This window comes from Rutidosis leptorrhynchoides, chromosome 9 (genome assembly GCF_046630445.1).
Source record: "Rutidosis leptorrhynchoides isolate AG116_Rl617_1_P2 chromosome 9, CSIRO_AGI_Rlap_v1, whole genome shotgun sequence".
NCBI classification, from domain to species: Eukaryota; Viridiplantae; Streptophyta; class Magnoliopsida; order Asterales; family Asteraceae; genus Rutidosis; species Rutidosis leptorrhynchoides.
The window spans coordinates 22699497-22771585 of NC_092341.1; the positions used below are offsets into that span (position 1 = coordinate 22699497).

The 72089-nt window shown below is 31.8% G+C and overlaps 3 protein-coding genes across 3 annotated transcripts; 1 reads left to right on the top strand and 2 right to left on the bottom strand.

The window, feature by feature from the left end:
- The first annotated feature begins 23345 nt into the window (after positions 1–23345).
- Positions 23346–50236, top strand: LOC139867823 (equilibrative nucleotide transporter 8-like). The gene is made up of 2 exons (XM_071856174.1): positions 23346–23814; positions 49527–50236. The coding sequence occupies exons 1-2, from the start codon at positions 23346–23348 to the stop codon at positions 50234–50236; spliced, it is 1179 nt and encodes a 392-aa protein (XP_071712275.1).
- A 358-nt stretch (positions 50237–50594) lies between these two features.
- LOC139869377 (uncharacterized) lies at positions 50595–51785 on the bottom strand. The gene is made up of 3 exons (XM_071857695.1): positions 51384–51785; positions 51002–51174; positions 50595–50894 (listed from the first exon to the last, which is right to left on the bottom strand). The coding sequence occupies exons 1-3, from the start codon at positions 51741–51743 to the stop codon at positions 50774–50776; spliced, it is 654 nt and encodes a 217-aa protein (XP_071713796.1). The 5' UTR covers positions 51744–51785; the 3' UTR covers positions 50595–50773.
- Positions 51786–55157: 3372 nt separating this feature from the next.
- On the bottom strand, positions 55158–57667 carry LOC139867301 (uncharacterized). The gene is made up of 2 exons (XM_071855654.1): positions 57394–57667; positions 55158–55504 (listed from the first exon to the last, which is right to left on the bottom strand). The coding sequence occupies exons 1-2, from the start codon at positions 57650–57652 to the stop codon at positions 55359–55361; spliced, it is 405 nt and encodes a 134-aa protein (XP_071711755.1). The 5' UTR covers positions 57653–57667; the 3' UTR covers positions 55158–55358.
- Between the last annotated feature and the right edge of the window lie 14422 nt (positions 57668–72089).

The following is a 72089-nucleotide window of genomic DNA, read 5'->3' on the forward strand; positions in this document are numbered from 1 at the left end:
TCTTACTACATTAATTGCATGAGTAGTGTATAGACAAAATTCATATCTTAGCGTATCTGCTAAATCATATCTTATCGTATCTATTACTTTAAACTTTGCCTGACATATCCCGCAAATTCCTCCGTAATCTACGAAATCTTTTGATCTATATATATAGATATCCTATGTAAATAGAATATCACCCGATAGCCGGAAAAATCATTTTATATCGAAAAATCCTTTATCAAATCGTACGAAATGGAATTCGTCGTTAGTTCAAGTCACTCGGATTCCGAAATGGAATCTCACTCAAGCTCCGAAAGCAGTGTGACCGGAATGGATCAACCAATCAGTCATCACCTATTCTGGATGAATTGGGGATGGGTTCGTAGCCTCCTCAATCATTGGAGACAAGAAGAAGGTGATCCCTTCCATCCACCACATTGCCCTCTTGACGAAGAACCTGAAACACTTACCGGCGAACCTGTCCGAAACACCATTTTCTCGCTCATTTCCAGAGTATCTCATCACGATTATATATTACATCAAATTTTAGATTTTATTTATCCACTCTCCCGAACCGACAATCACCCCGGTGTAATAGAAGAAGTCAACGAGCTTCGCGCTCGGGTAGTGGCTTTGGAGAATATGGTGCAGAGATTACAAACACCAGCAGCAGCATCAACAGCATAACCAGTACCACCATCATCAATGCCAACAGTACCATTACCACCTCCAACCACAACCACGTCGTAAACCTCAACTTCACAATCTGTCCCACGAGCATCAACGTCATACGCACCATAGATACCAAGGAGTACCAACAACAATAACTGACGAAGTATTAATTCATAACTTTATTGGAGAAACATTCCGCGGCGATTATGTAATCTCTAAAGTCTTAGAGATTATCTAATCTAGCCCTAACCATAAATCAGTTAAGCGAACCAAAATGATAGAAGGAAGAGTAGAAACCCTGACAAAAATGGTGTGTGATTAACAAGCTAAACTTGCTTTACCAACAGCATCAACAGTACCGTCAGCGTTACCAGCATCGTCAGTACAGTCAACATCCGAATCAACAACACAGATAACATCACAAACTCCGTCAGTTCAAGAATCACTGTGGACATCATTACGAATCAATAACGTGTAAATTGTATCAACGAGTTATGAAGAATTAACTAATTCCCTCTGAAGAAATTATATGTATATTATATATATATATATATATATATATATATATATATATATATATATATATATATATATATATATATATATATATATTGAAATAAATCTTTCCATGCTAAGCTATTGTGTGTGAATCTTAACTACTCGGTTAATTCATATTACAAATATGCAATAATGTACGTCCTTCGGCCGCAACTTAACCAGCGTTAACTAGAATCTCTGTCGCAATTCAACAAATTCCAATTCATAATAAATCAAGTATATATTTGATTTTACACTTTCATCATCGATGTACCCGAAACTTTTCAGATAACATCATTCGTACTTTGCGAAATTCACAAGAATTCCACGAAACGAACATCATACATCAACAAATAACGAAGTATTGATTCATAATTTCAATGTCATTAAAGAAATACTGCGTAAAAGTTATGTACTTTTTAAAGCCTTTAGGGATTATTCAATTCTAGTTTCAACCGTAAATCAAATGAGTTTAATTTAACATTAACTCATTAAATCTATGTTACATCTGAAGAAAATATACATATATATATTTTCATAAAGACTGTAATAAAATTCTTTTGTACAAAATATTAATTGTGAAATTTTTTTTAACGGGTAGGTAATACCCGAGAGATATATAAATTCACAATTAATATGTTACATTCTTCGAATCTGATTCAGCAAATCATCCATTATACTCTCTACTTTCACAACAATATACATTCTTTTATAGAAATCAAAACAACCATACTCATTCAAAATTTAATTACATATTCTGATTTTGAAATCTCAAAATTCAACTTGAGATATGACCAAAATCATCACTCTTAGATCCTTACATCTTTCACAAGCTATATTTTGACTTCAAAACTGTGTTAGAACATCAAATGTATATTAACGATTACAATCTGTGTTCAAACCCTTCGAAAATTTCTGAAGACACTTCGAATGATGAGCAATCGAGATGATGATCCAACCACATGTTACCCACAGTTATGTACCCGAAAACTCTTGAAACCAAAGTAAAAGTTTAAACAACGTATCCGCGTCAGATTCTTTGGCATTTATTAGCAAAAAATAACTTTGCGACTCCTATTCAAAGTAGCCAGTTTTGTCACAGCTCCAGCAAGTCAACTTCAACTTTTCAGTCAGACTAACCTTATTATAACCTTAAGATATACACCTTCGTTACCAGGGAACCTTTTACATTCCACCACATTATTAGCAGATGTACCAACAACTTCATTACCCTTTGACTTTAGCCTCTCCAAAAAAAAAGTCATTATAATTATTCATTGAAACCCCATCATTTACTCATTCGCATCTTGTAATGAGAATTGCCATACGAATCATTGAGAATTAGCAATCAGTATTTTGAAATCTCGCAGCATGTCTACGCCAACAGTTATATATGTATATATAACGTCTATCTTCTGGACTTAATTTGAATGTGAAGTTTATGAAAAACACTCCGAACTACGAATTGGTTCTCCGAAAAAAAAAATGCTGATGAAGCAGCAAAAACTATAAACGACTTTAAACGGTAAAAGCTGGATGATAATGATGAAGTGTGCTGGCAAAGCGCAGAAAAAGAGAAGTTTTGGAACTGGAAAACGGATTGAGCAAAGTAGGATGGAGGCTGTGGACAAATTACAAAGACTGAACCTGACTTCAAAGGATCCAAATGATTCAGTACCTGCTGAAGTCATTAACGAATACCTTGCTCCTGACTCTAAACCCCTGCGGACAATATTCTTCATCATCCTCTGATATTAGAAATTCTAAAATATCATCATACCTTTCATTATAAATATCCTCCATATTTCTGAAGATATTTTATTAATTTTTCTTATTTGAAATCATTTACCTCTTCGCGCTATCTATATTACATCATAAAAGAAACTATTTTAGTTTCTAAATTCTGAAACATTCAAGTTTAAAATAGGAATATTTTGAAGTAGTGTTGGGAACTGAAGCATGAATTAGTATAATATAATGACACTTGATCAATGTGATTATATTACAGTAAGTCATGCTGAGTTTCTAAATGGAACGTGATGATTCACAGATCATAACATCATCATGTGCCATGTTATACGACTCTTGTATTCTATTTAACCTCTAAAATATCAAGAAAATATTTCTTGATGATTCGGCCTTTTCCAAGGTATTCTAGTAATTTGACAAGTCAAGATCGTGCCATCACAATTTCCTTCCTAAAACATTAACAATGTTCATTCCGAAATTCATATCTGTGAATTCTGGACCATTACAAGCGGTACTTAATCGCAAGAAGAAGAAACAAAAGGACAAAACTCCGAAATAGAAATTGGGGTATAAATTGCCGCAAATAAAAGAGAGCATTAAATGTGAATGATAATGATTATAGAAGACAGAAGCAGAGACTTTGAAATATAAGGGAACATATAAAGCCCAACGACAAACCAGAAATTATAAACCATATATATCGATGCATATAGCAATATAAAGACACGGGAGAACTAGAAACACTATAAACCCAAGAGTATAGTAGAAGTAAATAGATTCTTCCGGCGGTAGATGAAAAAGAAGAATGACCGATATGAAAGTTAGAAGTATATATCGAGAATCAGAACTGAATGGAGCATATTAATGAATACTTTAAAATATGAGTTGAGGGGGAAAGAATAGAAGGTGATGAAACATGACTAGGAACTTAGAAATCAACAGATTTAACTCACACAATGGCGGAATAAGTGAATCAAACCCTCTAGTGAATAGGTTAAGTTTTTTTTTTTGATTAATTTAGTCAAACCACAACTAAATCAAGTGTGATTAGATCAACACCTAGAGCTATTATTCACCACCTGGGTGATTTGGACTGAAAGAGAATCGGAGGAGCTCCCCAGATCTGAGTGTGTGTACCAAATGAGAGGCTTAACCTAAAAATGAAGAATATAAGACTTTATATACCCCTGCTGTTGACTCACCTGTACGATTCATCCATCACACGTACGAGTTGGCTTCATCAGCCGTACGGGTGATCACTCACTCGTGTCTTCTCATTTAGGTTGTAATTGTGACTTAGCTCAGCATCAACCGTGCGTATGAGCCTGTCAGCCGTACTAGTGAGGCTTCACTCGTACGTCTGACTAAGTCTAACATAGTCAAACATCCAAATCTCGTTCCTGCAGTTCCTGTAATCACATACAAACACGGATAGGATAATAACGAGCAATCATGGTGGCCTGTAAACTGTTGTACCTGCAATGGACGTGGGTAGATGTCTAGGGACTTGCATAAAATGCATCAACAGAAGGTGTGAGTTGTAAGGAAACGAAGGAGGTGAATTTATAAGAAAATCTCCGACAGAACAATTAAAATGGACGATCGCATTTAAAGCAGATCCTAATTCCCTTGATTACCGGAGAGTCAAATCTTATTAAGAAGATTTTCTTCAAATCCCTTGAAATCTGGGAATCAATCATATCTACGTCAAATGATAAGATGAATCTACACTTACTCATTTCACTCTTCTATGTTAGCTTCATTCGTACTCTTCATATAAATGGATTGTTTATCCAAATTATTCGCTGATGATAAAACTCTAATTTTCAGCCCGTATGCATCATGAAAACATACTTATTATCATTCACGACCTTTCCACTCAAATTTCGGGACGAAATTTCTTTAACGGGTAGGTACTGTGACAACCCGGAAATTTTCAACCAAATTTAAACTTTAATCTTTATATGTTTCCGACATGATAAGCAATATTTGTTAAGTTAAATTTCAAGAATTTTAAACTATGTTCATACATTCATTCAACCTCGACCAAGTTCCAACGATTCACGAACCATTAAACGAATATGATTATATATGTATATGTGTATATATATTATAACTTGAAACGTAAACAAAATATTAGATTAAATACTTTATATGATTATATCTGTTTCAAAATGTTTATCAATGGAATTAGAAGATAAGATCAAATGATTGAATTATCAGATATATTGAATTATGATTACAAGTCTCTGTTGAAAGGCCCACATTGATTTGAGAAATCTTTCCATTTTAACAATATTCGAAAAATGGTAAAGTGATTTATAAATAAGAACAAATTGTCAATCATTGAGAACTAGACAAAGGATAGTGGAAGATTGAATCTCATAAAGACTCGATTGATCTATTTAGTTTCAAACGTACAAAAACGTTTTCAGTTTAAAAAGAACTTTATTATTAAAACGTATATAACTTTTATAAATATCTAGAACCACTTTTGACAACTCACTACTTAATTAGTATGATAAAGTTAAAGATAAAGATATTTATATTTTATTTTATTAAATATATATAACGATTTAAATTAATATTATATATATTTATACGCGTATTATACGTACATAGTTTTATACTTTTACTATACTTAAACTTTACCTTTACTTTATTTTTACTTTACTTTACTTTAATAATTCATACTTTAATAATTCACTTTAATAATTCATACTTTAATAATTCACTTTAATAATTCATACTTTAATAATTCACTTTAATAATTCATACTTTAATAATTCACTTTAATAATTCAAAAATCTATTATAAATAGAATTCAATAGGTTTCATTATTTCATAGAAACTTAAAAATATTTTTATCTAAACTCTCTCAATCGATTTACATATATATATTTACTCCGTATTATTTCAAGATATTATTAGTATACATAAAATATTACGACGGAGTGCTGTCCGAGTGGTTTCGAAATTGTTTTTCGAGTAGGATAGGATTAAGGAAATTATGGGTTATAGCTATGGAGGTGATTGAGTATGGTTCATGGGTATGCTCGTGAGGTCAATATAGTGTTTATCATTTCCGTTGCGTCTACGTACCTTTCCTGCAATATTGAATCTCAATATTGATACGTGAGTACTCATAATTTAACTTTTACATACTAATAGTGTATCCCTGACTAGTGCTCGAGTATTTAGGATTATGCATGCTTGTACTTTTGATATTGCCCTTAGACAGGTTAGGTTGAATCTTGAATTAGTTACACTTGCGGTTGAGAGAAGGTATAAGATATGCATGTCCTTGGAAAGCTAGCGAAAAATTAAGAACTTTTCCTTTAGATATCGAATGGTTTTGATGAACGGATTAGAAGTTATAATCAATTGAATTTTCAATATTTTTATTAAAAATGATTATTATTATCGTCATTCTAGTTTTATCTTATTATTATGATTATTATTATCTTTATCAATAAAAGGGATTTATCATTAAAAATTGTAATTTTTTTTTATTATTACTATCGTTATTATCGTTAAAGTTATAATTAGTATTATTATTATTATTATCTAATTATTATTATTATTATTATTATTAGTATTATTATTATTATTATTATTATCATTATTAATATATATATCATTATTTAAAAATGGTTATTGTTACTGTTATTATTATTATTACTATATTATCATTAAGATAATTATTAGTATTATCGTTAATAATGTTATAGTAACTATCATTATTAATATTAGTGTAATTAAAACAAATATTTGTAACACCTAATTATTTTGATTACTATTATTATCATTATTATGAACATGATATAAAAGACGATTAAAAGCTATTAAACGAAACGATTAGGAAATAATGAGTAAGAGTATCATGATGAAATTAAAATATCATAAAATATTGATTTAGATAAAATTATCGTTCTTATTATTTTTATCATTACTATTATTATTAAAAGTATCGTTAGTATTAAAACTATCATTTTAACAAAAATTATCATTTTAATAGAAATGTCATTGTTACTATAAAATATCATTATTATTATTATTTTAAATAGAATTATTATTTTAAAGATAATATTAAAAATTATCGTAAATATTAAAGTTATCATAATTAGAATTATCGTTTTATCATAATGTCATCTTAGTGATTATAAATATTGATATTTTTATAATAATAATTATTATTACAAAATAATACAACTTTTACTTACTATCATTATAGATATTATTTTATCAAATAAATATGTGATACAAACATATTTTAATACGTGTAATAACTTACTTTAATAATACCTATCATATTATCTTTATGATATTAAATGAACCCTATAAATTTTATTACTTAATATATATAAAAGTATATTTTATTATATAAATTTAATATAAAATTTTATTTATTAATAAATAAATTATATTATTTACTCTAATAAATCTTTTAAAAAAATATTTAAAAATATAAAACGACGATATTTAAACTATATATTAATCATGTATAGATTTTTGGAAATTATTTTGAGTCAAATTTACTTTTGTTGACTTTTGCATATTAGTCTCGAGCATTAGGATTGTGGTACACTATGACTTGACCTAATTTGTTAGACAAATATTGACCAACACATAAATATATATAATTAATTTAGGTTCGTGAATCCGAGGCCAACCATGCACTTGTTCAATGATGTTATATGTATTTTTACTACGAAATACAGTATGGTGAGTTTCATTTGCCTTTTTACCCTTTATATTTTTGGGACTGAGAATACATGCGCTTTTATAAATGTTTGACGAAATAGACACAAGTAATTGAAACTACATTCTATGGTTGAATTATCGAAATCGAATATGTCCCTTTTTATTAAAGTCTGGTAATCTAAGAATTAGGGAACAGACACCCTAATTGACGCGAATCCTAAAGATAGATCTATTGGGCCTAACAACCCCCATCCAAAGTACCGGATGCTTTAGTACTTCGAAATTTATATCATTTCCGAAGGAGGATCCCAGAATGATAGGGGATATTCTTATATGTATCTAGTTAATGTCGGTTACCAGGTGTTCACCATATGAATGATTATTTTTGTCTCTATGCATGGGACGTATATTTATGAGAACTGGAAATGAAATTCTTGTGGTCTATTAAAATGATGGAAATAAATGATTATGATAAACTAATGAACTCACCAACCTTTTGGTTGACACTTTAAAGCATGTTTATTCTCAGGTGTTAAAGAAATCTTCCGCTGTGCATTTACTCATTTTAAAGATATTACTTGGAGTCTTTCATAGCATATTTCGAAGAACGTTGCATTCGAGTCATTGAGTTCATCAAAGATTATTATTAAATCAATTTATAGTTGGATAGTGGATATTATGAAATGGTATGCATGCCTGTCAATTTTCGATGTAAAGAAAGTTCGTCTTTTAAAAACGAATGCAATGTTTGTAAAATGTATCATATAGAGGTCAAATACCTCGCAATGTAATCAACTATTGTGAATCGTTTATAATGTATATGAACGGGTCCTTTCAGTTGGTATCAGAGCGGTGGTCTTAGCGAACCAGGTCTGCATTAATGGGTCTAACTTATAAGTCGTTAGGATGCATTAGTGAGTCTGGACTTCGACCTTGTCTGCATGTCAAAAGTTTTGCTTATCATTCTAGTCGGAAATCATCTGCTTATCATCCTTATGAAATTACCTACTTATCATTATTAGTCTAGACACATCTTACTACATTAATTGCATGAGTAGTGTATAGACAAAATTCATATCTTAGCGTATCTGCTAAATCATATCTTATCGTATCTATTACTTTAAACTTTGCCTGACATATCCCGCAAATTCCTCCGTAATCTACGAAATCTTTTGATCTATATATATAGATATCCTATGTAAATAGAATATCATCCGATAGCCGGAAAAATCATTTTATATCGAAAAATCCTTTATCAAATCGTACGAAATGGAATTCGTCGTTAGTTCAAGTCACTCGGATTCCGAAATGGAATCTCACTCAAGCTCCGAAAGCAGTGTGACCGGAATGGATCAACCAATCAGTCATCACCTATTCTGGATGAATTGGGGATGGGTTCGTAGCCTCCTCAATCATTGGAGACAAGAAGAAGGTGATCCCTTCCATCCACCACATTGCCCTCTTGACGAAGAACCTGAAACACTTACCGGCGAACCTGTCCGAAACACCATTTTCTCGCTCATTTCCAGAGTATCTCGTCACGATTATATATTACATCAAATTTTAGATTTTATTTATCCACTCGCCCGAACCGACAATCACCCCGGTGTAATAGAAGAAGTCAACGAGCTTCGCGCTCGGGTAGTGGCTTTGGAGAATATGGTGCAGAGATTACAAACACCAGCAGCAGCATCAACAGCATAACCAGTACCACCATCATCAATGACAACAGTACCATTACCACCTCCAACCACAACCACGTCGTAAACCTCAACTTCACAATCTGTCCCACGAGCATCAACGTCATACGCACCATAGATACCAAGGAGTACCAACAACAATAACTGACGAAGTATTAATTCATAACTTTATTGGAGAAACATTCCGCGGCGATTATGTAATCTCTAAAGTCTTAGAGATTATCTAATCTAGCCTTAACCATAAATCAGTTAAGCGAACCAAAATGATAGAAGGAAGAGTAGAAACCCTGACAAAAATGGTGTGTGATTAACAAGCTAAACTTGCTTTACCAACAGCATCAACAGTACCGTCAGCGTTACCAGCATCGTCAGTACAGTCAACATTCGAATCAACAACACAGATAACATAACAAACTCCGTCAGTTCAAGAATCACTGTGGACATCATTACGAATCAATAACGTGTATATTGTATCAACGAGTTATGAAGAATTAACTCATTCCCTCTGAAGAAATTATATGTATATTTTATATATATATATATATATATATATATATATATATATATATATATATATATATATATATATATATATATATATATATATTGAAATAAATCTTTCCATGATAAGCTATTGTGTGTGAATCTTAACTACTCGGTTAATTCATATTACAAATATGCAATAATGTACGTCCTTCGGCTGCAACTTAACCAGCGTTAACTACAATCTCTGTCGCAATTCAACAAATTCCAATTCATAATAAATCAAGTATATATTTGATTTTACACTTTCATCATCGATGTACCCGAAACTTTTCAGATAACATCATTCGTACTTTGCGAAATTCACAAGAATTCCACGAAACGAACATCATACATCAACAAATAACGAAGTATTGATTCATAATTTCAATGTCATTAAAGAAATACTGCGTAAAAGTTATGTACTTTTTAAAGCCTTTAGGGATTATTCAATTCTAGTTTCAACCGTAAATCAAATGAGTTTAATTTAACATTAACTCATTAAATCTATGTTACATCTGAAGAAAATATACATATATATATTTTCATAAAGACTGTAATAAAATTCTTTTGTACAAAATATTAATTGTGAAATTTTTTTTAACGGGTAGGTAATACCCGAGAGATATATAAATTCACAATTAATATGTTACATTCTTCGAATCTGATTCAGCAAATCATCCATTATACTCTCTACTTTCACAACAATATACATTCTTTTATAGAAATCAAAACAACCATACTCATTCAAAATTTAATTACATATTCTGATTTTGAAATCTCAAAATTCAACTTGAGATATGACCAAAATCATCACTCTTAGATCCTTACATCTTTCACAAGCTATATTTTGACTTCAAAACTGTGTTAGAACATCAAATGTATATTAACGATTACAATCTGTGTTCAAACCCTTCGAAAATTTCTGAAGACACTTCGAATGATGAGCAATAGAGATGATGATCCAACCACATGTTACCCACAGTTATGTACCCGAAAAACTCTTGAAACCAAAGTAAAAGTTTAAACAACGTATCCGCGTCAGATTCTTTGGCATTTATTAGCAAAAAATAACTTTGCGACTCCTATTCAAAGTAGCCAGTTTTGTCACAGCTCCAGCAAGTCAACTTCAACTTTTTAGTCAGACTAACCTTATTATAACATTAAGATATACACCTTCGTTACCAGGGAACCTTTTACATTCCACCACATTATTAGCAGATGTACCAACAACTTCATTACCCTTTGACTTTAGCCTCTCCAAAAAAAAAGTCATTATAATTATTCATTGAAACCCCATCATTTACTCATTCGCATCTTGTAATGAGAATTGCCATACGAATCATTGAGAATTAGCAATCAGTATTTTGAAATCTCGCAGCATGTCTACGCCAACAGTTATATATGTACATATAACGTCTATCTTCTGGACTTAATTTGAATGTGAAGTTTATGAAAAACACTCCGAACTACGAATTGGTTCTCCGAAAAAAAAAATGCTGATGAAGCAGCAAAAACTATAAACGACTTTAAACGGTAAAAGCTGGATGATAATGATGAAATGTGCTGGCAAAGCGCAGAAAAAGAGAAGTTTTGGAACTGGAAAACGGATTGAGCAAAGTAGGATGGAGGCTGTGGACAAATTACAAAGACTGAACCTGACTTCAAAGGATCCAAATGATTCAGTACCTGCTGAAGTCATTAACGAATACCTTGCTCCTGACTCTAAACCCCTGCGGATAATATTCTTCATCATCCTCTGATATTAAAAATTCTAAAATATCATCATACCTTTCATTATAAATATCCTCCATATTTCTGAAGATATTTTCTTAATTTTTCTTATTTGAAATCATTTACCTCTTCGCGCTATCTATATTACATCATAAAAGAAACTATTTTAGTTTCTAAATTCTGAAACATTCAAGTTTAAAATAGGAATATTTTGAAGTAGTGTTGGGTACTGAAGCATGAATTAGTATAATATAATGACACTTGATCAATGTGATTATATTACAGTAAGTCATGCTGAGTTTCTAAATGGAACGTGATGATTCACAGATCATAACATCATCATGTGCCATGTTATACGACTCTTGTATTCTATTTAACCTCTAAAATATCAAGAAAATATTTCTTGATGATTCGGCCTTTTCCAAGGTATTCTAGTAATTTGACAAGTCAAGATCGTGCCATCACAATTTCCTTCCTAAAACATTAACAATGTTCATTCCGAAATTCATATCTGTGAATTCTGGACCATTACAAGCGGTACTTAATCGCAAGAAGAAGAAACAAAAGGACAAAACTCCGAAATAGAAATTGGGGTATAAATTGCAGCAAATAAAAGAGAGCATTAAATGTGAATGATAATGATTATAGAGACTTTGAAATATAAGGGAACATATAAAGTCCAACGACAAACCAGAAATTATAAACCATATATATCGATGCATATAGCAATATAAACACACGGGAGAACTAGAAACACTATAAACCCAAGAGTATAGTAGAAGTAAATAGATTCTTCCGGCGGTAGATGAAAAAGAAGAATGACCGATATGAAAGTTAGAAGTATATATCGAGAATCAGAACTGAATGGAGCATATTAATGAATACTTTAAAATATGAGTTGAGGGGGAAAGAATAGAAGGTGATGAAACATGACTAGGAACTTAGAAATCAACAGATTTAACTCACACAATGGCGGAATAAGTGAATCAAACCCTCTAGTGAATAGGTTAAGTTTTTTTTTTTTTTTTTTTTGATTAATTTAGTCAAACCACAACTAAATCAAGTGTGATTAGATCAACACCTAGAGCTATTATTCACCACCTGGGTGATTTGGACTGAAAGAGAATCGGAGGAGCTCACCAGATCTGAGTGTGTGTACCAAATGAGAGGCTTAACCTAAAAATGAAGAATATAAGACTTTATATACCCCTGCTGTTGACTCACCTGTACGATTCATCCATCACACGTACGAGTTGGCTTCATCAGCCGTACGGGTGATCACTCACTCGTGTCTTCTCATTTAGGTTGTAATTGTGACTTAGCTCAGCATCAACCGTGCGTATGAGCCTGTCAGCCGTACTAGTGAGGCTTCACTCGTACGTCTGACTAAGTCTAACATAGTCAAACATCCAAATCTCGTTCCTGCAGTTCCTGTAATCACATACAAACACGGATAGGATAATAACGAGCAATCATGGTGGCCTGTAAACTATTGTACCTGCAATGAACGTGGGTAGATGTCTAGGGACTTGCATAAAATGCATCAACAGAAGGTGTGAGTTGTAAGGAAACGAAGGAGGTGAATTTATAAGAAAATCTCCGACAGAACAATTAAAATGGACGATCGCATTTAAAGCGGATCCTAATTCCCTTGATTACCGGAGAGTCAAATCTTATTAAGAAGATTTTCTTCAAATCCCTTGAAATCTGGGAATCAATCATATCTACGTCAAAGGATAAGATGAATCTACACTTACTCATTTCACTCTTCTATGTTAGCTTCATTCGTACTCTTCATATAAATGGATTGTTTATCCAAATTATTCGCTGATGATAAAACTCTAATTTTCAGCCCGTATGCATCATGAAAACATACTTATTATCATTCACGACCTTTCCACTCAAATTTCAGGACGAAATTTCTTTAACGGGTAGGTACTGTGACAACCCGGAAATTTTCAACCAAATTTAAACTTTAATCTTTATATGTTTCCGACATGATAAGCAATATTTGTTAAGTTAAATTTCAAGAATTTTAAACTATGTTCATACATTCATTCAACCTCGACCAAGTTCCAACGATTCACGAACCATTAAACGAATATGATTATATATGTATATGTGTATATATATTATAACTTGAAACGTAAACAAAATATTAGATTAAATACTTTATATGATTGTATCTGTTTCAAAATGTTTATCAATGGAATTAGAAGATAAGATCAAATGATTGAATTATCAGATATATTGAATTATGATTACAAGTCTCTGTTGAAAGGCCCACATTGATTTGAGAAATCTTTCCATTTTAACAATATTCGGAAAATGATAAAGTGATTTATAAATAAGAACAAATTATCAATCATTGAGAACTAGACAAAGGATAGTGGAAGATTGAATCTCATAAAGACTCGATTGATCTATTTAGTTTCAAACGTACAAAAACGTTTTCAGTTTAAAAAGAACTTTATTATTAAAACGTATATAACTTTTATAAATATCTAGAACCACTTTTGACAACTCACTACTTAATTAGTATGATAAAGTTAAAGATAAAGATATTTATATTTTATTTTATTAAATATATATAACGATTTAAATTAATATTATATATATTTATACGCGTATTATACGTACATAGTTTTATACTTTTACTATACTTAAACTTTACCTTTACTTTATTTTTACTTTACTTTACTTTAATAATTCATACTTTAATAATTCACTTTAATAATTCATACTTTAATAATTCACTTTAATAATTCATACGTTAATAATTCACTTTAATAATTCATACTTTAATAATTCACTTTAATAATTCAAAAATCTATTATAAATAGAATTCAATAGGTTTCATTATTTCATAGAAACTTAAAAATATTTTTCTCTAAACTCTCTCAATCGATTTACATATATATATTTACTCCGTATTATTTCAAGATATTATTAGTATACATAAAATATTACGACGGAGTGCTGTCCGAGTGGTTTCGAAATTGTTTTTCGAGTAGGATAGGATTAAGGAAATTATGGGTTATAGCTATGGAGGTGATTGAGTATGGTTCATGGGTATGCTCGTGAGGTCAATATAGTGTTTATCATTTCCGTTGCGTCTACGTACCTTTCCTGCAATATTGAATCTCAATATTGATACGTGAGTACTCATAATTTAACTTTTACATACTAATAGTGTATCCCTGACTAGTGCTCGAGTATTTAGGATTATGCATGCTTGTACTTTTGATATTGCCCTTAGACAGGTTAGGTTGAATCTTGAATTAGTTACACTTGCGGTTGAGAGAAGGTATAAGATATGCATATCCTTGGAAAGCTAGCAAAAAATTAAGAACTTTTCCTTTAGATATCGAATGGTTTTGATGAACGGATTAGAAGTTATAATCAATTGAATTTTCAATATTTTTATTAAAAATGATTATTATTATCGTCGTTCTAGTTTTATCTTATTATTATGATTATTATTATCTTTATCAATAAAAGGGATTTATCATTAAAAATTGTAATTTTTTTTTATTATTACTATCGTTATTATCGTTAAAGTTATAATTAGTATTATTATTATTATTATCTAATTATTATTATTATTATTATTAGTATTATTATTATTATTATTATTATCATTATTAATATATATATCATTATTTAAAAATGGTTATTGTTACTGTTATTATTATTATTACTATATTATCATTAAGATAATTATTAGTATTATCGTTAATAATGTTATAGTAACTATCATTATTAATATTAGTGTAATTAAAACAAATATTTGTAACACCTAATTATTTTGATTACTATTATTATCATTATTATGAACACGATATAAAAGACGATTAAAAGCTATTAAACTAAACGATTAGGAAATAATGAGTAAGAGTATCATGATGAAATTAAAATATCATAAAATATTGATTTAGATAAAATTATCGTTCTTATTATTTTTATCATTACTATTATTATTAAAAGTATCGTTAGTATTAAAACTATCATTTTAACAAAAATTATCATTTTAATAGAAATGTCATTGTTACTATAAAATATCATTATTATTATTATTTTAAATAGAATTATTATTTTAAAGATAATATTAAAAATTATCGTAAATATTAAAGTTATCATAATTAGAATTATCGTTTTATCATAATGTCATCTTAGTGATTATAAATATTGATATTTTTATAATAATAATTATTATTACAAAATAATACAACTTTTACTTACTATCATTATAGATATTATTTTATCAAATAAATATGTGATACAAACATATTTTAATACGTGTAATAACTTACTTTAATAATACCTATCATATTATCTTTATGATATTAAATGAACCCTATAAATTTTATTACTTAATATATATAAAAGTATATTTTATTATATAAATTTAATATAAAATTTTATTTATTAATAAATAAATTATATTATTTACTCTAATAAATCTTTTAAAAAAATATTTAAAAATATAAAACGACGATATTTAAACTATATATTAATCATGTATAGATTTTTGGAAATTATTTTGAGTCAAATTTACTTTTGTTGACTTTTGCATATTAGTCTCGAGCATTAGGATTGTGGTACACTATGACTTGACCTAATTTGTTAGACAAATATTGACCAACACATAAATATATATAATTAATTTAGGTTCGTGAATCCGAGGCCAACCATGCACTTGTTCAATGATGTTATATGTATTTTTACTACGAAATACAGTATGGTGAGTTTCATTTGCCTTTTTACCCTTTATATTTTTGGGACTGAGAATACATGCGCTTTTATAAATGTTTGACGAAATAGACACAAGTAATTGAAACTACATTCTATGGTTGAATTATCGAAATCGAATATGCCCCTTTTTATTAAAGTCTGGTAATCTAAGAATTAGGGAACAGACACCCTAATTGACGCGAATCCTAAAGATAGATCTATTGGGCCTAACAAACCCCATCCAAAGTACCGGATGCTTTAGTACTTCGAAATTTATATCATGTCCGAAGGAGGATCCCGGAATGATAGGGGATATTCTTATATGTATCTAGTTAATGTCGGTTACCAGGTGTTCACCATATGAATGATTATTTTTGTCTCTATGCATGGGACGTATATTTATGAGAACTGGAAATGAAATTCTTGTGGTCTATTAAAATGATAGAAATAAATGATTATGATAAACTAATGAACTCACCAACCTTTTGGTTGACACTTTAAAGCATGTTTATTCTCAGGTGTTAAAGAAATCTTCCGCTGTGCATTTGCTCATTTTAAAGATATTACTTGGAGTCTTTCATAGCATATTTCGAAGAACGTTGCATTCGAGTCATTGAGTTCATCAAAGATTATTATTAAATCAATTTATAGTTGGATAGTGGATATTATGAAATGGTATGCATGCCTGTCAATTTTCGATGTAAAGAAAGTTCGTCTTTTAAAAACGAATGCAATGTTTGTAAAATGTATCATATAGAGGTCAAATACCTCGCAATGTAATCAACTATTGTGAATCGTTTATAATGTATATGAACGGGTCCTTTCAATATCAATAATATTAGTTAAAACATAATTTTGTATAATTTTAGGATATTTTGTGTGATATATATATATATATATATATATATATATATATATATATATATATATATATATATATATATATATATATATATATATATATATATATATCTTTTTGTTTTTGAAAAATTTAATATTTGTAGTAATACTAGATTAAAGATAATAATAATAATGATAGTAATAATAGTAACCTTAATAAAAATGATAGTTTTTAAGGAGTACAAAAAGATAATTTTTGTGAATATAATATTAATGATAATAACTTTTAGTAGTAACATTACTAATAATGAAAATTGTATATTAATAATATAAATGATAGTATTAATAATAATAGTAATAATAATAATAATAATAATAATAATAATAATAATAATAATAATAATAATAATAATAATAGTAATAATAATAATCAATAAAACTCTGGCGGACAAATTTTCTTCACCATTCTTCGATATTAGAAATTCTAAGATATCATCGTATTTTTCATTATAAATATCCTCCATATTTCTGAAGATATTTTTATAACTATTCTTATCTGAAATCATTAATCTCTTCGTGCTATCAGTATTACATCATATAGAAACTGTTAGTTTCTATATTCTGTAAACTTCGAGCTTAAAATACGAATGTTATTGAAGTAATGTTGGGAACTGATGCATGAGTTAGTATAATATAATGACACTTGATCAATGTGATTATATTACAGTAAGTCATACTGAGTTTGTAATGGAACATGATGATTCACAGATCATAACATCATCATGTGCCATGTTACATAACTCTTTCATTCTGCTTAACTTCTGAACATATCAAGAAAATATATTCTTGATAGTTCTATCTTTCCCAGATATTCTGGTAATTTGACGAATCAAGATCGTGCTATTACCATTTCTTTCTTAGAACATTAACTATATTCATTCCGAAATTCATATCTACGAATTCTGGACCATTATTCGATAATCCAACCATAAAATAATAATAATAAAATAAAATAATAATAATAAAAATAAAGAGATGTTGGGCTGATAAACCGAAGTGGGTTCGATTATTTATATATATTTTTTTGATCTCCCATTCGTTATATTCGTTATAGAGAGATTAGGATGAAGGAGGATGATAACCGATTCTCTGATGATGTTTTGAAGATGATTGCAATTTTATGTGAAGAAGACGATGATACGTATGATCATGTATTATGATGATGATTATTAAACGAGGAAAAAGAAAGAACGATGATGTTATGAAGATGAGGAATACGATTTCCTGTTTTTTTTCTCTCCCTTTTTAATAAATGACGACAGGATTAAAATAAGTACTGGTTTGGGCTGTTATGACTTAATTAGGTTATGAGATTGAGAAATGGGCCGAGTTTTTCTGGTTACATGTTGGGCCAGAATTCTGTTGGGCAAATACTGAAACAAAGGCAAGAAAGATAGAACAATTTCGGGTTTAAGGAATTAAGTCAGTTGTATAAATCAAAACTGTTGAGCAGCTCAGTTGGTTTGGGCGTTTGGTTAGGGAATGAAAGGTCGCGGGTTCGAGTCCCGACTCCAACGGATTATTTTTTTAAGCCTTCAAAGGTAGTTTTCATAATTACTATTATTATTAATAATATTATCATTTCTTAGATTAATTATTGATATGTTAATATTAATACCATGAATATTATTATTATTATTATTATTATTATTATTATTATTATTATTATTATTATTATTATTATTATATTATTATTATTATTATTATTATTATTATTATTATTATTATTATTATTATTATTATTATTATTACTATTATTATCATTACTAAGATTAATTATTGATATGTTAATATTATTATGATTTTAACAAACGAACGATATATATATATATATATATATATATATATATATATATATATATATATATATATATATATATATTTTAAATGTACAAAATGATTATATTTAACAAAACAATGAAAAACAAATAAGTTAATAACATAAAAATTATATCATTAATAATAATAATATATATATTTATTCGATTACGAATATGTGTGTTAATATATATACAAACGATATAGGTTCGTGAATCCGAGGTCAACCCTACATTGATCAGTTGTTCAATGACGTTATATGTATTTTTACTACGAAATACAATAGGTGAGTTCATTTGATTCCCTTTTACTCTTTACATTTTTGGGACTGAGAATACATGCGCTACTTTTACAACTGCTTTATTAAATGCTTTTGATATACATTTTGAACTGCGAATACATGAAATGCTTTTATAAATGTTTTACGAAATAGACACAAGTATGTGAAACTACATTCTATGGTTGAATTATCAAAATCGAATATGCCCCTTTTTATTAAGTCTGGTAATCTAAGAATTAGGGAACAGACACCCTAATTGACGCGAACTCTAAAGATAGATCTATCGGGCCCAACAAGCCCCATCCAAAGTACCGGATGCTTTAGTACTTCGAAATTTATATCATGTCCGAAGGAGGATCCCAGAATGATGGGGATATTCTTATATACATATTGTGAATGTCGGTTACCAGGTGTTCAATCTATATGAATGATATTTTTGTCTCTATGCATGGGACGTATGATTATGAGAAATGGAAATATGAAATCTTGTGGTCTATTAAAATGATGGAAATGATTATTTATATTAAACTAATGAACTCACCAACCTTTTGGTTGACACTTGAAAGCATGTTTATTCTCAGGTATGAAAGAAATCTTCCGATGTGCATTTGCTCTCTTTAAAGATATTACTTGGAGTCATTCATGGCATATTTCAAAAGACGTTGCATTCTAGTCGTTGAGTTCATCAAGATTATTATTAAGTCAATTATAGTAAGATATATTATGAAATGGTATGCATGCTGTCAACCTTAGATGTAATGAAAAATTGTCTTTTCAAAAACGAATGCAATGTTTGTAAAATGTATTATATAGAGGTCAAGTACCTCGCGATGTAATCCACTGTTATGAATCGTTTATAATCGATATGGACTTTGTCCGGATGGATTAGGACGGGTCTTCATAGAAAATAAGTTATGATTCTCTTCGCGAAGCGGAATCAATATCCTGAAAACAAAATCAGATTCCCTCAACAAAGTGTGAAAGATATAAAATAACGTGTTGGCCTATAATAATCAAATGTTACTGATTACCTTATAATATCTTCTGTAAATCCAATGAACACGGTACGTCATTTATTAGACTTGTATAGACATTTACTCGAACTGAATTTTCTTTGATTGCCATGTCTGTACGGATGAACATTTGATTTGAAGGAATGAACATTGGACTAGTCTGTACGGATGAGTGACCCGTCTGTACGAATGAAGACTCATTCGGACTGATGAAGTTCATGACAGCAGCCGCACCAGCAAACTCTAAATTGTAGTTTTTGATGTTTTGCTATAGTTTTTCATTAAAAATACACACCATAACACTCTAAGTTTGCCCATAAATATACCCCTAACTTGATTTTCCAGACACCATTGAAGGTTTGAATCTAATACCATGAAAAACACAAAATCCGAAATTAACGGGTTGGACCATTTATAATGGTAAAGGTTCTATGGGGGTTTTCACAGAGTTTTGTAAGTGATGTGAACAGTCGTGAGAAAATTATGGAAAAGAGATTGTAGCGATGAGCTTTTAGGAAGATATGGTACGACAATAGTGATATGAGGGGAAAATGACCCTACCTTCTCACAAACACTCTGATATATATATTGAGGAAGTTTGATCTTGAGAATTCTTGTGAAATAAATATTGATGATGTAAATTATGCGAACCTTTGACATTTTAATCGTATATTTTTATTATATAGATTTCGATTTACTTAATCTAAAAGCTTAATCGCACATAACCTTATGACCTACAAATTTCACTCCTTGTCTAAATTTTCGGTGGGGCAGAACACTTTATAGCCCGCAATAAAGTTCAACCTGTGGCGCCAAATCATATATTTTAAAGGCTATTTGCTATTTTGGTAAAAACATCTGTTGAGGTTCACTCTTCATTAGATTATTTGTATCTTGATCTCTTAAACCCATGTTATGGGTTGTTTAGGTGGCTCCAACCATGCCTAAAAAATGGGGTTGGTGCCGTTACTTTAAGCGTGGTAGGAGAAATCACGATTGTGGCTTTATATTTAATAAATTATAAATCTTTTTTAAACTTCTTTTTAACTATTTTACTAGTTATATAACTATTTTACTAGTTATATATTAACACTATTTTACTAGTTATATATTAACACGCAGGGCCGGCCTAAGAGGGGTGCAAAGTGTACAACCGCTCAGGGCCCAACAATTTTAGGGGCCCAATATTTTTACAGGAAAGTTATACCCCAATATTTTTACAGGAAAGTTATATCAAGCCCAGTCTATTTTAGGGGCACAATTTTAAGGGCCCAGTCTATTTTAGGGGCACAATTTTAAGGGCCCAATATTTAATAAATTATAAATCTTTTTTAAACTTCTTTTTAACTATTTTACTAGTTATATAACTATTTTACTAGTTATATATTAACACTATTTTGCTAGTTATATATTAACACGCAGGGCCGGTCTAAGAGGGGTGCAAAGTGTACAACCGCTCAGGGCCCAACAATTTTAGGGGCCCAATATTTTTACAGGAAAGTTATACCCCAATATTTTTACAGGAAAGTTATATCAAGCCCAGTCTATTTTAGGGGCACAATTTTAAGGGCCCAGTCTATTTTAGGGGCACAATTTTAAGGGTCCAATATTTTTACAGTTCAAAAAATAGCTAAGCCCAATATTTAAGGTTTTAAGAAATAGAAACATATTAGGGGCACAATTTTAAGGGCCCAGTCTATTTTAGGGGCACAATTTTAAGGGCCCAATATTCAATATTTTTACAGTTCAAAAAATAGCTAAGCCCAATATTTAAGGTTTTAAGAAATAGAAACATTTCCCAATATTTAAGGTTTTAAGAAATAGAAACATTTAAGGTTTTACGAAATAGAAACATATAAGAAATCAAGCCCATCTTTTATTCATTTTAATTTATGATTCGCAACTTTTGCATTTATAGGATATATATTTCTACTAACACACCGATGTGGGACACTAGCTTAATTCATTTCAAACTAACAAATTGAGGAGTCATTTACATGCCAATATGTTGTCTTAGTGGTTTTACAACCTATTGAATAAAATTAGATTGTGTTGTGGACATATTAATTACAGACCTTTAATAGATACAATCTATGTTGAAGCAAATGCAATTAAGTAGAAGTTGTGAGGATATTTTAGCTTGAAAATGAGTGTGTATGTTATATAATATGTACTGCACCTGCTACTTCGGTCCTAATCAAACGAACTTTTAGCGGATTAAATACGCGTAAAGATCCTAATACACAGATTTCGTAAAAAAAGATCTTGATCACTACACCTTTGCTGATCTTAAGTTCCATTATAAGTGCAGTACAAATGACGGGTTGAAATCAATGAAGTGGTATACTTAAATATGATTTCTTTCAAAAAGTTGATCAATCATTTAATGCAATGTACAAGATATTGCAAATAGTGCTACATTAAGTTATCACAAAAAGATTATTTATGCCTATAAAGTTCATAAAAATGGGTTGAAAATTGAAATGTTATTGGTGTAGGTAGTATTTGGTATCTAGAAGTGTTCAGTGGTTGAACTTTGATTCTATCTTCAAAAATTATTCGTTAGGGCCCTTTTTTTCACCTCGCTCAGGGCACTCAAATTTTCGAAACCGGCCCTGTTAACACGTCATCACAATATTGTTCACACACTAAAAACTCACACCAGCATTACTTGTTGCCAAAAACCACATACAATTTAGTCATTTAAAAAGTAAAGGAAAATAAAAAAAATATTCCACACCACGCCCCTAGGCGTATAAATGGTGTTAACGTCATTATCTCCGTTACTCTATTTTTCTCACGGTGCCATATCCACGTGGTTAACCCATGTCATTCGAAAACATTTCCATTTAATTCAACTAACTCCCTAAAATAATAAATATTACGTAATACATACATTAAATAATAAACAATGAAATCTCAAATACTAAAATGAGAAGACCCCAACACCTTCATAAAAACCAGTTCTTCCCCTTAATCATCCTCTCCGGCTAAATAATGGAAAACCAAGTGGAACCAAATGACCCGTATCACATTACATACATGATTCATTTCCTTCTCGGAGCGGGTTACTTAGTCCCATGGAACTCTTTCATCACAGCCGTTGATTACTTTCAACATCTTTACCCATCAAGACACGTCAGCAAGGTGTTTTCAGTAGCCTACATGATGTCCGCTACAATAATGCTTTTTGTGTTGACATATTTGTCTAGCAAAATGAAGTTACCCGGATTCAAAGTGAGGCTGAATATGGGTTATGGGCTATTTGTTTTGGCATTGATGGTTGCACCAGTGACAGGTTGGATCGATCATGGAAACGGGTCGGGTTATGGGTTTGTGGTTTTGGTGTTAATGGTGGCATTAACTGGTTTAGCTGAAGGGTTGACGAGTGGTAGTTTAATTGGTGCTACGGGGAAGTTGCCTGAACGCTATATGCAAGCTGTTGTCGCTGGCAATGCTTCAGCTGGTATGTATCAGTATTGTTACATTATTATACATATTATTATTTATATAATCCGTATATAATCCCAAGAGTCCATCCTTTTCTAAAACCAATTGGTGATAGATGGACTTCCCCTTTGACTTATATGCATACATTTGTTTTTGTCCATCACCGATGTGGGATAACTTCCCAACACGCCCCCTCACATCGAGGCGTGGAACGGTTGTAGAGATGGCAGCAAGAAGAAGGCCTGACTCAATATCTTTGTAGCGACGGCGGCACACTCATGGGGGCCTGACTCGGACTCGCTTTGTAAAACCGCTTACCTAAGCTCTGATACCATAACAGAATTGATAAATCGTATTGCCCTACAACATATTTATATTCTATATCTATTATTATAAAAATACAACATTTATGATTTCTTTAAATTGTATACTAATATTAGTAGTAAGAATTTGAGTTAAAAATGCATTCACCACCATCAAATTTGAGGACATTAATTAAGTTTGTTACGAAATATGATCTACTTCTGCTTTAATGAATAAATAAAAAAATTTAGCTAAGGATGATGAATCAAAAGTCCATAATACTGTAGAATGCACTTTTAACTTTAACTATTAACCCTCGGTCTCAAATAATTATCCACAATTACATTTACATATTAGTTTTTTTCAATGTAATTCTATATTTTCGAAAATAGATAATCAGTTTTACACTTTTAATCTCGTTTATACATTTTTACAAAAGTGTATGCCTAAAGTAAGGAATAGGATCCGTACGCCACCCCTTTTACCATACACCACCAAGATTTTTAACTTCTTTTTAGTTGTCATAACACGCATTCCTTAAAAATGAGTTTATGGTTTACATTTTTAAAAGACTGAATTGCACCGGGGGTCCCTGTGGTATGTTCGAAATAACAAGTGGAGTCTAAAAGAAATTTTTCACCTTAGAGGGTCACTGTAGTTTGCAATAGTTTCACGAGGAGTCCAATTTGCTAACTGCCGTTAAAAACTCGGTTAAATTCCCTCACATGCACTGCACATGAGGGTATTTTCATCAATTTAGACCCCTCTTGTCAAATAACCCACCAACCCACCTTTTATGCCCACCTGCACATGTAAATCCCAAAAAAAATTCCTCTTTTTTACTCTCCACCTACAAATTACAAACCCTAATTAAATTCAAATAACAATCTCATCCCCACCTCCATCGATTTTATCAGGTGATTTCAAATCCAAACCCTAAATTAAAAGAATGAAGCAAACAACTTACTAATGTGCTGGTTCCTTGACGAACTGATCTAGATACAATTTCACGATTGACTACTAGGCTTGAAAAACGAGTTCTCGAATCAATCTTCTTGAAAACAGAGCTATGAAGAATCAATCTTCTTGAAAAACGAGTTCTCGATACAAGTTCACGAGGTAATAAAAAAACCGAGCTATGAAGAAATGATCTAGATAAAAACGTTGTTTCAGATCTCGTTTCAGATATGTGTTTGTTGCCAAAAATAGCAACCGTCAGAACCATCACTGGAACCACCACCTTGATAACTCCAAAGCCTGATTCCGACAAAAAACGAGACCACCAAGAAAATGAGATTCAGATCTAGAACCACTGTTGGAACCATCATCAGAACAACAACCGCCGTCGTAGCCTTATTCCGTTGCAATTTGAAACCAAGTTGATTGTAAATTGATAAATGTTTGATAGAACTTGATTTTATTTGATAATTGTTAAATTAGATATATGTATTTAGACTGTTGATTTTTGTTTGTTAATTGTTGATTTTAGATAAATGTTTGACAGAACCAGGTTGATTTTTGTTTGTATTTGCAATTTGGAACCAGGTTGAATGCAGGTTGATTAATTGATCTATTTACTGTGTTCTGTTTTTATTTGTTGAAAGTTACTCAGATTAACGAAGTATTGATAAAGACATAGGGTTTATTAGAATACCAATTAGGAGATGAGTGTATTGAAAATTTGAGAAGATGAAAAAGGGTTGACTATTTTGCTTGATTTTGTAGAGAGAGAGAGAGAGAGAGAGAGAGAGATGAAATGGGTGTAGGTAAGACCTAAAAGGGGTAAAAGGAATTAAAAAGATAAAATTGCCCTCATGTGCTAGTCATGTGAGGCCCAAAAAAGTTAGATTTGGACGGACGTTAGGCCGTTGGACTCCTCGTGAAACTATTGCAAACCACAGTGACCCCCCAAGGTGAAAAAATTCTTTTGGACTCCACTTGTTATTTCGAACATACCACAAGGACCCCCGGTGCATTTTTGTCTTTTTAAAACTCATTAGTTGGCTTATCTTAATTCTAACCCTAATTTTAATCCTAATTTCAATCTAATTCTAATCTAATATGGCACCGTGAGAAAACCCAAACCCACATATATGGGGTGTGGGGAGATAAGATGTACAATTTTTCTCCTATCATAGAATAAAGAAAAGTTATTTCTCTACCCAGAGTGAAACACCGTAAAAATATAGAAAATTCTCTCTCTAAATTTTTATGGATAGAGAGATTGCTTCCGAATAGACCCCCGACCATAAGTAGGTTTAAAAAATGTGAGACCGCCATGAAGGTGGCAGAATCAAATTTCTGTTGGTTTTAAACTTGTCTGAAGTTCAATTTAGCCTCTAAGCGACAGTCAACTCGCCAATAAATCGACAGTTTTTTGTTGACACGATTAATAGAGCATAGACTAGTACTAGTACTAGTACTAGTACTAGTACTAGTACTAGTACTAGTACTGAAATGTCCCGTTCTTATTGATTAAAAACGTTCCATATTAATTGATTTTGTTGCGAGGTTTTGACCTCTATATGAGACGTTTTTCAAAGACTGCATTCATTTTTAAAACAAACCATAACCTTTATTTCATAAATAAAGGTTTAAAAAGCTTTACGTAGATTATCAAATAATGATAATCTAAAATATCCTGTTTACACACGACCATTACATAATGGTTTACAATACAAATATGTTACATCGAAATCAGTTTCTTGAATGCAGTTTTTACACAGTATCATACAAACATGGACTCCAAATCTTGTCCTTATTTTAGTATGCAACAGCGGAAGCTCTTAGTATTCACCTGAGAATAAACATGCTTTAAACGTCAACAAAAATGTTGGTGAGTTATAGGTTTAACCTATATATATCAAATCGTAACAATAGACCACAAGATTTCATATTTCAATACACATCTCATACATAGAGATAAAAATCATTCATATGGTGAACACCTGGTAACCGACATTAACAAGATGCATATATAAGAATATCCCCATCATTCCGGGACACCCTTCGGATATGATATAAATTTTGAAGTACTAAAGCATCCGGTACTTTGGAAGGGGCTTGTTGGGCCCAATAGATCTATCTTTAGGATTCGCGTCAATTAGGGTGTCTGTTCCCTAATTCTTAGATTACCAGACTTAATAAAAAGGGACATATTCGATTTTGATAATTCAACCATAGAATGTAGTTTCATGTACTTGTGTCTATTTTGTAAATCATTCATAAAACCTGCATGTATTCTCATCCCAAAAATATTAGATTTTAAAATTGGGACTATAACTCACTTTCACATATTTTTACTTCGTCGGGAAGTAAGACTTGGCCACTGGTTGATTCACGAACCTATAACAATATATACATATATATCAAAGTATGTTCAAAATATATTTACAACACTTTTAATATATTTTGATGTTTTAAGTTTATTAAGTCAGCTGTCCTCGTTAGTAACCTACAACTAGTTGTCCACAGTTAGATGTACAGAAATAAATCGATAAATATTATCTTGAATCAATCCACGACCCAGTGTATACGTATCTCAGTATTGATCACAACTCAAACTATATATATTTTGGAATCAACCTCAACCATGTATAGCTAACTTCAACATTCACATATAGAGTGTCTATGGTTGTTCCGAAATATATATAGATGTGTCGACATGATAGGTCGAAACATTGTATACGTGTCTATGGTATCTCAAGATTACATAATATACAATACAAGTTGATTAAGTTATGGTTGGAATAGATTTGTTACCAATTTTCACGTAGCTAAAATGAGAAAAATTATCCAATCTTGTTTTACCCATAACTTCTTCATTTTAAATCCGTTTTGAGTGAATCAAATTGATATGGTTTCATATTGAACTCTATTTTATGAATCTAAGCAGAAAAAGTATAGGTTTATAGTTGAAAAAATAAGTTACAAGTCATTTTTATAAAGGTAGTCATTTCAGTCGAAAGAACGACGTCTAGATGACCATTTTAGAAAACACACTTCCACTTTGAGTTTAACCATAATTTTTGGATATAGTTTCATGTTCATAATAAAAATCATTTTCCCAGAATAACAACTTTTAAATCAAAGTTTATCATAGTTTTTAATTAACTAACCCAAAACAGCCCGCGGTGTTACTACGATGGCGTAAATCCGGTTTTACGGTGTTTTTCGTGTTTTCATGTTTTAAATCATTAAGTTAGCATATCATATAGATATAGAACATGTGTTTAGTTGATTTTAAAAGTCAAGTTATAAGGATTAACTTTTATTTGCGAACAAGTTTAGAATTAACTAAACTATGTTCTAGTGATTACAAGTTTAAACCTTCGAATAAGATAGCTTTATATGTATGAATAGAATGATGTTATGAACATAATTACTACCTCAAGTTCCTTGGATAAACCTACTAGAAATGAGAAAAATAGATCTAGCTTCAAAGGATCCTTGGATGGCTTGAAAGTTCTTGAAGCAGAATCATGACACGAAAACAATTTCAAGTAAGATTTCCACTCGAAATAAGATTGTTATAGTTATAGAAATTGAATTAAAGTTTGAATATGATTATTACCTTGTATTAGAAAGATAACCTACTGTAAGTAACAAAGGTTTCTTGATCTTGGATGATTACTTGGAATGGATTTAGAAAACTTGGAAGTAAACTTGCAATCTTGGAAGTATTCTTGATTTTATGAAACTAGAACTTTTGGAATTTATGAAGAACACTTAGAACTTGAAGATAGAACTTGAGAGAGATCAATTAAATGAAGAAAATTGAAGAATGAAAGTGTTTGTAGGTGTTTTTGGTCGTTGGTGTATGGATTAGATATAAAGGATATGTAATTTTGTTTTCATGTAAATAAGTCATGAATGATTACTCATATTTTTGAAATTTTATGAGATATTTTATGCTAGTTGCCAAATGATGGTTCCCATATGTGTTAGGTGACTCACATGGGCTGCTAAGAGCTGATCATTGGAGTGTATATGCCAATAGTACATACATCTAAAAGCTGTGTATTGTACGAGTACGAATACGGGTGCATACGAGTAGAATTGTTGATGAAACTGAACGAGGATGTAATTGTAAGCATTTTTGTTAAGTAGAAGTATTTTGATAAGTGTCTTGAAGTCTTTCAAAAGTGTATGAATACATATTAAAACACTACATGTATATACATTTTAACTGAGTCGTTAAGTCATCGTTAGTCGTTACATGTAAATGTTGTTTTGAAACCTTTAGGTTAACGATCTTGTTGAATGTTGTTAACCCATTATTTATTATAACAAATGAGATGTTAAATTGTTATATTATCATGATATTATGATATATATAATATATCTTAGTATGATATATATACAGTTAAATGTCGTTACAACGATAATCGTTACATATATGTCTCGTTTCGAAATCATTAAGTTAGTAGTCTTATTTTTACATATGTATTTCATTGTTAATACACTTAATAATATATTTAATTATCATTTAACATAATTAACCAAGTGTATCAATATCTTAATATGATTCATATGTACCTAGTAAGACGTTGTTATAACGATAATCGTTATATATATCGTTTTCGAGTTTCTTAAATTAATAGTCTCATTTTTATGTATATAACTCATTGTTAAAATACCTAATGAGATACATACTTATAATAAAATCATGTTAACTATATATATAACCATATATATGTCATCGTATAGTTTTTACAAGTTTTAACGTTCGTGAATTACCGGTCAACTTGGGTGGTCAATTGTCTATATGAAACCTATTTCAATTAATCAAGTCTTAACAAGTTTGATTGCTTAACATGTTGGAAACACTTAATCATGTAAATAACAATTTCATTTAATATATATATAAACATGGAAAATTTCGGGTCACTACAGTACCTACCCGTTAAATAAATTTCGTCCCGAAATTTTAAGCAGTTGGAGGTGTTGACGTATCTTCTGGAAATAAATGCGGGTATTTCTTCTTCATCTGATCTTCACGCTCCCAGGTGAACTCGGGTCCTCTACGAGCATTTCATCGAACCTTAACAATCGGTATCTTGTTTTGTTTAAGTCTCTTAACCTCACGATCCATTATTTCGACGGGTTCTTCAATGAATTGAAGTTTTTCATTGATTTGGATTTCGTCCAACGGAATAGTGAGATCTTCTTTAGCAAAACATTTCTTCAAATTTGAGACGTGGAAAGTGTTATGTACAGCCGCGAGTTGTTGAGGTAGCTCCAGTTGGTAAGCTACTGGTCCGACACGATCTATAATCTTGAATGGTCCAATGTACCTTGGATTTAGTTTCCCCCGTTTACCAAATCGAACAACGCCTTTCCAAGGTGAAACCTTAAGCATGACCATTTCTCCAATTTCAAACTCTATATCTTTTCTTTTAATGTCAGTGTAGCTCTTTTGTCGACTTTGGGCGGTTTTCAATCTTTGTTGAATTTGGATGATTTTCTCGGTAGTTTCTTGTATTATCTCCGGACCCGTAATCTGTCTATCCCCCACTTCACTCCAAAAAATCGGAGACCTGCACTTTCTACCATAAAGTGCTTCAAACGGCACCATCTCAATGCTTGAATGGTAGCTGTTGTTGTAGAAAAATTCTGCTAACGGTAGATGTCGATCCCAACTGTTTCCGAAATCAATAACACAAGCTCGTAGCATGTCTTCAAGCGTTTGTATCATCCTTTCGCTCTGCCCATCAGTTTGTGGATGATAGGCAGTACTTATGTCTAGACGAGTTCCCAATGCTTGCTGTAATGTCTGCCAGAATCTTGAAATAAATCTGCCATCCCTATCAGAGATAATAGAGATTGGTATTCCATGTCTGGAGACGACTTCCTTCAAATACAGTCGTGCTAACTTCTCCATCTTGTCATCTTCTCTTATTGGCAGGAAGTGTGCTGACTTGGTGAGACGATCAACTATTACCCAAATAGTATCATAACCACTTGCAGTCCTTGGCAATTTAGTAATGAAATCCATGGTAATGTTTTCCCAATTCCATTTCGGGATTTCAGGTTGTTGTAGTAGACCTGATGGTTTCTGATGTTCAGCTTTGACCTTAGAACACGTCAAACATTCTCCTACATATTTAGCAATATCGGCTTTCATACCTGGCCACCAAAAATGTTTCTTAAGATCCGTGTACATCTTCCCCGTTCCAGGATGTATTGAGTATCTGGTTTTATGAGCTTCTCTAAGTACCATTTCTCTCATATCTCCAAATTTTGGTACCCAAATTCTTTCAGCCCTATACCGGGTTCCGTCTTCCCGAATATTAAGATGCTTCTCCGATCCTTTGGGTATTTCATCCTTTAAATTTCCCTCTTTTAAAACTCCTTGTTGCGCCTCCTTTATTTGAGTAGTAAGGTTAGTGTGAATTATTATATTCATAGATTTTACTCGAATGGGTTCTCTGTCCTTTCTGCTCAAGGCGTCGGCTACCACATTTGCCTTCCCCGGGTGGTAACGAATCTCAAAGTCGTAATCATTCAATAATTCAATCCACCTACGCTGCCTCATATTCAGTTGTTTCTGATTAAATATGTGTTGAAGACTTTTGTGGTCGGTATATATAATACTTTTGACCCCATATAAGTAGTGCCTCCAAGTCTTTAATGCAAAAACAACCACGCCTAATTCTAAATCATGCGTCGTATAATTTTGCTCGTGAATCTTCAATTGTCTAGACGCATAAGCAATCACCTTTGTCCGTTGCATTAATACACAACCGAGACCTTGCTTTGATGCGCCACAATAAATCACAAAATCATCATTCCCTTCAGGCAATGACAATATAGGTGTCGTAGTTAGCTTTTTCTTCAATAATTGAAACGCCTTCTCTTGTTCATCCTTCCATTCAAATTTCTTCCCTTTATGCGTTAATGCAGTCAAGGGTTTTGCTATTTTGGAGAAATCTTGGATGAATCTTCTGTAGTAACCAGCCAATCCTAAAAATTGACGTATATGCTTCGGAGTTTTTGGGGTTTCCCACTTTTCAACGGTTTCGATCTTTGCCGGGTCCACCTGGATACCTTCTTTGTTCACTATGTGACCGAGGAATTGAACTTCTTCCAACCAAAATGCACACTTTGAAAACTTAGCGTACAGTTTTTCTTTCCTCAATACTTCTAGCACTTTTCTCAAATGTTCTTCGTGCTCTTGATCATTCTTTGAGTAAATAAGTATGTCATCGATGAAAACAATGACAAACTTGTCAAGATATGGCCCACACACTCGGTTCATAAGGTCCATGAACACAACTGGTGCGTTAGTCAATCCAAACGGCATAACCATAAACTTGTAATGACCATAACGCGTCCTAAAAGCAGTTTTTGGAATATCATCCTCCTTTACTCGCATTTGATGATATCCAGAACGTAAATCGATCCTCGAATAAACCGACGAGCCTTGTAGTTGATCAAATAAGTCATCAATTCTCGGCAGTGGATAACGGTTTTTGATGGTAAGTTTATTCAACTCTCTGTAGTCAATACACAACCTAAATGTACCATCCTTCTTCTTGACAAACAAAACAGGAGCTCCCAATGGTGATGTGCTTGGTTGAATGAAACCACGTTTTAATAGTTCTTGCAGTTGGCATTGCAGTTCTTTCATCTCGCTGGGTGCAAGTCTATAAGGAGCACGAGCTATTGGTGCAGCTCCTGGTACAAGATCTATTTGAAATTCAACAGATCGATGTGGAGGTAGTCCCGGTAATTCTTTCGGAAATACATTGGGAAATTCTTTTGCGACGGGAACATCATTGATGCTCTTTTCTTCAGTTTGTACTTTCTCGACGTGTGCTAGAATAGCATAGCAACCTTTTCTTATTAGTTTTTGTGCCTTCAAATTACTAATAAGATGTAGCTTCATGTTGCCCTTTTCTCCGTACACCATTAAGGGTTCTCCTTCTTCTCGTACAATGCGAATTGCATTTTTATAACATACGATATCTGCTTTCACCTTCTTCAGCCAGTCCATGCCAACTACTACATCAAAACTCCCTAACTCTACTGGTATCAAATCAATCTTAAATATTTCGCTACCCAGTTTAATTTCTCAATTCCGGCATATATTATCTGCTGAAATTAATTTACCGTTTGCTAATTTGAGTAAAAATTTACTATCCAACGGCGTCAATGGACAACTTAATTTAGCACAAAAATCTCTACTCATATAGCTTCTATCCGCACCCGAATCAAATAAAACGTAAGCAGATTTATTGTCAATAAGAAACGTACCCGTAACAAGCTCCGGGTCTTCCTGTGCCTCTGCCGCATTAATATTGAAAACTCTTCCGCGGCCTTGTCCATTCGTGTTCTCCTGGTTCGGGCAATTTCTAATAATGTGGCCCGGTTTTCCACATTTATAACAAACTACATTGGCATAACTTGATCCGACACTACTTGCTCCGCCATTACTCGTTCCGACACCATTTGTTCCTTTCGTTCTGTTAACCCCTGGTCCGTAGACCTCACACTTCGCCGCGCTATGACCATTTCTTTTACACTTGTTGCAAAATTTGGTGCAGAACCCCGAGTGATACTTTTCACACCTTTGGCATAGCTGCTTCTGATTGTTGTTGTTGTTGCGGTTGTTATTATTGTTGGGATGATTGTTGTAGTTGATGTTGTTGTTGTTGTTGTTGTTGTTGTTGTTGTTGTTGTTGTTGTTGTTGTTGGGCCGTTTGTTGTTGTTGCGATTGATGTTGCGATTGTTGGGATAATTGTTGCGATTATTATTGTAATTGCTGCTGTTGTTGTATTGGTGATTCTTATCACTGTTTTCCTCTCACTTTCTTTTGACTTGCTTCACATTAGCCTCTTCAGTCGTCTGTTTCTTTAATTCTTTCCTCAATCTGGTTCACTAGTTTGTGAGCCATTCTACATGCCTGTTGTATGGAGGCGGGCTCGTGTGAACTTATGTATTCTTGGATTCTTTCCGGTAATCCTTTCACAAACGCGTCGATCTTCTCTTCCTCATCTTCGAACGCTCCCGGACACAATAGGCACAATTCTGTGAATCGTCTTTCGTACTTGGTAATATCAAATCCTTGGGTTCGTAACCCTCTAAGTTCTGTCTTGAGCTTATTGACCTCGGTTCTGGGACGGTACTTCTCGTTCATCAAGTGCTTGAATGCTGACCACGGTAGTGCGTACGCATCATCTTGTCCCACTTGCTCTAGATAGGTATTCCACCATGTTAGCGCAGAACCTGTGAAGGTATGCGTAGCGTACTTCACTTTGTCCTCTTCAGTACACTTACTTATGGCAAACACCGATTCGACCTTCTCGGTCCACCGTTTCAATCCGATCGGTCCTTCGGTTCCATCAAATTCCAAAGGTTTGCAGGCAGTGAATTCTTTATAGGTGCATCCTACACGATTTTCTGTACTGCTAGATCCAAGGTTATTGTTGGTATGTAGCGCAGCCTGTACTGCGGCTATGTTTGAAGCTAGAAAAGTACGGAATTCCTCTTCATTCATATTCACGGTGTGTCGAGTAGTCGGTGCCATTTCCTTCAAAATAGTCAAATGGAACAAGTTAATCATACAGAATATTAAGAGTAGTTAATAGTATTTCGTAGCATAATATGAACTCATTTATAAAAGCTTTTTCTTCATATTAGCGTTTTATAAGTTTAAATTCGGGTAGTACTGTGACGACCCGGAAATTTCCGACCAAATTTAAACTTAACCTTTATATGTTTCCGACACGATAAACAGAATTTGTAATGTTGAATCTCAAAAATTTTGGAACTACATTCACGTAATCAATTACCCTTTGACCGTGTTCGACGATTCACGAACAATTATGTGTATATAGATATGTATATATAATATATAATATTAACTGAAAACATTAACAAAGTATTAGATATATGATACTTTACATGAACATATTTGTATCGATATATTTATCGACGGAATTAAGAGATAATATCAAATAATTGAATTATCAGATACATTATGATATGATTACGGGCCTATGTTATGAGGTCCACTGTGATTTAAGAAATCTATTCTTTTTGACAACTCAATACTTAACCAGTATGATAAAGATAACGATATTTATATTTTATTTTATTAAATATATAAAATGATTTAAATTAATATTATATATATTTTTTTATACGCGTATTATATGTACATAGTTTTATACTTTTACTATACTTAAACTTTACCTTTACTTTACTTTTACTTTACTTTAACTTTAATAATTCATACTTTAATAATTCACTTTAATAATTCATACTTTAATAATTCACTTTAATAATTCATACTTTAATAATTCATACTTTAATAATTCACTTTAATAATTCATACTTTAATAATTCACTTCAATAATTCATACTTTAATAATTCACTTCAATAATTCATACTTTAATAATTCACTTTAATAATTTAAAAATCTATTATAAATCGAATTCAATAGGTTTCATTATTTCATAGAAACTTGAAAATATATTTCTCTAAACTCTCTCAATCGAATTACATATATATATATATATATATATATATATATATATATATATATATATATATATATATATATATATTTACTTAGTATTATTTCAAGATATTATTAGTATACATAAAATACTACGACGGAGTTATATTCAGACGATTTCAAAATAAGTTTTCAAATGGGATAGAGCTAAGGAAATTATGGGTTATAGCTATGAAGATTATGGGTATTGATCGAGGGTATTGCTCGTGAGGTCAACCTAACGTTTATCATTTTCGTTGCGTCTACGTACTTTCCTGCAATATTGAATCACAATATTGATACGTGAGCATTCATATCTTATCTTTTATATATTAATAGTGTATCCCTGACTAGTGCTCGAGTATATATGATTATGCATGTTTGTATGCTTAGTTTCGTCATTAAATAGTTTATGATAAATCACGAATTTGATACATATGCTACTGAGATAAGTTATATGATATGCATGTCGTTGAAAAGCTGAAGAAAAAAAATTAATAACTTTTCATTTAGAAATCGTGTGGTTTCGATGAACGGATTAAAAGATATGGTCAACTGAATTATCATTAATTTTAATATTATTATTAAAACGATTATTATAACTGTTATCAGTTGATGTTATTGCTAAAATTATCTTTATTACTAAAAATTAATATTTTTATTGAAACTATCATTTTATTATTTTTATCATTATCATTATTATCAATATTATTTTATCAAATAAATATGCGTACAAAGATATTTTTACCACACGTAATGTAATTACATTAATAATACATACCACTATATTTTTATGATATTAAGTGAATTTTATAAATTTTATTACTTGAGATATATAAAAGTATATTTTTATCATATATGAATTTTAATATAAATTTTTATTTATTAATAAATGACTTGTATTATTTAGTATAATAAGATCTGATAAATATATTTAAATATATAAAACTACTATATATAAGTTATATAATAAACATGTATAGATTTTGGAAGTCATTTTGGGTCAAGTTGACTTTTGTTGACTTTTGCATGTCGGTCTCGAGCATTAGGATTGTGATACACTACGACTTGACCTAAATTGTTACACAGATATTGACCAACATATAAATATATATACTTAATATAGGTTCGTGAATCCGAGACAAACCCTGCACTTGTTCAGTGCTGTCATATACATAATTGCTACGAAATACAGTATTGTGAGTTTCATTACTCCCTTTTTTATATATATTTTTGGGCTGAGAATACATGCGCTGTTTTATAAATGTTTTACGAAATAGGCACAAGTACTAAAACTAATTCTATGTGGGTTTAAACCAGAAATATACCCTTAGCTTGGTAACATTAAACTACTTGTCTATGTACGGTAGGCGCGAATCCTAAAGATAGATCTATTGGGCCTGACAAACCCCATCCTGACTATGGGATGCTTTAGTACTTCGAGGTTATTTTAAACACACCTGATCTGGTGTACTTCAGAGGGTAAAACATGAATGTTAAGGCTTGTTACCAGGTGCCTACAACTTATAGAATACTTTTATACACTTGCGAGTGTACGGATATTTATAGAAACTGAAATCTTGTGGTCTATTACTATTACGGAAATGATTGATTATGATAAACTAATGAACTCACCAACCTTTTGGTTGACACTTTAAAGCATGTTTATTCTCAGGTATTAAAGAAATCTTCCGTTGTGCATTAGCTCATTTTAAGGATATTACTTGGAGTCATTCATGACATACTTTGAAAGACGTTGCATTCGAGTCGTTGAGTTCTTCAAGATTAATATTAAGTCGATTATAGTTGGATGTAATATGAAATGGTATGCATGCCGTCAATTTTTGATGTAAAGAAAGTTTGTCTTTTAAAAACGAATGCAATGTTTGTAAAACGTATCATATAGAGGTCAAATACCTCGCAATGTAATCAACTGTTGTGAATCGTTTATAATGTATATGAACGGATCCTTTCAGTTGGTATCAGAGCGGTGGTCTTAGCGAACCAGGTCTTGCATTAGTGTGTCTAACTGATAGTTGTTAAGATGCATTAGTGAGTCTGGACTTCGACCGTGTCTGCATGTCAAAAGTTTTGCTTATCATTTTTAGTCGGAAATCATCTACTTACCATCCTTAGGAAATTACCTGCTTATCATTCTTAAGTCTAGACGCGTTTTCCTACATTTATTGCATAATAGTGTATAGACGAATTCTTATCTTAGCATATCTGTTACTGTGAACTTTGACTGACATCTTTCAAAGATTCCTCCGTAATTTATGGGATTTTGGTATTATATATACATATGTAAATTATGTATTGAAGAATACCAAATCTAAATTCTATAATCTATTTCATACCAAAAAATTCTTTCCCTGATCATACAAGATGGATCCCTCAACCGGTTCGAGTTCCTCGGATTCCGACAGCTATGCCGATATGGATTTCCACATGAGCTCCGAAAGCAGTGTGACCGGAATGGATCAACCAATTAGCCATCATCTATTCTGGATGAATTGGGGATGGGTTCGTAATCTACTTAACCATTGGAGACAAGAAGAAGGCGATCCCTTTCATCCACCACATTGCCCTCTTGGCAATGAACCTGAAGCACTTACCGGCGAACCTGTCCGAAACACCATTTTCTCTCTCATTTCCAGAGTATCTCGTCATAATTGTATACTACACCAAATTCTAGATCTTATTTATCCGCTCGTCCGAACCGACAATCACCCCGGTGTAATAGAAGAAGTCAACGAGCTTCGCGCTCGGGTAGTGGCTTTGGAGAATATGGTGCAAAGGTTACAAACACCAGCAGCAGCACCAGCAGCATAACCAGTACCACCATCAACAACATCAACAGTACCATTACCACCACCAACAACAACCGCATCGCAAACCTCAACTTCACAATCTGTCCCACGAGCATCGACGTCATACGCCATGTAGATACCAAGGAATACCACAACGATGAAGTATTGATTCATAACTTCATTGGGGAAACATTCTACGGCGATTATGTAATTTCTAAAGTTTAGAAATTATCTATCCTAGCCTTAACCATAAATCAAATGAGTTTAATTTAATATTAACTCATTAAATCAATATTACATCTGAAGAAATATACACATATATATTTCCATAAAGACTGTAATAAAATTCTTTTGTACAAAATATTAATTGTGAAAATTTTTTTAAACGGGTAGGTAATACCCGAGAGATATATAAATTCACAATTAATATGTTACATTCTTCGAATCTGATTCAGCAAATCATCCATTATACTCCCTACTTTCACAATAATATACATTCTTTTATAGAAATCAAAACAACCATACTCATTCAAAATCTAATTACATATTCTGATTTTGAAATCTCAGAATTCGATTCAAGATATAACCGAAATCATCACTCTTAGATTCCTACATCTTTCAAAACTATACTTTGACTTCAAAACTGTCCTAGAACCTCATTTCTATTCATGGAACTCACAAAAAATATTTGTATCATTCAAAATCTTAGAACATCATATGTATATTAACAATTACAATATGTGTTCAAACACTTCAAAATTCCTAAAGACATGCGAGATGATGATCCAACCACATATTACCCACTGTCATACATCTGAAAAGCTCTCGAAACCAAAGTTATAGTTTAACACGTATCCGTGTCAGATCCTTTGATATTTATTACCAAATATAATTTTTCAATCTCTTTCCAAAATAGACAGTTTTGTCACAGCTCCAGCAAATCACCTTCATTTGTTTATACGAATAAACCTTATTATAACAATTACCGCTTCATCATTGTTACCGGGGAACCTTTCATATCTCGCCACATTAGCAGTAAACTTATCAACAACTTCATTAACCTTCGACTTAAGCCTCTCCGAAAAGCCACTATACTTATTCATTAAAACCCCATCATGTACTCACCTACATCCTGTAACAATAATTGTCACACCAACTACTGGAAATTAGCAATCAGTATTTTGAATTTCGCGACAATTTTACGTCAAAAGTTATACATATAACGTCTATCTCCTAGACTTACATACTTCGAATGTGAATTTTCTGAAAAACATCCCAAACTATGAACTAGTTCTCCGAAATTGGAAAAATGCTGATGAAGCAGCAAAAACTATAAACGACTTTAACAGTCAAAAGTTTGATGATAAAGAATAGTATGGTGGTAAAGCTGAGAAAAAGAGAAGGTTTGAAACTGGAAAACGGATTGAGCTGACCATGAAGGAGGCTGTGGACAAATCACAAAGACTAAACCTGCCTTCAAAGGATCCAAATGATTCAGTGTCTACTGAAATCATTAGCAAACAACTTACTTCTTATTCTAAACCTTCACAGACAAATCTTCATCATCATCCATATTATCGTATCTTTTATTATAATATCTTCGATATTCCTGAAGATATTTTCACAACTATTCTTATCCGAAATCTTTTATCTCTTCACAATATCTGCGTTACAACATAAAAAGAAACTTTGTTAGTTTCTAAATTCTAAAAAAAAAAAAAATTTGAATTTAAAATAGGAATGTTTTTGAAGTAGTGTTGGGAATTGAAGCATGAGTTAGTATAATATAATGACACTTGATCAACGTGATTATATTACAGTAAGTCATGCTGAGTTTCTAATGGAACGTGATGATTCACAGAACATACCGTCATCATGTACTGTTTACACGACTCTTACATTCTACCCGATTTTCAAACATATTAAGAACATATCATCTTGATAGCTCTATATTTTCGGATATTCTGGTAATTTGCCAAATCAAGATCGTACCATTAAGATTTTCTTCTTGGAACATTAACTATGTTCATCCAAAAATTCATATCTATGAATTCTGGACCATTATCCGCTTGACTTAAGGTCGGAAAGAGAAAACGAAAGCATGAAGCTCCGAAATATAATGGAGAATATAAAGCCTGATAACAATCTCGAAATTACAAACCGTGTATATCAATGCGTATAGCAATATAAAGACACAGGAGAATAAAAAACACAATAACCCCAATGTAATGGTAGAAGAAAATAACTTCCTCCGGTGGTAGATGAAAAAGAAGAATGACAGATATGAAAGTTAAGAGTATATCAAGAATCAATACTGGATGAAGCATATTAACGAATGCTTTAAAGTATGAATTGGGGAGAAAGACTAGAAGGTGTGAGCTGTGGAAATAAAGAAACGAAGGGGGTGGAATTATAGTAAAATATCAGACAGAGAAATCGAGACAGATTATCGCATTTAATCCAAGAAGATCCTGATTTCCTTAATCGCCGAAGAACCAAATCTTATTGCAAAGATTTTCTTTAAATCCCATGAATTCCGAAAATCAATCATAACTACGTCATCGGTTAAAACGAATATACGTTTACTCATTTCACTCTCTCGCGATAGCTTCACTTATACTCTTCGCGTAATCAAATTGTTTTATCTATATTACTCAATGATGATAAAACTCTATTTATCAACTCATATTCGTCATGAAAACATTTTTATAGTTAGCCATGACGACCTCGATCAAATTTCGGGACGAAATTTCTTTAACGGGTAGGTACTGTGACGACCCGGAAATTTCCGACCAAATTTAAACTTAACCTTTATATGTTTCCGACACGATAAGCAGAATTTGTAATGTTGAATCTCAAAAATTTTGGAACTACATTCACGTAATCAATTACCCTTTGACCGTGTTCGACGATTCACGAACAATTATGTGTATATAGATATGTATATATAATCTATAATATTAACTGAAAACATTAACAAAGTATTAGATATATGATACTTTACATGAACATATTTGTATCGATATATTTATCGACAGAATTAAGAGATAATATCAAATAATTGAATTATCAGATACATTATGATATGATTACGGGCCTATGTTATGAGGTCCACTGTGATTTAAGAAATCTATTCTTTTTGACAACTCAATACTTAACCAGTATGATAAAGATAACGATATTTATATTTTATTTTATTAAATATATAAAATGATTTAAATTAATATTATATATATTTTTTTATACGCGTATTATATGTACATAGTTTTATACTTTTACTATACTTAAACTTTACCTTTACTTTACTTTTACTTTACTTTAACTTTAATAATTCATACTTTAATAATTCACTTTAATAATTCATACTTTAATAATTCACTTTAATAATTCATACTTTAATAATTCATACTTTAATAATTCACTTTAATAATTCATACTTTAATAATTCACTTCAATAATTCATACTTTAATAATTCACTTCAATAATTCATACTTTAATAATTCACTTTAATAATTTAAAAATCTATTATAAATCGAATTCAATAGGTTTCATTATTTCATAGAAACTTGAAAATATATTTCTCTAAACTCTCTCAATCGAATTACATATATATATATATATATATATATATATATATATATATATATATATATATATATATATATATATATATATATATATATATTACTTAGTATTATTTCAAGATATTATTAGTATACATAAAATACTACGACGGAGTTATATTCAGACGATTTCAAAATAAGTTTTCAAATGGGATAGAGCTAAGGAAATTATGGGTTATAGCTATGAAGATTATGGGTATTGATCGAGGGTATTGCTCGTGAGGTCAACCTAACGTTTATCATTTTCGTTGCGTCTACGTACTTTCCTGCAATATTGAATCACAATATTGATACGTGAGCATTCATATCTTATCTTTTATATATTAATAGTGTATCCCTGACTAGTGCTCGAGTATATATGATTATGCATGTTTGTATGCTTAGTTTCGTCGTTAAATAGTTTATGATAAATCACGAATTTGATACATATGCTACTGAGATAAGTTATATGATATGCATGTCGTTGAAAAGCTGAAGTAAAAAAATTAATAACTTTTCATTTAGAAATCGTGTGGTTTCGATGAACGGATTAAAAGATATGGTCAACTGAATTATCATTAATTTTAATATTATTATTAAAACGATTATTATAACTGTTATCAGTTGATGTTATTGCTAAAATTATCTTTATTACTAAAAATTAATATTTTTATTGAAACTATCATTTTATTATTTTTATCATTATCATTATTATCAATATTATTTTATCAAATAAATATGCGTACAAAGATATTTTTACCACACGTAATGTAATTACATTAATAATACATACCACTATATTTTTATGATATTAAGTGAATTTTATAAATTTTATTACTTGAGATATATAAAAGTATATTTTTATCATATATGAATTTTAATATAAATTTTTATTTATTAATAAATGACTTGTATTATTTAGTATAATAAGATCTGATAAATATATTTAAATATATAAAACTACTATATATAAGTTATATAATAAACATGTATAGATTTTGGAAGTCATTTTGGGTCAAGTTGACTTTTGTTGACTTTTGCATGTCGGTCTCGAGCATTAGGATTGTGATACACTACGACTTGACCTAAATTGTTACACAGATATTGACCAACATATAAATATATATACTTAATATAGGTTCGTGAATCCGAGACAAACCCTGCACTTGTTCAGTGCTGTCATATACATAATTGCTACGAAATACAGTATTGTGAGTTTCATTACTCCCTTTTTTATATATATTTTTGGGCTGAGAATACATGCGCTGTTTTATAAATGTTTTACGAAATAGGCACAAGTACTAAAACTAATTCTATGTGGGTTTAAACCAGAAATATACCCTTAGCTTGGTAACATTAAACTACTTGTCTATGTACGGTAGGCGCGAATCCTAAAGATAGATCTATTGGGCCTGACAAACCCCATCCTGACTATGGGATGCTTTAGTACTTCGAGGTTATTTTAAACACACCTGATCTGGTGTACTTCAGAGGGTAAAACATGAACGTTAAGGCTTGTTACCAGGTGCCTACAACTTATAGAATACTTTTATACACTTGCGAGTGTACGGATATTTATAGAAACTGAAATCTTGTGGTCTATTACTATTACGGAAATGATTGATTATGATAAACTAATGAACTCACCAACCTTTTGGTTGACACTTTAAAGCATGTTTATTCTCAGGTATTAAAGAAATCTTCCGCTGTGCATTAGCTCATTTTAAGGATATTACTTGGAGTCATTCATGACATACTTTGAAAGACGTTGCATTCGAGTCGTTGAGTTCTTCAAGATTAATATTAAGTCAATTATAGTTGGATGTAATATGAAATGGTATGCATGCCGTCAATTTTTGATGTAAAGAAAGTTTGTCTTTTAAAAACGAATGCAATGTTTGTAAAATGTATCATATAGAGGTCAAATACCTCGCAATGTAATCAACTGTTGTGAATCGTTTATAATGTATATGAACGGATCCTTTCAAGTACCTACCCGTTAAGTTCATACTTAGTAGCTAATATACAATTCAACTACTACAATTCTATATGAAAAACTGATTATAATAATATTTCGCGTTCAAACTTTTATACAATATTTTACAAACTTACAATACCGCTTATTTTACATAAAGCATGAAATATAGCACACAATAACTTTGATACAAGATAGTTGTGAAGATAATTCTAGCTAGTACACAAGTCGTTCAGCAAAGGCAATAAAGACACGTAATTCAAACGTCCAGAAACAAGTCATGCATTCTGGTTTTACTAGGACTATTTCCCATCCTTGGTCTTGTGGAACATAACCGTTATGGCCGTTGATAAGACAGCGTGTTGTAACGTCGTCAAAGGGACGAGGGTTACGTAATGTCCAACAGTCCCGTAACAATCTAAAAACCTCATTTCTTACCCCAATTACCGACTCCGTTACTTGTGGGAACGTTTTGTTTAATAGTTGTAGCCCGATGTTCTTGTTCTCACTTTGGTGAGAAGCGAACATTACTAACCCGTAAGCATAACATGCTTCTTTATGTTGCATGCTAGCCGTTTTTTCTAAATCACGAAGTCCTATATTCGGATATATTGAGTCAAAATAATTTCTTAACCCGTTGCGTAAAATAGCATTTGGGTTCCCCGCAATATATGCGTCAAAGTAAACACATCGTAACTTATGGATTTCCCAATGTGATATCCCCCATCTTTCGAACAAAAGCCTTTTATAAATCAAGGCATTCTTGGAACGTTCTTCGAATGTCTTACAAACTGATCTCGCCTTAAATAGTTGTGCCGAAGAATTCTGACCTACTCTAGACAAGATTTCATCAATCATGTCTCCAGGTAGGTCTCTTAAAATATTGGGTTGTCTATCCATTTTGTGTTTTTATACTGTAAAATAGACAAGAGTTAGATTCATAAAAAAAAATACTTATTAATACAAGCAATTTTTACATATATCATAAAGCATAAGCACACTATATTACATATATTACACCACACGAATACAACTATCTTATTCCGACTCGCTCGTTTCTTCTTCTTCGGTTTTGGCTCATTTTGCCAAGTTTCTAGGGATATATGATGTTCCCCTAATACGAGTTGTCGTTTTCCACAACGGTTTAGAAAAACCTGGTGGTTTAGAGGTTCCCGGGTCATTGTTACAACTTAAGGGCTTCGGGGGTTGACGATACATATAAAGTTCATCGGGGTTGGAATTAGATTTCTCTATTTTTATGCCCTTTCCCTTATTATTTTCTTTTGCCTTTTTAAATTCAGTTGGGGTAATTTCTATAACATCATCGGAATTCTCGTCGGAATCCGATTCATCGGAGAATTGGTAATCCTCCCAATATTTTGCTTCCTTGGCGGAAACACCATTGACCATAATTAACCTTGGTCGGTTGGTTGAGGATTTTCTTTTACTTAACCGTTTTATTATTTCCCCCACCGGTTCTATTTCCTCCTCCGGTTCCTCCTCCGGTTCCTCCTCTTCCGGTTCTGATTCTTCTTCCGGTTCTGATTCTTCTTCCGGTTCTTCTTCGGAAACTTGTGAATCAGTCCAATATATATTCGACTCTTCATTATTATTAGGTGAGTCAATAGGATTTGTGCTAGAGGTAGACATCTATCACACAATATCAAACATGTTAAGAGATTAATATATCACATAATATATACATGTTAATAATATATAGTTTCCAACAAAAATGTTAAGCAATCATTTTTAAAGAAAACACGGTCGAAGTCCAGACTCACTAATGCATCCTAACAAACTCGATAAGATACACTAATGCAAATTTTCTGGTTCTCTAAGACCAACGCTTAGATACCAACTGAAATGTCCCGTTCTTATTGATTAAAAACGTTCCATATTAATTGATTTTCGTTGCGAGGTTTTGACCTCTATATGAGACGTTTTTCAAAGACTGCATTCATTTTTAAAACAAACCATAACCTTTATTTCATAAATAAAGGTTTAAAAATATTTACGTAGATTATCAAATAATGATAATCTAAAATATCCTGTTTACACACGACCATTACATAATGGTTTATAATACAAATATGTTACATCGAAATCAGTTTCTTGAATGCAGTTTTTACACAGTATCATACAAACATGGACTCCAAATCTTGTCCTTATTTTAGTATGCAACAGCGGAAGCTCTTAGTATTCACCTGAGAATAAACATGCTTTAAACGTCAACAAAAATGTTGGTGAGTTATAGGTTTAACCTATATATATCAAATCGTAACAATAGACCACAAGATTTCATATTTCAATACACATCCCATACATAGAGATAAAAATCATTCATATGGTGAACACCTGGTAACCGACATTAACAAGATGCATATATAAGAATATCCCCATCATTCCGGGACACCCTTCGGATATGATATAAATTTCGAAGTACTAAAGCATCCGGTACTTTGGATGGGGCTTGTCGGGCCCAATAGATCTATCTTTAGGATTCGCGTCAATTAGGGTGTCTGTTCCCTAATTCTTAGATTACCAGACTTAATAAAAAGGGGCATATTCGATTTCGATAATTCAACCATAGAATGTAGTTTCACGTACTTGTGTCTATTTTGTAAATCATTTATAAAACCTGCATGTATTCTCATCCCAAAAATATTAGATTTTAAAAGTGGGACTATAACTCACTTTCACATATTTTTACTTCGTCGAGAAGTAAGACTTGGCCACTGGTTGATTCACGAACCTATAACAATATATACATATATATCAAAGTATGTTCAAAATATATTTACAACACTTTTAATATATTTTGATGTTTTAAGTTTATTAAGTCAGCTGTCCTCGTTAGTAACCTACAACTAGTTGTCCACAGTTAGATGTACAGAAATAAATCGATAAATATTATCTTGAATCAATCCACGACCCAGTGTATACATATCTCAGTATTGATCACAACTCAAACTATATATATTTTGGAATCAACCTCAACCCTGTATAGCTAACTCCAACATTCACATATAGAGTGTCTATGGTTGTTCCGAAATATATATAGATGTGTCGACATGATAGGTTGAAACATTGTATACGTGTCTATGGTATCTCAAGATTACATAATATACAATACAAGTTGATTAAGTTATGGTTGGAATAGATTTGTTACCAATTTTCACGTAGCTAAAATGAGAAAAATTATCCAATCTTGTTTTACCCATAACTTCTTCATTTTAAATCCGTTTTGAGTGAATCAAATTGCTATGGTTTCATATTGAACTCTATTTTATGAATCTAAACAGAAAAAGTATAGGTTTATAGTCAAAAAAATAATTTACAAGTCATTTTTGTAAAGGTAGTCATTTCAGTCGAAAGAACGACGTCTAGATGACCATTTTAGAAAACATACTTTCACTTTGAGTTTAACCATAATTTTTGGATATAGTTTCGTGTTCATAATAAAAAACATTTTCCCAGAATAACAACTTTTAAATCAAAGTTTATCATAGTTTTTAATTAACTAACCCAAAACAGCCCGCGGTGTTACTACGATGGCGTAAATCCGGTTTTACGGTGTTTTTCGTGTTTCTAGGTTTTAAATCATTAAGTTAGCATATCATATAGATATAGAACATGTGTTTAGTTGATTTTAAAAGTCAAGTTAGAAGGATTAACTTTTATTTGCGAACAAGTTTAGAATTAACTAAACTATGTTCTAGTGATTACAAGTTTAAACCTTCGAATAAGATAGCTTTATATGTATGAATAGAATGATGTTATGAACATCATTACTACCTCAAGTTCCTTGGATAAACCTACTGAAAATGAGAAAAATAGATCTAGCTTCAAAGGATCTTTGGATGGCTTGAAAGTTCTTGAAGCAGAATCATGACACGAAAACAATTTCAAGTAAGATTTTCACTCGAAATAAGATTGTTATAGTTATAGAAATTGAATTAAAGTTTGAATATGATTATTACCTTGTATTAGAAAGATAACCTACTGTAAGTAACAAAGGTTTCTTGATCTTGGATGATTACTTGGAATGGATTTAGAAAACTTGGAAGTAAACTTGCAATCTTGAAAGTATTCTTGATTTTATGAAACTAGAACTTTTGGAATTTATGAAGAACACTTAGAACTTGAAGATAGAACTTGAGAGAGATCAATTAGATAAAGAAAATTGAAGAATGAAAGTGTTTGTAGGTGTTTTTGGTCGTTGGTGTATGGATTAGATATAAAGGATATGTAATTTTGTTTTTATGTAAATAAGTCATGAATGATTACTCATATTTTTGAAATTTTATGAGATATTTTATGCTAGTTGCCAAATGATGGTTCTCACATGTGTTAGGTGACTCACATGGGCTGCTAAGAGCTGATCATTGGAGTGGATATACCAATAGTACATACATCTAAAAGCTGTGTATTGTACGAGTACGAATACGGGTGCATACGAGTAGAATTGTTGATGAAACTGAACGAGGATGTAATTGTAAGCATTTTTGTTAAGTAGAAGTATTTTGATAAGTGTCTTGAAGTCTTTCAAAAGTGTATGAATACATATTAAAACACTACATGTATATACATTTTAACTGAGTCATTAAGTCATCGTTAGTCGTTACATGTAAATGTTGTTTTGAAACCTTTAGGTTAACGATCTTGTTGAATGTTGTTAACCCATTATTTATTATAATAAATGAGATGTTAAATTGTTATATTATCATGATATTATGATATATAATATATCTTAGTATGATATATATACAGTTAAATGTCGTTACAACGATAATCGTTACATATATGTCTCGTTTCGAAATCATTAAGTTAGTAGTCTTATTTTTACATATGTATTTCATTGTTAATACACTTAATAATATATTTACTTATCATTTAACATAATTAACCAAGTGTATCAATATCTTAATATGATTCATATGTACATAGTAAGACGTTGTTATAACGATAATCGTTATATATATCGTTTTCGAGTTTCTTAAATTAATAGTCTCATTTTTATGTATATAACTCATTGTTAAAATACCTAATGAGATACATACTTATAATAAAATCATGTTAACTATATATATAACCATATATATGTCATCGTATAGTTTTTACAAGTTTTAACGTTCGTGAATCACCGGTCAACTTGGGTGGTCAATTGTCTATATGAAACCTATTTCAATTAATCAAGTCTTAACAAGTTTGATTGCTTAACATGTTGGAAACACTTAATCATGTAAATAACAATTTCATTTAATATATATATAAACATAGAAAAGTTCGGGTCACTACAAGTACCAACACAAATACTAATACTGTACTAGTACTAGTACTAGTACTAGTACTAGCACAAATACTAATACTGTGTTTCATATTCCAACCTGTTTATGTGGTTTTTTGGTTACAAATTAATTGAGTTTATTATGTCGTTTCCTGGGCCATTTAACCTGGGAGTTGCCTACTATCTAGTTTGTACTTCACCTATGCTCTAATTGTGTCAAATTAACATTATTAACCTGTATGCAGGGGTTTTGGTATGTATGTTAAGGATCGTAACCAAAGCTTCACTTCCTCACTCAAGAAATGGGCTTCGAACAAGCACACATATCTACTTCTTCACAAGCACATGCATCGAGCTCCTTTGCATCGTATTCTCCAACTTACTTCACAAGTTACAAATTGTCCGACATTACACCACAAAAGAGCTCGATGATCAACCCAAAAACGACGACCAAAAGCCCAAAACACGGCATGTTTTGAAGAAGCTCAAATGGTTAGCTATATCAGTGGTCTTGATTTACGTCGTGACCTTATCGATATTCCCAGGGTACTTGAGCGAAAATGTTAAATCCGTATCGTTTGGAGATTGGTATCCCGTTTTTTTGATAACCATTTTCAATGCTGGTGATTTTTCAGGCAAGTGTTTGACCGCAATTTATGTGGTTAAAAGAAGTAAATGGGTTATTTGGGGGTGTGTTGGAAGGGTGTTGTTTTATCCTCTTTTTATGGGTTGTGTTTTTGGGCCCAAGTGGTTGCGAAATGAGGTGATGGTGACACTTCTAACGTTGTTGTTGGGACTTAGTAACGGGTATTTGACTAGTGTGATTATGATTGTGGCTTCTAAATCAGTCCCCGTTGAGGAATCGAACGTTACTGGAATCATAATCAGCTTGTTCTTGGCGATCGGGTTAGTGATCGGTTCGGCTTTAGGTTGGTTGTGGAACATTAGAGCATAGTCATAAAATTGTTATACTATGAAATTAAGGTCATAATTATGTTTTATTTTGAGAATGGTATTGAAAATACAGGAGAATAAAACATTACATTTGAAAATGTAGTTTTTTTCGACTTTTAATATATAAACATAAATCATAATAATTAACATATTTAATCATAATTAGTAATTAACCAATTTACGTTAAGGCTATAAAATTTTGATTTTTGATGTGCTGTTTAATTGAATATTGTAGAGTGGCTAAATTTGATTTAAAATAATATCTAATTTGATTTGATACACAAAGTTAATGCTTCACTAAAAGTAATTTCTAATTTGGATCATTATTTGGAGATAAAGTTTGATGTAAACTTCAAAAAGATCACAACTAAAATATCTCTTGATTTTTCGGGACACGAATACGACCTTACCTCTTCAAGTACAAACTATTATCGTACAAATTATTACAGTATTATAGAAGATCAAACGTAACATCAGTCTTATTGATTATCAGTACCATTTTACTAATTAAACATCAAAACAGATATTATTAAGTTTACTAAACTACAATTAGTGAAGTACTAGTATTAAACATCCAGTTCCTATTTATCGCGCTAATATCTTCTTCATCATCATCCTCTACGTCCCATAAGAATCGAGCATAAGAAGCCAAAACACAACTGCAAATACAAATACAAAATTCACGAAGTTAGATGGTTAATTGAAAATATATCTTAAGTTTTGATAATTACTTGCTTGAAGTATGATCGTATCGCAAATACTATACCAGTCATGGGGATCTGCTTCGATTGCTTGATTAAAGTAAGATTCGGCACGATTACCATCTCTATGATCCTGCCAAATTAGATCAGCATACATTGATAAAACATTTCCATCATTTGGATTTGCAAGAATTGCTCTTTCATAGTACTCTTCCGCCTTCTTGTGATTGTATCGAACCTACATAGTAATCATATAAGATTCAAACATTAGTATTCTATAAATAGAGTTGGGATTTTTCGAAATGTGTAAAAGTCGATCTTGTACATGGTGTTTATATATTGTCTTTAAAGTGACAGTTATTAAATTGAACACCAACTTTATACACATTAACGAGACTATTTTTAATGATATCCATTAATTTATCCGCTATTTTTAGGTTAACTTACTTCTTTCAAGAACTTCGCGTAATTAGCTAGTAACAAGGCATTGCCCGGGTTGGCTTCCATCATATTTTGATAGTACAATTCGGTATCATTATGTCCATGATCCGAACCACCATTAGATCCATTCCCACCACCAACACATAACTTACCACCATTGCCACATCCACCATTACCGCCTATCGTTGACATTTGCAACATCTTACTACATTCATCACGTGCGTTTTTCTTTATAGTACTATTCGAGTGTAGATCATATGTATTCTTGTTGGATATAAAAGAGACGGAATGGGTTCGAGTGAGGGGTGATGATTGTATGGGTTGAGATGAATGAAGGATAGGTGTTGAGGAGCATCTCAACAGCATAATTTGACCTCTACTTCAAGTTTAGAGAAGGAAGATTGATGCTCCTTTGAAGATTAATGTGTAAATATGTATGTTCCACGTACCATATATATATGCACATATTTGGACTCATCAATTATTGTGTCCCAATCATGTAGAAAGAGATTGATACTATACTATTATTTTTTTAGAACCGCAAATATGTATGCCAAATAATTAACCTAGTATATAGTATATAGATATAGATATCACGGGTAGACGGATAAAGTTGATCTCTTTTCAGACTAATAAGAGAATTGAACGAGAGTGCTTGTAATAATTTATAAGTATAGATATAAGACCTGATTATTTATTTACTTTAGAATACTTATAAGACATACTATCAGTTTTTCGATCGTATCGCCTCACTTTCACATGTAAAGTTTAAAGTGTAACTGGTGAGTGGTGAGGATTGACACATTATGTAAAGTTAGAAGGTTAACATATATATAGGGTATGTTTGTCAAAATTAGCTGTTAGGTTTTAACTAGTAACTAGTACTTTTTTATATGCATTTAGTTGTTTGACAGAGTAGTTGAAAACTTGAAACTATTAAAATAAATAATAAATGACAAAAAGTTAGAAGCTAAAAACTAAACCCTAGTTCTAGTAGTTTTTAGCTTTTTCTATCTCTCTAAAAGCTTTAAGATCTTGCAACCAAACAGAGCTTTTTATTTTATAGGAGTTTTTTCATATAAACTAAAAGCTTTAAAAAGTTTGTTGCCAAACATAAATATGTTTACAAATGAACGCGGTTTAATTGGGTTATCTCGTTCGTTTTAACATTTTCGACTTTTTTTTTAGTCACCCTAAGATATGTTAGCTGCTAGGGAATTCGGACCGAAACCAGAAGATATCACTATATTAACCACTACCTTATGTAAGGAACTGGTTTGTGTAAGTTCCTCCGGTAATTAAGAAAGCGAGGAACAACTTCAAAAGAAAATATCAAGCACATGAACAAAATATCGCGGTCGAAGACGTGCTAATGAACCTCTATACCACAACCATAGGAACTTAGTTTTCAGTCACCAAAATTATCAACTCTCAAGAATAGCTTTCGCTTTACATCATACGTGTCGCGTCTCAAGCTCTCAGCTATGGTTACATCTCAGTGATGCATCTTTTAAAATGGTTACCACAAACTGTTTTAGCATTAGACTTTTAAAAATGACTCAGAAGATCATTATCAACTAATATAACTTTAATTTTGCCAAATAAATAAATCCACACATTAACAGCATATAGTTTGCAAACTAAATCAGATCTTAGATATGTAGTGTTAAAAGCACGAGAGTTGGAGATAGTGTTTTTTATTCGATATTTAATTCAGTGTTAGTTTAAAACACTGAATTAAAGGTTAAAAAATGTCAAGACTTAGAGTGGTGTTTTTTAGATTTAAAAGTGAAAAAAAAAATGAGTTTTCAGAACACTGAGAAAGGAAATTTCAACAAAAACATTGCAAAAGAGTGAAAAACCACTAAACTTCAAAGTCCCTGAATAAAAAAATGGTTTTTCGGAACAATGAGAAAGGAAACTTTAACGAAAACATGGAGAAACAGTGGAAAATCGCTGAACTTCAAAGTTCCAGTATAACAACGTTATCACGTTCTCTTTCCAGACCGATGCAAACAATATCTCCGATACTTATAAATATTACAACTTTACATTTCCCTCATACCTGGCAATTGAGACCCATACTCTCAAATTTGGGTCAAATGTGTCAAACTTTCAGATCAATTTGGTCATTAAAAAATTATGACGGACAATGTAAACCAAAACTTAAAAAAAAAGTCCAATGAATTTTTCTCAAACCTATTGGTTATTACACAAAGTATAAAAAAACGGGTCTAATGGGTATCAATACCCGAAGTTTGTTAAATAGAGACAGATCAAATGGATCATATGAATGAGTTAAATTAGTCGAGCATAACAAGTTTCATCCGCCAATCATTTATGAAAGTATTAATGGTTATATCAATTATTATATATATATATATATATATATATATATATATATATATATATATATATATATATATATATATAATAATAGTAATAATAATAATAACAAAAACAATATAATATATGTAAAAAATTAAATGTAAAAGTTTATGACCCGTTTGAACATATTTGACCAATTACCCGTTTCGACCTGTTACCCAAACCGACCTAGCCTGACCCGTTTGAACCCGTTCAAAATTGTTCTCGTTTGACCTATGACCCATTTCAACGAAAAATCGTTTTCACCCGTTACCTATACCGACCGAACCTGACCCGTTTGTCAGGTATACTGCAAATCAAGGTGGGTATGACACCTACACCTTTATTTATCCCATACATACTAAAAGCCGTTAGGCTTTTGGTCTACACAAAAATGACAACAGTGAATACCGCCTTTCACACTTTGCTTTTTCACTTTTCCACCTTCACCTTTACCTAACTTACAAAAAACCACCAAAACCCAAGCGAATAAATTGTAAATTCCCTAAATTAAAATAAAAACTTCACCCAAACCTTTCGACAGCCCGTATCTTCCTCCTCGCTCCGAGTTAAATTTCACCAAACACTCCGTTAAACTCGAAATATTTTTTCGAACAAAACGAAACTAACTACGTTCGAAACAGACACTTTTTAAAAAAGGTAAACACAACGACAACCCGTATCTTCCCGCTCGCCGCGAGTTAAATTTTTCCGACAGCACCGTCAGACTCGAAATAATTTTATGAAAAAAACGATACTAACTACGTTCGAAACGGACAATTTTTAAAAAACGCTAAGCACAACGACAGCCCGTATCTTCCTGCTCGCCGCGAGTTAAATTTTTTCGCCAACACCGTCAGGCTCGAAATAATTTTATCAACAAAACGAAACTACCTACGTTCGAACCGGACAGATTTTAAAAAACACCAAAGATGAAGACACCAACAACGGCGCATAACACATGGACCGTTTTCTCTTCTGTAAATAAAACTGTGTTAAATATGAATACGCCGGCCGAAAGCTCCCGCCGCATCGGGCGGGCCGGGTCGTACTAGTTTAGGTTATAGTTCGAACTTTATTAATTTTATCATCTTAGGAACAGGACGCCTAAAAACCCAACACGTGGTTTCAAATAATGCAATATCAAAATTGAACTTATTTGGTGAACCAATTAATATATAAACATTTTTAAGAGATGATAATATGAAAATTGATACTTTTGTTTAGAGAAAAAGATAGGTAACCCATGGTCCATGTTATAGCTGCTAGAAAAGGGTAAAGGTGATAAAGAGGGGTCTCAATTATTTGAGCTTAACCAAGTACATTCTGTTGGAACAAAAGCTAAACGTGACACGTATATATCAAATAAAGGAGGTCCAAAAGACGTTAGCTTCATGATAAATTAAGCCCGTAGATAGTAACGCGTGCGATATATTGACACGACACAGGTTCATCCCAAAAGAACACAAGAAAACTACAAATACATCTGCAAAAGAGTTGTACATTACAAAGAATATTTTAGCAGCTACGAAACTATATATATTGTTGTTTTATTATGCATACGATCTAGTTTAATTTAATCATGATATCTACACGCTATATATATTTACTGATTCATTTCCAGAATCTAGGCCCCTTGTCGGATTTTCCATTATTCCTTCCATCCCAAACAGATGACCAGAAGAAGAGAGACATCCAAAAGAAAACAGCAAAAAAGATCTGAGCACTTTCTTGTAATCTAGAGAGTGATACAATTGAACCTGTTTTTCGAGATAACAACAACGTTACTATGAAATGTAGAGACTTGATGTCACAAATGTAATATATAACGATAATTCCTAAGGGGACTTTGATGCAGCAACAATGTTGCTACATTAAGCTACGTTCAATGGAGCATTTTCCACCAAAATGCCACTAATTTTATTTTCTAAAGAATTGAAAACATACCAATCGTCACCATAATAAAATACTATCAAGGTTGAAGAAATCGCTTCTCGTGAGAACTCGGCAGAGACTTTTGTAGGAGTTCTCAGCAGGAGTTCTTGGGGTGAACTCAGATGTTGACTAACTTTCATTTTTGAAAATATAAATAATAAAATTTAAAATATATGGTATAAAGTGTATATATTTAATGAAAACATTAAATAACTTAAAATAGAGGGTTAAAAGTGTTTATTTAAATAGAGCACAGGGTTAGTTTGGTAAGCACAAGGGTCTTTGTTGACCAAGTTTATCTCATATTTTCTGATTTTTGAACCGATTTTCCGATTTTTTCCGATTTTTTGGCCGTTGACCGAGTTGACTCGGCCGTTAACCAATCTTTTGGCCGAGTCGGGGACCGAGAACTGGGAGCCAATTAAAACCAAGAACTCCCCGGGTTTTCGGGCGAGTTGGCTGATTTCTGCAACACTGGATACTATACTCAATATCAACTTACGGATAATGTGTCCTAAATAATAGTCCTGCAAGTAACTTATGAAATGCTAAATAAGGTTTTAATTTCTTAATGAAGCATAATTCCTATTCCCTAAACCTCCAAGCGATTAAAATCAGCATCACGAGTTTATGTTGCACTATTTCAATATTAAAAACTGTATCCCTAGAAGCTAAATTCTTTAAGAAAATGTTCTGTTATGATTACGACCTAGTTTACTACTTCATTTCCCATCTTTAAATCCACCGATTAAAATTAGTAAACAACTAGTTACATATGAAATCTGAACTTTCATCTCCGATTAATACACATGTGGCACTATCAGTAAACTTCACAGCTCTTACGATTAAGATTCTTAAATTCAATTTTTAAAAGCTCCGGAAATATTTCCTGAATCACCAACGCATAATACCGAATTTAGATAATTTTCTGTCCTTTTGTGAACTTAATGTCATTAGATAACACTATTAGTGGGTGCATGTTCATCGTTATTCTTAGGCACTTTAGAAGCATATCTTCATGTCCTTATGGCTCAACAAATGTGTTCAATATAAGTTTAACTTATAACCATTGTTGTAAATCTCCTTATATCTCTCCGAGATCTCCCTGAGATCTCGTTTCTGGAAAGCCGCCGAGAGATGTCCATCTCCCAAGATTTCTTGGTCAACGAGGTCAAACTTGGTCAAAGCCACGATTTCTCGAATTTTCTCATAAAATCTCGTAATTTTTCGGATTTTCTCGCACATTTATTCGATTTACTTGTAAAATCTCATAAAAATGTAAATAAATGTACATACATTTATTTATTTATTTATATTATAAAAACTAAAAAGTCAACATAAGTCAACGCCCGAGATTTTTCCGACGAGATCTCCCCAAAATTGTCTAAACGAGATCGAGATCTCCAACCTTGCTTATAACCTCTAAGGTATGCCAAAAGGCTGATTATCTAACACCTTAGCGTATTTATTGCACTTAAAAACACAAATATAGGCACCAGATATATGCATTCCTAGACACACAGTTTGATTAACAGAAATCTAACCTAGAATTCTAATTCGTTCATAATCCGTATCAATTAAGCAATTTCAATGATTATATAGCACAAATTTACGGTGTATAACTACGAGCCCTAATTATAGCAAGTAGTTAGATAACGTAAGCATAATTTGCTGATAATTAATTACTGATATAAAGAAGCATGTGCTGCTATACCAGAACTAGAATCCTGTTCATCACCAGGCGGAGGGCCAGACTCCGGTGGCGTCGCACCGCACCGTCCACGCCATAGATTCGAATTTCGCGACGGAAGCTGATACGAACGTTGTGATGATGATGTGATTTTGCTGGTGGAAATATTGCAGAATGGAAGGGAGTTTATTGATGGTAGATGAGGATTCGTAGCGGTGAGAATAGGTGAATTCCGGTTGTGATGATGGTTTACGGCAGTCGGAGATAGACGACTGGACGCCATTCGACCTACAACTGATATTTTCAGTTGAAATGGATGCGAGTTATTTATTTTGCATTCATATATTGGGCCTAAGAGCTCAAATTGGGCTCATACGATGTTCCCTTGTTTAGTCATGGTGAGAAATCAACAATGAACAAAGCAAAAGGTTTAAAACTTAAAAACATGAAATCAAATCAAATATTCAAATATTATCAATAACTAGTGAAATGACCCGTGGAATCACGGGTTTGTTTACACGAAATAATTTAATGATATGTTTTACGTATTAAGTGAACGTAAATGATAAAGTCATTTAGTTTAATGACCCGTGAAACCACAGAGCCCGACTAAGAAACTCGTCAGCTGAACATTTCATCAAACACCTAAAATGCATATTAAACAATCGACATCCAATCATAATAGATTATATTAGCTGTTATTTTATTTTAAAAGTGTAAATTAAATTATAAATTTAGAATTGGTTTCCTTCTCCTACTTTTATACCTTCTCGTACTTAATTCAAAATAATTAATTAAAATATTCAAAATTATTTAATTTTAATAATTAAAATAATTATTAATAAGATATAATAATAATTAATTAATTAATAAAATTTAATTTTAATTCAAAATTATTTAAATTAATGACATCACTCACCATGCTTAGATTTTTTTCTTTTTATTTTTGATTTTTTCTTAACAAAAGAATTAGCTTAATAATGACATCATCATGATAGCATTTTAATAGAAACTATAGATTCAACAGTATTTTTAAACATAGCCCTTACGATTAAGAACTTAAAACATGCAATATATATTCATAACTAGGAAAAATTTAGTCTCCGCGTTGCGGCGGAACATGTTAGCGTTTTTTATAAAACTTATGTTGAGTGAGATTTGAGAAAAAAATTACGAACAGAAAGGAAGAAGGGGCCAGAAGGACTCGAATTCAGATCGTTTCGTTTACCAACTCATAAACTTACAAAAAAAAACTCCGATTCGAATATATTTAGTTGCGTTTTATTCGTAAAATTATTTCGAGTTGAACGGTGGTAACGGAAAAACTTAACTCGCGTCGAGAAAAAAGATAAATCCCGTCAAAAAGTTTGATTGTTTTTTTTATGAGTATTTTATTAAATTAATACTTACATTTAATACCTCTATTTGGGGGATTAATTTGTAGATTATGTTGGAAAAGTTACAAATCACACGTAAACTTGAGGGAGGGAAAGTGTAAAATGGGAGTTGAATATGGAACGTCATTTGCTTTGAATAATGAAAACGGCCAAAATTCGCATCGTATATAGGAGTAAAATAAATAAATAAATAAATAAATAAATAAATAAGTAAATAAATAAATAAATTTTATTAATAACTACATCAAATAATTAACCGACAAATTTCAATGTATCACTCCTAATGCTTTAATCATTATGCTTGAATTATCATTAGACAAACTCATAATTCAAATATCAAATATCAGAAACTGGTTATGTTTTTCATTGATTAAAAAGCAATACAAAGCTCAATATAAATAGATACAACACTAAACCAACAGACTAATCACTAAATATATATTAAATTAGTAAAGTGGACCGTGCTTTGCCGCGGTTTGAAAAAAATTTCGCACGTCGCACCAGATGTTTTTCGATACATAGTGCGTGTTTTACATTCACCGTTTTTTATCTTACATACGTATATTTTAACCATCGGAAAATGTAAGTTTGTTTTTCAAACTGCTTTGTTGTTTACGAAATTTATTCTTTGTTGTTTCTAACTATATTTTTTTAATAATTTTTTTTTAAAGTTAATTAAAATAACATAACATAAGAGACAATAATTGTTTTAGCATACAAATAGTTATTACAATTTACCTTATATACTAAATGTCCATCAAATTTTGATCCTTTCACGTCTTTTTCATTTGATTTCGTTTGATTAGATACTAATTATTTATTTATTATTATATGGTAATAACGGAGTATATATAAATAATAATAATAAATAGAAATAGAATGAAACTTAAAAATAAATTAAAGGTTGATGGAATGTAATAATGGGCCCAGTCAACAAATATACTTCGTATATTGATAAATGTATTGAATAATATACACTCTGTATATTGGTTTGTAATAAAGAAAACCACCATGTAAAACTGTGGGCATATTTTGTTAACCAAGCCCTCCTTTTCCTACCTACTCTTATCTTTTACAACCATGTAACATCATCAGACCACTCCCAACCATGACGCCGTCATGGGCACTTCCTCAGCGCCACATCAGCTTTCTCTCTCCTCCTTTCTCACCACTTCCTCCCATAACACTCCCATAACACACCATTGCCAACCATGATATACTTCATCCTCATCACATACCCCACAAAATTAATTAAATACATAAGGTACAAGGTGTTTATGCTGAGGTACAAGTAAATAATGCAAAGAATTAAAGAAAGAGACAATCTCCTCGTGCTGGAAGAAGTCTTGGGGAAGAAAACTTGCAGGGCGAGAGAAGTGAGGGCGAGGTGAGGGCTTGTGAGGGCATACCATTGCCAATGGAGCCCTCGAGGAAGTGCAAGGAGGGCGGACCGATGGCTCACCGTTGGGAGTGGTCTCACAAAGACTTGAAAAAATCTGCCACTTATTTGTTTATATCTACTCTGTATTTTTTTTTTTTTGGTGTGTTAGATTAAGAGAAATCACCATTTTTTTCCCCCTCAAATCACAACCCTAATTATATATTATATACATATATTTAAAAGGCAAAGGCCAAATGAATAGTCCTATTCTTTTTTTCACTTTTCGCAAACTTAACCCTCAATTTTTATGAAAATACAAATCGCACCCCCACTTTATACTCTTATTAAAATACAAATCGCACCCTCACTTTATACGTATATTTTTTTTTCCCAAATTTCACAAACTTAACCCCCAACTTTTATTAAAATACAAATCGAACCCCCACTTTACTAATTTTTAATTTTTTTTACTAAGATTCAATTTTCACAAACTTAACCCCCTAACTTTTATTAAAATAGAAATCGAACTCTCACTTTATACGTATATTTTTTTTAAATTTCACAAACTTAACCCCCTAACTTTTATTAAAATACAAATCGAATCCCCACTTTACTAACTTTTTTTTTTTTAAATAAAACTCGAACGCTAAAAGAAGCAACTTTCACAAAAGGAACAACCCTTCAATGTTAGATGTCGAAAAAAATTCTTTTTTACAAAATAGATCAAGACTTTTTTTAACTTGCATTCAAAACGGAGCCCCGGCGCGAAGCGAGGGCTCCACAACTAGTATAACTATTAGACCAAATCTTATGAATAGTTCTATTCGTTTTTCCAATTTACACAAACTTAACCCTTTTACTTTTATTAAAATACAAATCGAACCCCCACTTTATACTATTCGCTTTTTCAATTTTCACAAACTTAACCCCTTTACTTTTATTAAAATACAAATCGAACCTCACAAACTTAACCCATTTACTTTTATTAAAATACAAATCGAACCCCCAATTTATAACTTAACCCCTTTACTTTTATTAAAATACAAATCGAACCCCCACTTTATGCTATTCGTTTTTCAATTTTCACAAACTTAACCCCTTTACTTTTATTAAAATACAAATCGAACCCCACAAACTTAACCCCTTTACTTTTATTAAAATACAAATCGAACCCCCACTTTATACATATATTCTAAATTATTATTAATCTCATCACTAACACCAAAAATACTGAATAATAACACCCACCACACGCTCAAACAGTAGGATCCACATAGGCCACTACTGTGCTAATTTTTTTTATTTTTTTTTTCCTCCAACGATAAAAGACGCAACTTTCGTAAAAGGAACAACCCTTCAATGCTTTAAAAAGATGTCCAAAAACATTCTTTTTTACAAAATAGATCAACTAATTTTTTTTAAAAAAATAAAACCCGAACGCTAAAAGAAGCAACTTTCACAAAAGGAACAACCCTTCAATGTTAGATGTCGGAAAAAATTCTTTTTTTACAAAGTAGATCAAGACTTTTTTTTAACTCGCATTCAAAACGGAGCCTCCGGCGCAAAGCGAGGGCTCCACAACTAGTTTTATATTAAACAAAGAGTTTAAACTAAAACTTTTTTTCAAAAAAAATTACTTAACTTTGTTACTTATATGTAACTAACAAAATATCAAAGTATTAATATGTTGATCTTTTAAAATAATGCACAAAAATTATAATTTCCTATTTCCTTTTCCGTCTCCCTTTTTTCGGCTTCAACGCTGCCGACCACCGCTATCCGCTGTTGTTAATATATTGTTTTTTTTTACTTCAAATCGTTATGGATAGATCTGTGGATGGTTTAGAGTATTAAACCATATCTGTTGATTTTTTTTAATGTTTAATCCGTTACTTATATTCAGTTCTCGTGTCATTTATTTCAGATCTGAAGTATTATTGCAGATCTGGTGGTGTTTGGTATTTTTTTCCGGCGGTGGTGATAGTATCCGTCAGCGTTAGACATGCTCAGGCAAGATCAATATTTTTGTTTTAATTTACGTTATTCTAGGGGTCTTAGATCTATATTTTTTTGTTTTTAGATCTAGTTGCTGCCGGTTGTGTTTGGTGGTGATCAGCGACGGCGGTAGCGCCAGATCTGTTTGTAAATTTAGGTTATCTTTTATTAGATCTGTTAGTTTTTGTTAAAATTATAACAACCCTCACATTTTTATACTTGAATAAACTAATTTGCCTATTGGGTTGTTATCCATACGTAATATATAATTAAATTCGACGTTGATCAAATATTTATTTTTAGTCGACACGTTCTGTTAACTAAAGTTTACACTAATTATATAAAATAACTTTAGTTAATATTAATGCGTATTATATTTAAAACTATATGTAACATAATTATTAATTAAATGATAAGTTATTTTAATCATTATATATATTTTAGCTTATAAAAAAAATAAAATAAAAAGAAATAAGATTTTTTTTATAAATTAAATAATGAGCCCATGAATTTTGACTAAATATTTTCAAAAACAAAAACTTATTAAAAACAATTTTAATATATTTTTATTATTTTGTCAAAATTGGCACCTTTATTTTATTATTTTTTTCTTTTCACCAACCATTTTTTACCTATAAATACATGGCTCCTCATTCATTTTTTCTTGCCAAACACAAAAACTTAAATTATTCTCTCAAAACCTTGAAGAAAATTTGAGGTACTTTCTATTTTTATTAAATTTTTTCAATATTGTCATTTATATTTATATTTATTGTATATTCTTTGTAAAATTCGAAATTAATTATGTTTATATATTATAATTAGTATTATAAGTGTTATGATGCATAAAAATAAATTTGATAATTTATGGAATATTATTTATAATTAAATACGAATTATGTAGTGTTTAAATGTAAAAACAATGTAAAATTCGTAATAAATACTTTTAACCAAAAATAAAATATATATAATTTTTTCTGAGTTTTTAAAACTTATATAGATCTGAAAAAAAATTATAAAAATAATTACTTGGGTCGAATTGGTATTTATTATATAATTAAACTCTATTATTATGTAATTCGAAGGTAAATTAAGAATAAATATAAAATAATAAAAAAATATTTTTTTAAATATTTTTCTACAGGTTATTAGACTGATAGAAACTTATAAAAATTATAAAAATAATTATTTGGGTCTATTTAGTAATTATGTAGAATTAAAATTGTTTTGTGAATACATTAAGGGTAAAAATAAAAATAAATACAAAAATATAATAAAAATGTTTTCTTAAATTTTTCTACTAATCTATATGATTAACTAAGACTATAAAAATTATGTATGTAATTTTTAGATATTTAATTTATTATTTAGACATTTTTGAATAATGTTCGATTAATAAAACACTATTATTTTTGAAGTAATTTAGGTATTTATTTAAAGGTAATTATATTTAATATATATAAGACATACTAAGGTATAATAACTAAATATTAAATAATACTTAGGTTATATTATCACATATATAATTATTAAGTACATTAATAATTCGTTGTGTGTATACACCTAAAGTGAAGGTTAATCAAAGATAATGTATAATTCATGTGAACTTCATCGCTACTCACGGTCGTAAGTGAATGATGTCTAGGTTGCCATTTATGGGTAAGCTTGTGGATCTCGAATGCCATGACTTAGATTCTGGTCAAGAGTCATGGGCCCCCGGTTACATCTGGTCATTCCTGACTTATTTTAGACCAAAGAAGTTTGAGTAAAGTTGTACAACGTCTTGCTAAAGATTAACCCGAACTTTCTAAAATTGGAAAATTACTATAAGTGGAAACTTTCCATAAATAGTAACCTTCTGAGAATGGAAATTCTTTAGTGAACCATTACTATCAATATAGTACTATATACTATTGTCTGTTAGGCAATGTCTGTTCATACGTTCTATCTCTAGGTTGAGATCTCGGTCACGTCCTTCCGTTCAATTCTTTCGTGGAATACTCTTTTGTGCTACTAAGGTGATTTTCATAGCCCCACTTTTACTGTTTACTTAACTATTTATAACTTTTGGGGTGAGACACATGCTTGCTTTATAACTGTTTTACACTTAGACACAAGTACTAAATTGTTAACTATGCTATCATGCTTTGATTCATGCTAAATCCCTACCGTAATATCGTCAATTGCTACGTTTAAATGCAAACTTAATTGTTGTGAGTAGGCCTATTGAGAGTAACGTCTCTAACCATTCGACCGTTGGTCTTTGGTTACATAATAATGATTCCACGACACTGACAGTACAAGGTGTCATAGGGTAAATTGTTTAGTAGCGATATTACAAACTGCAGCAACACTTTTAGATTGATATATCTATATTGATCAACTTTAAACTAAATCTTGCGGTCTAAAACTTTGGATATTATTTATAAACCTATGAATTTCACTCAACCTTTTTGGTTGACACTTTAAGCGTGTTTTGTCTCAGGTGATGATTGAGCTAGCTGCTACTTGCTACTAGATGATTGATGTATGCTTTGCTGCTTGCATGGAGTCCATCATTCATATTTATCATTTTGTTTAAGACATTTTCCATTTACTGTACTCTTATGATGTAAAACTTTGAATAATGCTTCCGCTGTTTATTTAATAAATAAAACGTCTCATTTAGAGTTGTTCTCGCTTATACAACTGTGTTATGGTATGATTGGTCACAATTACCCCTGGTCCATTTTGGGGGTGTGACAGATTGATATCAGAGCATGTTTGTTATAGAGAACCAGGATTGCATTTTATGTGTGCCTTATGTGCTAGTTAGGGTACCTTAGCAATCTTTAGGACTATAACCTTTCATGCCTTAGTTTTAAGTTCTTTTCCCTTATATCTTACCTCGTGCTTTTATGTCATCCTTAGAATCATTCTAGTTCTCTTTCCTTCTTTCTTTTAGGATGTCTAACCATAATCCGATCATCATCTCTGACTCCGAAACTGAAGGATCGGTCAAACGTAATCCGATCATCATCTCTGATTCTGAAACTGAAGGATCAGGCAACTCACCAACTTACGCACCTGCTACTCCACTTGCATCACCAGTTTATGTTCCGACTACACCGCCTGCACCACCAGTCTATATGCCCGCTACTCCACCATATTCACCACCTGCTGGAGAATCCCAAATTGATGCTGACTATGATGGGGATGATGATGAAGAAGAAATCATGGAGGGAATCATTGAAGAAGAAGAATCAGAACCCGAGAAGGAGTCTGAGCCCACTGTTGTCTTAGCTCCCTCTCAGAAGAGGAAGGAACCTGAGACACCTATTGTTGAAACCCCTAGTCCCTCCAAGAGACTTAAACACAACTAACTTAGTTATTAAAAAAAAAAGTCAAGTGTTTTTCATATAAAAGGCTTTGCCTACTCATCGTTTTCTGTGTAATAAGGATAATTTATCCATTCGTTATTAATAAAAGTCAAGTGTTTGTTTTTAAAATTTTTGTCTTATCTCACCATATCTATATGTGTGTGTTGTGTGATTATTATGAATCATAATTGCAAACTTATATTTATAGCACCATAACTCTTCAATTAATACTTTATTTATGTATTGAAGAAAATGACTAGTGGTGCGCAAACAAATGACAACAACACTATTCCCAACATCACTCTCTCTGCCGAGCAATTTCAGATACTTTTAGCTGCCGCCCAGGGCAACCACAGCAATGGCAACAACGGTCAACAGAATCTCCCCAAAACTTGTTCATACAAGGATTTCTCAAATTGCAAATCTCCAAGCTATAAAGGAACTGAGGGACCGGTTGAACTAACCCGGTGGTTCGAAAAACTTGAGTCTATTTTCAGGATGTGCAATTGTGCCGATGTTGATCGCGTTAAGTTTGCTACAAGATCTTTATCTGGCGGTGCATTGACTTGGTGGACCGCATACTCTCAAACTGTGGGAGTTGATGCTGCAAATGCCATCCCATGGACTGTCCTAAAAAGAATGATGACGGACAAGTATTGTCCAAGAAATCAGGTCCAGAAAATGGAAAGTGAGTTCTGGGAACTCAAGGTAAAGGGTACTGACATTGAGGCTTATACCAACCGTTTCTTAGAGTTGGTTACATTGTGCCCTGACATGGTACCTACGGAACACAAGAAGATTGAACGTTATGTAGAAGGTCTGCCTGATGAGATTCAGGGTAATATGATAGCTGCTGGTAAAGAGACCATCGATGGTGTGATATTGATGGCTCAAAATTTGGTAATGGCGAAAAGAAGGAAGCTCGCCACTAATAAGCAAACCGAAGTAAAAGCTGCTGATAATAAAAGGAAGTTTGAGCCTGCTCAGAGTTCGGGTCAGGGTTCAAACAAAAGGGTTAGTGATGCTACAAAAAGTGGTTATATTGGAACAAAGCCGTTATGTAATCGCTGTGATAAGCATCATCATGGGAGGTGCACTGTTGAGTGCAGTAGGTGTAAGAAGATTGGCCACTTAGCCAAGAACTGTAAGGTTGTGCTGCCTGCAACCAACACTCCAGCTGCAAAGACTGATCCAACCGTGCCTACTTGTTAAGGTTGTGGGGAAGTTGGGCATTTCAGAAACCAGTGCCCTAAGAACAAGACTGCAACAGCGGGTAATGCTAAGGGTAGAGCATTTGTCATGACTACCGAAGAGGCCCGTGAAGAAGATGAAGTTATAACGGGTACGTTCCTTGTTAACAATTGCTATGCTACTGTTTTATTTGATTCTGGTGCTGATAGAAGTTATGTGTCTACGGAATTTTGTGCCTTATTCACTGAAAACCCACAAGCCTTAGAAATCAAGCGCCTTGTAGAAGTAGCAAACGGTAAGGTTATGAAAGTAGACAATATTTATAAAAATTGTGATCTGATTCTAGCTGACAAAAACTTTAAGATCAACTTACTGCCAGTCGAATTAGGAAGCTTTGATGTAGTTGTAGGGATGGATTGGCTAACCCCGTTGAGAGCTGCAATCATGTGTTATGATAAAACCATTAATATTCCTCTTGAGAATGGTGAAACCCTAATCATACAAGGAGAAAAGAGTGGTTCTAAACTTAATATCATCTCTTGTATAAAAACCCGTAAATACCTGATGAAGGGGTATCAAGCCATCTTAGCTAATGTTAAGAAAGTCGAACCGGAAGAGAAACGAATTGAAGATGTTCCGGTGGTTAGAGAATTTCCTGAAGTTTTTCCTGAAGAACTCACTGGTCTCCCACCTCAAAGACAAGTCAAGTTTCAAATCGATCTAACTCCCGGTGCTGCACCTATTGCAAAGGCACCATATCGACTAGCTCCATTCGAAGTGAAAGAATTATCCATCCAACTACAAGAACTCTTAGAAAAAGGATTCATTCGTCCTAGCTCATCTCCATGGGGAGCACATGTTCTTTTTGTTAAGAAGAAAGATGGCACGTTGAGAATGTGTATTGATTACCCAGAGCTCAACAAGTTAACTATCAAGAACCGTTATCCACTTTCGCGTATTGATGACCTATTTGACCAACTGCAAGGGTCAAGTATCTATTCGAAGATTGATCTTAGGTCAGGGTATCATCAGTTGAGAGTCAAGGAAACTGATGTTCCCAAGACTGCCTTCCAAACTCGTTACGGACATTACGAATTTCTTGTTATGCCTTTTAGTTTAACAAACGCACCAGCTGTATTCATGGATCTTATGAACCGTGAATGCAAACCTTATCTTGACAAATTTGTGATTGTTTTCATCGACGATATCTTAATCTATTCCAAGAACAAGCAAGAGCATGAACGACATTTACGTTTGATCTTAGAATTGCTAAAGAATGAAAAATTGTATGCCAAGTTCTCCAAATGTGAATTTTGGTTACGAACAGTTCAATTTCTCGGACATGTGGTTAATAGTGAAGGAATACATGTCGATCCAGCAAAAATCAATGCTATTCAGAACTTGGAAGCGCCTAAGAATGCGAAGCATATTCGCCAATTTTTGGGACTTGCTGGTTATTACCGAAGATTTATCGAAGGATTTTCTATTCTGGCGAAACCTCTTACTAAGTTAACTCATAAGGGGAAGAAGTTTGAATGGTCTGAAGAACAAGAATCTGCGTTTAAGATTTTAAAGGAGAAATTGACCACATCCCCGATTCTATCTTTACCTGAAGGAGACGAGGATTTCATAGTTTATTGTGATGCCTCGAATCAAGGTTTTGGTTGTGTATTGATGCAACGTCAAAAAGTTATTGCATACGCATCTAGACAACTTAAGAAACATGAGAAGAATTATACCACACATGACCTGGAGTTAGGAGCTGTGGTATTCGCTTTGAAGATATGGAGACATTACCTTTACGGAATTAAATTCACGGTGTTTACCGATCATAAAAGTCTTCAACATATCTTCGATCAGAAACAACTAAACATGAGGCAACGACGATGGGTTGAACTACTAAACGACTATGATTGTGAGATTAAGTACCATTCCGGTAAGGGAAATGTTGTTGCCGATGCTCTCAGTCGAAAGGAGCGTAATAAACCTATTCGAGTCCTAGTGTTGAACATGGTTATTCAGACTAATCTTACAACTCGAATCCGTGAAGAACAACTTGAAGCATTGAAGGAAGAAAATGTTCAACTCGAGGGACTAAAAGGTCTTGAAAAGCAACTTGAACTCAAGGGAAATGGAACACGGTATTTTAATAACCGAATCTGGGTCCCAACCTTTGGAAATCTTCGAGATTTAGTCTTGGATGAAGCACATAAGACTAGGTATTCTATTCACCCAGGCTCTAGTAAAATGTATCATGATGTGAAAGAGTTTTATTGGTGGCCTAATCTGAAATCTGATATTGCTGAGTATGTGAGCAAGTGTCTTACTTGTTTGAAAGTTAAGGCCGAGCATCAAAAGCCGTCTGGTTTACTTCAACAGCCAGATATTCCGCAGTGGAAGTGGGAATGTATCACTATGGAATTTATTACTAAATTGACCAAGACTTCTAGTGGCAATGATACTATTTGGGTCTTAGTGGATCACCTTACTAAATCTGCACACTTTTTACCGATCAAGGAAACTGATAAGATGGAGAAATTATCACAACTTTACATCAAAGAGATTGTCTCACGACATGGAGTCCCTATTTCTATCATTTCTGATCGTGATAGTCGATTCATTTCTAGATTCTGGAAAACTTTACAATCTGCTCTTGGAACTAAACTCGACATGAGTACCGCTTATCATCCGCAAACTGATGGCCAAACTGAACGAACCATTCAAACATTTGAAGATATGCTTCGTGCTTGTGTTATCGACTTCGGCAAAGGTTGGGACAGACATCTGCCCTTGGCTGAATTTTCTTACAACAACAGTTACCACTCAAGTATTAAGGTTGCACCTTTTGAAGCCTTATATGGACGAAAATGTAGATCACCCCTATGTTGGGATGAACTAGAGGACAGACAATTGACTGGTCCTAAAATCATACATGAAACTACCGAAAAGATCGTACAGATTAAGAAACGATTGGAAACTTCCCGCAGCCGACAGAAGAGCTATGCTGATAAACGTCGAAAGGATTTAGAATTCCAAGTTGGTGATAAAGTCATGTTGAAAGTATCCCCTTGGAAAGGCGTCATTCGTTTTGGTAAACGAAGCAAACTAAGTCCGCATTTTGTTGGACCTTTCAAGATTACTGAGAGAATTGGTCCCATGTCGTATCGATTAGAACTACCTGCTGAGCTTAGTAGAGTACACGACGTATTTCATATCTCGAACCTGAAAAAGTGTCTTGCTGATGACCCACTTGTTATTCCTTTGGATGATCTCCGCATTGATGATAAAATGCACTTCATCGAAGAACCTATTGAAGTTATGGATCGTGAGATTAAACGCTTGAAACAAAGCAACATTCCCATTGTTAAGATCCGTTGGAATTCACGACGTGGCCCCGAGTATACCTGGGAACGTGAAGACCAAATGAAACGGAAATATCCTCACCTCTTCTCAACCGCCGATGCATCCGAGAAGTCTACTTGAAACTTTGGGACGAAGTTTTCTTTAACGAGGAGGTACTATAACAACCCTCACATTTTCATACTTGAATTGACTAATTTGCCTATAGGGTTGTTATCCATACGTAATATATAATTAAATTCGACGTTGATCAAATATTTATTTTTAGTCGACACGTTCTGTTAACTAAAGTTTACACTAATTATATAAAATAACTTTAGTTAATATTAATGCGTATTATATTTAAAACTATATGTAACATAATTATTAATTAAATGATAAGTTATTTTAATCATTATATATATTTTTAGCTTATAAAAAAAAAAAAAAATAAGATTTTTTTATAAATTAAATAATGAGCACATGAATTTTGACTAAATATTTTCAAAAACAAAAACTTATTAAAAAAACATTTTTAACATGTTTTTATTATTTTGTCAAAATTGGCACCTTTATTTTATTATTTTTTTCTTTTCACCAACTATTTTTTACCTATAAATACATGGCTCCTCATTCATTTTTTCTTGCCAAACACAAAAACTTAAGTTATTCTCTCAAAACCTTGAAGAAAATTTGAGGTACTTTCTATTTTTATTAAATTTTTTCAATATTGTCATTTATATTTATATTTATTGTATATTCTTTGTAAAATTTGAAATTAATTATGTTTATATGTTATAATTAGTATTATAAGTGTTATGATGCATAAAAATAATTTTGATAATTTATGGAATATTATTTATAATTAAATACGAATTATGTAGTGTTTAAACGTAAAAACAATGTAAAATTCGTAATAAATACTTTTAACCAAAAATAAAATATATATAATTTTTTTCTGAGTTTTTAAAACTTATATAGATCTGAAAAAAATTATAAAAATAATTACTTGGGTCGAATTGGTATTTATTATATAATTAAACTCTATTATTATGTAATTCGAAGGTAAATTAAGAATAAATATAAAATATTAAAAAAATATTTTTTTAAATATTTTTCTACAGGTTATTAGACTGATAGAAACTTATAAAAATTATAAAAATAATTATTTGGGTCTATTTAGTAATTATGTAGAATTAAAATTGTTTTGTGAATACATTAAGGGTAAAAACAAAAATAAATACAAAAATATAATAAAAACGTTTTCTTAAATTTTTCTACTAATCTATATGATTAACTAAGACTATAAAAATTATGTATGTAATTTTTAGATATTTAATTTATTATTTAGACATTTTTGAATAATGTTCTATTAATAAAACACTATTATTTTTGAAGTAATTTAGGTATTTATTTAAAGGTAATTATATTTAATATATAAGACATAATAAGGTATAATAACTAAATATTAAATAATACTTAGGTTATATTATCACATATATAATTATTAAGTACATTAATAATTCGTTGTGTGTATACACCTAAAGTGAAGGTTAATCAAAGATAATGTATAATTCATGTGAACTTCAGCGCTACTCACGGTCGTAAATGAATGATGTCTAGGTTGCCATTTATGGGTAAGCTTGTGGATCTCGAATGCCATGACTTAGATTCTGGTCAAGAGTCCTGGGCCCCCGGTTACATCTGGTCATTCCTGACTTATTTTATAGCAACGAAGTTTGAGTAAAGTTGTACAACGTCTTGCTAAAGATTAACCCGAACTTTCTAAAATTGGAAATTACTATAAGTGGAAACTTTCTATAAATAGTAACCTTCCGAGAATGGAAATTCTTAGTGAACCATTACTATCAATATAGTACTATATACTATTGTCTGTTAGGCAATGTCTGATCATACGTTCTATCTCTAGGTTGAGATCTCGGTCACGTCCTTCCGTTCAATTCTTTCGTGGAATACTCTTTTGTGCTACTAAGGTGAATTTCATAGCCCCACTTTTACTGTTTACTTAACTATTTATAACTTTTGGGGTGAGACACA

Excerpts from the sequence above, each read along its gene's own strand:
- LOC139867823 (XM_071856174.1), top strand. The coding sequence starts at position 23,346 with ATGGAAAACCAAGTGGAACCAAATGACCCGTATCACATTACATACATG. Across the intron at positions 23,815-49,526 it reads CGCTGGCAATGCTTCAGCTG|GGGTTTTGGTATGTATGTTA; the intron begins GTATGTATCAGT and ends ACCTGTATGCAG.
- LOC139869377 (XM_071857695.1), bottom strand. The coding sequence starts at position 51,743 with ATGCTGTTGAGATGCTCCTCAACACCTATCCTTCATTCATCTCAACCC. Across the intron at positions 51,175-51,383 it reads ACGCGAAGTTCTTGAAAGAA|GTTCGATACAATCACAAGAA; the intron begins GTAAGTTAACCT and ends ATTACTATGTAG. Across the intron at positions 50,895-51,001 it reads GAAGCAGATCCCCATGACTG|TTGTGTTTTGGCTTCTTATG; the intron begins GTATAGTATTTG and ends TTGTATTTGCAG.
- LOC139867301 (XM_071855654.1), bottom strand. The coding sequence starts at position 57,652 with ATGGCGTCCAGTCGTCTATCTCCGACTGCCGTAAACCATCATCACAAC. Across the intron at positions 55,505-57,393 it reads TGAACAGGATTCTAGTTCTG|GTTCAATTGTATCACTCTCT; the intron begins GTATAGCAGCAC and ends CTCGAAAAACAG.